Source organism: Plectropomus leopardus, chromosome 9 (assembly GCF_026936395.1).
Source record: "Plectropomus leopardus strain MGB_pleo_1.0 chromosome 9, ASM2693639v1, whole genome shotgun sequence".
In the NCBI taxonomy this organism is placed as follows: domain Eukaryota; kingdom Metazoa; phylum Chordata; class Actinopteri; order Perciformes; family Serranidae; genus Plectropomus; species Plectropomus leopardus.
Window position 1 is genome coordinate 34478977 of NC_142184.1, and position 72089 is coordinate 34551065.

The 72089-nt window shown below is 40.1% G+C and overlaps 1 long non-coding RNA gene across 1 annotated transcript; it reads right to left on the reverse strand.

Annotated features, from left to right (window-relative positions):
* Positions 1-13567: 13567 nt before the first annotated feature.
* On the reverse strand, positions 13568-48034 carry LOC121946459 (uncharacterized). Its single transcript, XR_006106022.2, has 3 exons — positions 47756-48034; positions 46856-46938; positions 13568-14253 (listed from the first exon to the last, which is right to left on the reverse strand). It is a non-coding gene; the product is annotated as an uncharacterized LOC121946459 (long non-coding RNA).
* Between the last annotated feature and the right edge of the window lie 24055 nt (positions 48035-72089).

Below are 72089 nucleotides of genomic sequence, written 5' to 3' on the forward strand. Positions count from 1 at the left end.
CCAAAATCTGCTGAACCCGTAATTGCTCTTGAGGGCTTTTTTGTCAGTGTGTGAGTGCTTCAAAATGGAATATTGGCACCTTCTACAGCAGTCTCAGCCACCAGTGTATGAATGTGTGTGAAAGCAACAAGACGAGTGCTGCACAAGTGTGGGTTCATTGTTGAAGAATGTGACCATATGCAGCATAGATCACCTATAAATGTGGTCTGAGCAATCAGATCTCAGGATGCTTAGCAGAAGCCTCAGATGCATCAAGGTTTCTATCTTGACAAAATTTGACAAAGCTCTTCCACAGAAACAACAGACACACACAGACATACTGTCAATAATTAGGAATTTGAGCTCCATGTGTACATGTTGTAGAGTGAGTAATTTGATGTCTATGAGCTAAAACTGAGATAACAAAATGATCATTGGGGGTTTTAATTTAATTAATTAATTTATTTTTTATATCTTTGGAATGATACCCTCAAGAGTCACAGAAGACAGACTTCATCTATTGTCACAGGCTCAGTCGCACTGTTGGTGCTCATCCCAACTGGTCACATGGTGCCTCTCTGTCAGTGACTTTCCAGGTCTGCTTATGATGTTTTAGGTATCCTTCTGCGTCAGTTGGTTACATTTGGGATGCCATTACTGTGTTGTCATCAAATGCACATGATGGGATGATGCTGCATAATGTTTACACAACATGGGCACATGGCAAAAAAGACTGTCACAGTGGTTAGAAATAGGTGACAAAGTCATGGATGGTGAGGTTTAGGCAAAAGAGGCACATGGTAAGGTGTGGAAAAAAACCCTCATATCTACATGGGAAGTGATCTCTGGACACTGTGGTTGCTCTTTATATTATGTTGTTACCGGCAGTGTAATTACTTGTCGCCATTCATCAGCATTGCATGATCAACATGTAACAACAATGCCAGCGGTTCTATCCTCATGCTTTTTGAGCTGACAGTGTTCAGCGGCATTCCAGGTGGACATGGACGGTGGCTTTTGGCATCACATTCGTGCAAAGTGAGCACTGAAAAAGTATCTGATGAATTTGGAATGAGAACAGGCTGGCTTGTGACAAGTAAATTGATGTCCATGTGGGGAAAACAGTGTAATGGCCCTTTAATGTGATGTTTTTGGTATTTTTACAACATTTTTGCATTTTGTTTCTGTAGAATTACACATAAAGTGCTTTTTTATGATATTTTAAGTTGTCATGCGAACAAAGAAAGATTGGTGAAATTATCATCCTTAACTCTGGAGCAAATGAACACACATGGACACACACACACACACACACACACACACACACACACACACACCAGTCTCTAATTATTAATTGCTCCAACTACATCCCCCTGCTGAATAAGACACTAACAGAGATTCTCCCTTGCCACATGTATCATATGTAAGTGTGTGCACATGCTCGCTGTATATGTGTGCTTGTGCACTCACAGTGTCACATCCATGTTAACAACACATTTATTCTGATTGTACACAGTAATGACTGATTAATTATTCCCAGCTCCAATTATCATTCCATTACTGCCACACACACACACACACACAGACACACACACACAAATGTCGAAAAGACTTCCATGTGGTGAGGAATAAGTGCCAGCAGTGGTTCTATGCCACTTTCTGAGGCTAATTGAGGTTAATGAATGTAACTGGTAAGTAAAAACACATTAGCTAGAATAATTAAGACCGGCATTGGTGTGAGCACGAGTTCGTCGGAAACATCACCGAAAATTACACAACCTATCAAACATGATTTCCTCCCGCTTTGTCAGAGATTGAAATGTGTGTCGATTGAGAATTTATGTGGCAGCCCGTAAAAATGAAGTACTTTTCTTGTTTGTTTTAGCACCTGATGCATAAAGAGACAGGACAGATAGAAAGAGAATGGCACAAAGGAGGAAAAGACAAGATGGAGAAACACTGAAAACTTAGATAAACAACAAAAAGACATGTGAGACATCAGGTGGCAATCCTGTATGAAGAATCTCAAACTTGGCACTCAGACACACACAAGCTCGCCCACACGCATCACACACGGTACTGCACGCTTGGCCTCGAGACAGACGGAGAAAGATAGATAGAGGAGGCTGACATCACATCCATTCAGATAAGAGAGCGCTGGGGGAGATAATAAGCTGGCTCGGTGAGATAGACTAGACTCCTCAGATCAACACGATCCACCCCTGAAGAGAGGGGAAGAGATGAGGGGGGAGAAGAGGAGAGAGGTGCGCTTTTTGCTTATGTTTGACTCACCAATTTTGTTATATTTGATTTAGTCTGAAAAAAACATCTGATTTACATGTGAAAAGGGAATTTGTGGCCAGGTTGAAAAGCAAGTTGGCTGAATTTGTTGCATATATCTTGTTGGACAGTGTAAAAAAGATACACTTTTTCTAGAGTTATTGCCCTCCGAGGTCCTCTAGTAATGCCGAGGTCACATGACAAGACTTTAGCCATGGTTTCCCAAACAATAGGCCCCGGTCAGAGGCTTGGTGCTTCCAAACTGATGCTCAAGTGCAATGTGTCAACTTGATCTTGAAACTTGAACTTGCTTTGTTTTGCAGACGCATCCCAGATATTGTCTGGAACCTTTTTGCAAGCTCCACCGAATTAGTTGGTCGGCTATAACAGCATTTTTTTTGGGGGGGGACCAAACAGTTCTGGGAACTCCCTGAATTGCCTACTGGGAAGTTTCCCCAGGAATAATGTACTCTTTTTGGGTGTATGTGTGTTTGCATTTGCATCACAAGAATGTTGAAGTGATGTACTGTTGCCAACTGGCCAGTGGCTATTATAGCAACATCACGTAACAGTGGATGGATAGCTGATCATACATACGTGGCACAGGCCCAGAGGCCCAACGTATCAGGGCTTCCCCTGGTCTTCACCTGCAAAATGTCAATCAAATAAACACAAACTGACCAAGAGACTCAAAATGACCACAAAGAGACGCAAATAAACTGCAAAGAGACATGCAATAAAATGGCATAAAAGAACTCCTGTTCTCATTAGGAGCAAATACGTCCGCTCTTTCAGCATTTTTGGCGTACAAGCCCAAAGCCACTTTCTTCAGCCACTCGGAATACAGCTGGATGGTGTCAGCTGAGAACACGGCCAGGCAGAATCGGTTGCATTGTTATTATACCCGGGCAGACGGCTTGATGGCATCAAGCACGTCCACATGAGTCGCGCAAGGGCAGCAACACTTGAGAACACAGCCAGTGGGATCCATAAGCATGTGCATGAAATGGGAGAGGATGCTGCCGGGTTTCCCATGTGGATGTAAGAGTTTTTTAATATGAGGGAAAGGCAGCTTTCAAACTATGTGCAGACTAACTTGGAATAATGTTTCAGGGCTGCTTAGGAGGAAATGGAGGGTAATTAGTGTTGACATGTCATTGCATGTGGCCATTAAAGGAGCTGAAATTAGCGCGTTCACCTAGGTGTTATGCTCTGATCAATGCAGATCGGAGCCGGAAGCAATAAAAACCCATGTCTGCTGCAGAGTCATTTGACCCGGGTGGGAATGCTGATTCCCATTGCATAAAAACACCACATGTCAGCGGGTTTTTTTGTGCAGTGTAAACGAGGCTTATGTGATACAAAAATGTAAAAGAACAGCCCTGTATGGGTCAGCATTTTGTATTGGAGCCATTACTTGATCTGATCAACATATTTGTCCCTGCTAGCGTGTTAGTTTACCCTTTTCTTAATGTGTGTTTGTGTGTGTGTGTGTGTGTGTGTGTGTGTGTAGCTGTCTGTGTGGGAGACCTCCCGGCTGCTCTCCCATTGACTTTCACTTTGGCTGATACAGGATGTCAGTTTATCAGTCGATTGAATATCTACCAGCCCTTTATTTATGACACACTGGATGAAGTGTTGCTGCTCGCTTTTTCTTCTTCTCTGAAGAGGTATGGAGAGAGACAAGTGTGCGTGTGTGTGTGTGGAGGGAAGAAGGGGAGGCAAGAGAGGACAGACGGGCAGAAATCAATACATTTTTACTGAAAGCCCCTGTGTAGCAAGAACAGAGACAGGAAGGAAGGAGGGAGGACGAAGAAAGGAGGGGAAGGGGTTCAGGGGCAAGGGAAGAAGTCTGAAAGGATTGAGGGAAGGAAGGAAGGAAGCAGAAAGCGCTGTTCGTTTTGTCTTGCCTGTCAGTCGTCTCTCAGCTGCCTTACTATTCAGGAGTTCACTGTACTGGTGTGTGCAGTGGTTCTACAGTGAGAGGCCCATACAGTGAGAGGCTCATACAGTGAGAGGCTCATACAGTGAGAGGCTCATACAGTGAGAGGTTCATGTGAGAGGCTCATACAGTGAGAGGCTCATACAGTGAGAGGCTCATACAGTGAGAGGCTCATACAGTGAGAGGCTCATACAGTGAGAGGCCCATACAGTGAGAGGTTCATGTGAGAGGCTCATACAGTGAGAGGCCCATACAGTGAGAGGCCCATACAGTGAGAGGCCCATACAGTGAGAGGCTCATACAGTGAGAGGCTCATACAGTGAGAGGCTCATACAGTGAGAGGTTCATGTGAGAGGCCCATACAGTGAGAGGCTCATACAGTGAGAGGCTCATACAGTGAGAGGCCCATACAGTGAGAGGCTCATACAGTGAGAGGCTCATACAGTGAGAGGCCCATACAGTGAGAGGCTCATACAGTGAGAGGCCCATACAGTGAGAGGCTCATACAGTGAGAGGCTCATACAGTGAGAGGCTCATACAGTGAGAGGCTCATACAGTGAGAGGCCCATACAGTGAGAGGCTCATACAGTGAGAGGCTCATACAGTGAGAGGCTCATACAGTGAGAGGCCCATACAGTGAGAGGCTCATACAGTGAGAGGCTCATACAGTGAGAGGCTCATACAGTGAGAGGCCCATACAGTGAGAGGCCCATACAGTGAGAGGCTCATACAGTGAGAGGCATAAGATTTGTACACATCTGTACCCTTCAACAAGTTACTTGGGGTTAACCTTGTGTTTTGGTAAAGGTATACCATGCAGGATTTCCCCCAAAAAATGTATAGACTCACAAAATTACTCTATAATTATCCTGTGTTTTTGGTCAATATTCTAGTGCCTTTTAGGCTTTGTTTTAGAGTTGTGTGTGTTTGGTATTTGTGTTTTCTGTTGTTTCGTGTATTTATCATAATCAGTCAGTTTCCTGATTTATTTTGTATGTTATTGTCTCATGTGTCATGTCTTGTGTTACATCCTGATTTTCTTCATTTCTCGCCTGTTGTCTGTAACACCTGTCCTGCATCAACCTTGTTAGTCCTTCCTGGGTCCACCTACTCTGCATTGCTTGATACAATCATGACTTACGATCCTGTTATCGTGTGGCAGTGTATTTATTCAGTCCTTTCTGAATCTGAACTCGTAAAGTAACGCCACTCTGAGGGTACTTTTGGTGTGAGTTTACGACGCCGTTACCATGATGTCAACAAATTCACATGGTGGGATGACGTAGCACAGTTCTTATGTTCACACAACGGCACATGGCAACCAGTGGACCATCACCATGGTCAGGAATAGGCAACAAAGTCACGGATGATTAAGTTTAGGCAAAAGAGGCACATGGTAAGAAAAACTCACATCCACATGGGAAATGAACTGCAGACTCCCCGAAAAAAACAGTCAGTTGTTTGGGGTTTGTAAAAATGAATGTTAACATTTTCCTGAGAAAAATAATAATTAAATCCATTTCAGAAACATATGTGTTCTTGCCTGAGTTTCATTTTGCATTTCATAAAAGTACATACAGCATTTTTGTTGTTGCAGAATGTTACCATATGACAACGAAGCCCCCGAAAAAAATAAAATTTATTGAAAAAATTGAAATATGTCAATTTAAGTTTATTTGAAGTGATAAAAAACACAAACATTTTATCCCATAAAAGGATAGTAACATGTGCAGTAGAGGGTTAACCATGATTTCAAGCTGAGGTAGCCCAGACAGAAGTAATGTGTCATTTCTGTAGTTGACATCTCAAAACATGTTCAAAATCATGAAAACTGGAAGCAGTCACGAAATTTCAAGCTTGTTTGTTTACAGAGCAGAGGGTAAAAACACAATGAAAAGGTTTATCTTTGTAACTGCATTACAAATGTTGTGTAGGCACAAGTGTGATCTCACAGCAGACTACACACTGATATGGACGCAGTCGGAGTGTGTTTGTGTGCTGCAGGATGCTGCTGCACCTTGAGATGTTGCTCAAGTGTAAAAACTATTAGATTCACTTCATTAAAATTCCGATGGAATTCAGATGTTGATCACACGTCTTGTCCTACAACATAATGCATGGCGTCTGTCGGCCGTGCAAGGATTTCTCTGCTGCTCCTGAGCACTCGGTGATTTGGCACGGCATGCGTTTTGCTCATACGAGTGTTATTTAGCTCCAGAGGTTCCGTTTGAAGACAATTTGCTCCCATAAACACACGCGCACACACAGAACACACATTTGGCCTGATGCTTCTTCCACTATATCACACCAAAGTACTTCACTGAATTCTCTTCTATTATTGAATGAAAGCATATTACTGTCATTTTTCATTTACAGGGGGAACGCAATCCACAGTAAAAAGTTCCTTTCTCATTAATTTCCCTTTGCAGAATCTGCTCTTCTTCCCCCCTGAGAAATGGGGAAATAAGGCCGATAAACAATTTAGACAGATGCTCCATCAGAGCATAGCCGAGGAAGTCTCGCTCCTTATTCAGATCAGCTTTTTACTTGCAACGCTAAGGTCGATGCGGAGGCATTTGATGATATGACAATGTGTACAGGCTGTAAATTTTCCTAAGCTCTGTCCACCAGGGGGCTTCCTGCCAGGGGGCACTGACATCAACCAACTGGTACTGAAGGTCAAGAGGTGACTATATATTAAGGTTAATTATTTATTCAAAGATATGACCATAAAAAGTTAAAAAAAACATTTAATAAATACTTATAATATTACGTTGTTGGTCATTTGCATTTAGCAAGTAATAAAGAGCTAAAATAAAAAAGTGCACTTTTTCTATAAATACTTAGTAATTGGTAATATATTGGTGTATATTTAGAAAAAATTGATACAAGGGGGGACTTCTGGGCCATTATTTATCAAGCCGCTCAGAGTATAAAATGAAATATGCTGGTTTAACCCTTTAACACCTGGATTGACGTCAGCTTTCTTGTGCTACATTTAGATGCCTAGCATTTAAACCTCTGGTGCACTGTCACAATATAAGTTGCTGCAAATCACTGACATATCCCAGGCTATGACAATTAAAAGTATTTTTCTTGTAGTATATTGAAAATAATTCATTCTTTTTTTTTGGTGTGTTTTGCACATCTAAAAACATAGTGGCATCATGGTAAAAACCTGGTGTTTCAAGGGTAAAATTCTGCAAATTGATGAATATTTTATATTTATGTTTAGGCCTGATGTTTGTAAAAAAAAAAACAAAAAAAAAAACAATTTAAGGAAAAAATTATATTAATGTAAAATAATTTTATAGCCGGATTTTGAAAAACACATTTTGTGTGCAGAGCGAAAATAATAATGTATAAAAATGAATGTTCACACATATCATTGACATATCCCAGGCTGTGATAATCAAAACATAATAATCTAATTAGCATAGTGGCATCATAACACAAACCTGGCTTTTAAAAGGTCAACATTCAGAAAAATGAATATTTGATATTTATAGTTGGGACTAACGTTAGTTAACAAATAACTTAATGGAAGTAGAAAGTAATATTAATGTGTAATATTTCATAAAGCTTGATTTAATTAATGACATATGTAAGTGGCACAGAAACACAGTTTTGATCTGGAACAAGAAGTGAACACCATTGGAGATTACATTTATATTGATCATATATTTTAGCTCAGTCACCATTAGTATCGCCTATACATATTAATCTTAAACATAAAAAAAAGTTTGTTTTTTTCCCCTGTGTTTTCAATGTTACAGATCCTTGTTGAAAGTCAGTGCAGAAATCTCAAACCCTGCTCTGTGGATGGAGTGTTTTTAGCTGTGGTTTAACTTTGAATCCACCATGTTTCTCGAGAGGCGGCCTTGATATGCTGCAATACTCCGCTAACTTTTAAACCTCAGCTGAGCGTCAGTGAACAAACTCCGTATAGTGTAAGTGATTTTGCCTCGGGATAGAGGTGAGGAGACGGGAAAGAAAAAGGATATGATGCGCATGAGGGAGGGATGAAAGATAAAAAAGCTCAGTCAGGAGACAGTGGCGGAGGATAGAGGGAGTCAGCGGGAGAGAAAGAGAGGAGTCAGAGGCTGAAAGTTGAGAAAAGGAGCCCTCCCCTTCTTTAAAGCGCCGTGTCAGCCGCTGCTGATGAATGTGGTCAAACATCAATACAGTGTGAATGATGAGTCCTGGCACCACAGCAACACACACACACACACACACACACACACACACACACACACACACACACACAGGGCTACAGTACATCCACAGTTGTATGCACTCACACAGCACTTTGCAGAAGTACCCCCTCCTTTTTTGATCCCTCTAACCTCCATTTCAATTTCTATATTAAAATGTCTCCCATTGTTTTATGTGACTTGGCACATTGCTCCTTGCTCTCCAATGTCAGCGGGCTGATAAATAAATCGATGTACAGTAAAGGGCAGCGTTATCATATGCCATGATGGGCCAGTGTACTCCGCAGCGGACTGGCTCCTCTCTCACTCCCAGCTTCAGTCTGTTTTCAATTAAAGAATTCGACGTAAAGCTCAGCTGCTCATGTTCTGCATATGAGTTATGTGACATGTAGTCTGAACTGCCCTTCATGTCTTTGGGAAGAATATTCAGAACATTTTAAAAAAAACTAACATTAAAGGCTCAAGTTGCAACTGTGCAGGTTATAGTTGTTGGCTTAAACTTTTTGCATTAAGTTTATCATAACCCCATTGATTTTTGGGGGGCGAGGCAATTTGGTAAAAAACAGTGCAACAACAGAAAATATATATATTGTTCTCCACAACAGAAAAAGTTGTTGAGGGAAATAGATATCCTTCTACCCTACCCCATACATCTGCCACTACTCTTCATCTGACATTACACAAAAAGTTGCATGATCCTTAATGCAAACATGTCATTCTGACATACGTTTTCATATTTGTCCATGAAATTACAAAGTGTGCTACACTTTCAGTTTGTCACCACAGTTGTTCCTTTATTGTAACCCTATATTTAAAATACACGCTAAGAAACGCACAATTTCCTCTCAAATCGTGTCAACTGTATTTATTTATTCATTTTTTGGTCATACAGGCAAATAGTTACAGGGGAATAAAACTTCATTTATATAACACCTTTCATACAACCACACAGCCAGAAGTGATCACATGACAAAACTGAAAGAGCACGGGCAAAAAAGTAAGAAAAATAAACACACAACTAGTAACTTAGGCAATACATAATAAAATATTTCAAATGAATGAAAGTAAATAAAAAATCAATAAAAACAAGGAATCAAAAATCAGAAAAAAATGAAGATAAGACTAAAAACTGAATTACCTTAAATTAAAGCCAAGTTAAAACAATTGCTGTTTTTGTTTGTGGTTGTTGTTTTTATCTTTATTCTAAGATTTTCAATATAAAACAACTGGAACAACTCGACCCGAATATCCTGATAAATAGAACGTAGAGGGTTTACTGTTACACTGTTAATTCATTAAAACCCACCACTCTATGGTGCGCAACAAATTCTGTCCAAATGCTGACATATATGTAATTTTATTTTTAATAGACAACCTGAATCTTTCTATGTACAAGACATTCATCATCTCTTTAATCGACATATCATTTGTGGGTGCGTCCCACTGACTTCCACATAAGTAGATTATGTTTACTCGCCATAATTGTACCAAATGAAATAGACTGAGTTTCAGACTTGTCTTGTAATACACTCAAGGCATCTAGGACGGTGACGAGAGGGCTCAAGACCTGGTTCCTCTCAAAGCCTTGAAAGAAATATTAACATACACTCTTTCAATGATATTTTATAAGGTAAAGAAGTGGATGTGGAGTACACCGAATGATCAGGCAGACTTTTTCAGAGCGTAACGCAACAATTAAATCTTAATTACTTGTTAATTTTTGTATGAGGAAGGGGAAGAGAGAAAGAGGGGGCGACATGCAGCTGTGGGCCTCGTGTTGGAATCAAACCAGTTACACTGCAGTAAGAATACAGCCCTAGTACATGGGGAGTATGACCAGACTTTTTTTATTTCTTTTTTTTTTTTTTTTAAATTTTAAACAACTTTTGGACACTTAAAGGTAGAAAGCTGTTTGACCTTACACATGATTTGTATACTTTTAAAAATTACCTAAGTCTCTGAAATTTGGAGCCTGTGATTTTGCAAAGTGTTGGCTCTTGAACATCTTGACATCCCTACACCAGGTAGCGACTTAAGCTAAAAGTGTTCAACCTTTGACCCCTCAGACTGCACTGCATTAAAAACCAACATGACTGTGTTGCTAAATACCGTTCATTACTGCATCTGCAAATGTAAGTTAATGCTCTGCCACGCAAAGTGAAAGTCATATATCAACAACATCCAGAAACACCATGAACATCTCTGGGCCTGAGCTCATCTGAGCTGGACTGATGCAAAGTTGAAAAGTGGGCTGTGGTCTCACTAGTCCATGTTTTATATTGTATTTGGAAATTATGGATGCTGTGTCCTCTGGGCTGAGGAGGAAAAGGACCCATCAAATGGATACCAGTGCAAAGGTCAGCCAGCATCTGAGATGACATAAACATTAAATGGAAAAAAGTGTGCTGACTAGTCCATGTTTTTAAATTGTTTTTGGAAATCATGGACATCTTGTCCTCTGGGCTGAAGAGAAAAAGGACACTTCAGATTGTTATCGGTGCAAAGTTCAAAAGCCAGCATCTGAGATGACTGACATAAAATGGAAAAGTGTGCTGTGGTCTGACTAGTCCACAATCTGGATTGTTTTTTGGGAATCAGGGAGATTGTGTCATCTGGGTTTAAGAAGGACCATCCAGATTATTATGCGTACAAGGCTCAAAAACCAGCATCTGTGATGGAATGGGGTGTGTTCATACCAACAGCATCATGGGTAACTCGAACACTGAAATGCCTCCTCTCCATAGCTTTTTTATTTGTAGCAAAAGATGTAGTATATGTGTAAGCCGTGGTCATAAAGCTTTTTTGAGAGAGAAAGAAGTACTTCCACTGTTCAAGTTGCATCTTAACAGTCAAAAAGTTCTACTAGTTCTTAAACCATATTCCTGTTCACACAGTATCTTATTATAAATTGTGCAGGGAGAAAATAGCTTTCAAACTTCTTAGATAGGTTGTGTTCTTTGTCTCAGAAGCATTTTAGAGAAATAAGATTGCGTAACACGCCCCCGGTCCACAGGTTGAGGTATGATGCCTTGATGGATCACTTCTGCCCTTTTCTTGTTTTTCTTTCTTGTTTCTTGCTTTGAAACATCGAGAAGATGTAATGCCACTGACTTTTAATAATCCCACAGATTTAACGGGTTGTAAACACTCGGAGGTTTAATCAAAACCGCTGTCGGTTTGTTTGTTTATTTGCGAGTTTATTTGTAACGTGTATGTTCTGCTTGATTTCTCCATTTCTGCGGCGGCGCTCCCCATCTTGACAAGCACTGTTTCATCCCAGTGTAATTGCATACACACCCCTCCCTTCCTATAATTACTCACTTGCTCATCACAACCGGGGACATGAAAAACAGAAAATGACCACATCTACCATTTCCAGCAGTGTGTGTCATCTTCATCGTGTCCCCCCCTCCTCCTTCCACCTCCTCAGCCTCTGAAATGCCTCCTCTCCCATTCGTTAGCATAGCGTCTCCTCTCCGCTCAGCCCTGGCCTCCCATCTATCACGGCGGACCAAGGCAAATGGAGCTTTCAGCTGAGTGGTGATAAGGAATCGCAGCCACATTAAAACATCTGTCACACCTCCAGAGCCACGCACAGCGGGCGATACAGCGGCTGGGGAGGAGGAGAAGGAGGAGGCGGCGGGGGATGAAGGGGTGAGGAAATAAAGGTAGCGGGATGTGAAGAGTGGAAAAAAGAAAGAAAACAACGATTGGGGAATGTTCAAACTTCTGATTCATCCTTTTATCCTTTGTAAATTCATTTGTAAATTTTATTTCTCCTTTTCTCCCACCCTCAACCATATTCCACCCTGCGCACTTCAAATCCTGTCACACTTTACACAACAATGTCTTCACTTAGTCCAGTACCCACTGCAGAGAAAACCACTGACGGGGGGGGGGGGTTGACCAAGTGGGTTGTTTATCTTCACCAAAATATGGTCCAGCAAGGGTCTATTGTTAAATTTTCCTGTAGCTCTTTCAAACATAAATGTCCCTATTTGTTGCTGATTGTTAAAACATCTATCTTCAACCCGGTGTATCTCCCAGCTTGTCAAATAGCAACACTTGGGCAATGGCTCTTGGTGTCAGATAACCTATGACGCATCCAGGTACCCTTTAACGTCATTATGAAACGTCGTTATTGGACGCTTCAAGCAACTGGAGTTATATGAAGATCATGAGATGCCACATATGGCGGGAGAGAGGACAGGTGTAGGGGTCAAACAAACTCTGGACTTCCACTCATTAGACCTCTGTTTGTTATTAAATAATGCAATTAACTTTTGCTTTCACACAAGACAAAAAGTTATCAGAGCTTACTGATGGAGATGCAACAACTTCCACAAAACTTGTTTTAACAAATAAGTGGTACAAATGTTTTTTTTAAAAAAAAAAAAACATTTGTGAATAAAAAAAAGTTATTAAAATGGCATTACATTTAGTGATCAGCGCATTACGACTTGTGAAGAACTCAAAGTTTAGGACTGTTGCGCTCGCATTAACTTGGATCTTGAATTAGGGGTTAATTACATAGACTTCAGACCAACTTGTGATTTGCAAAACATTGACCTGGTCCTGAATCTGGTGACAGATGTACTTATTTAAGCCAAACCATGATGTTTTTATCTTAACCTTACCATGTGCTTCTTTGCCTAAACCTAAGAAAGTAAATCTAAAAATGAAGTATGTATGCATTTAAAATGTACATTTTCTCTGAAATCAAAAGTTTATTTTAAAAAAAGGCACAATATATGTGCCAACTATAAATTAATACACTGTCCTTGAACGTCTTAAACTGATAAAAGAGTACCACGTGTGTCATATTTTGATGAATATGGCCACTGACCAAGCATCGGTTTTTGACGAATTGGGAGTAAGAACCTGTTGGTTTTCTTTGCAGTTTTTATGCATTTGCAGTTTTATAACTCTATGTCAAAATAATAAGGATACTTTGGATGACTAACCCAATAGGAATAAACACACTAGAGTTGCAAGCACCTGACAGCTCAGCACCAAAGCACGCCGCATTAACACTGTGACAAAAAAACCAAATGGTTCGGGGTAAAGCAACTGACCATATATTTTTAACCCTGTGATTTTCTCGCCCACTCGCCCAGTAAGACCACACCTCAAAGCAAAGACCACAGCAGCGTTTTGCATGAACTTCAGCATGATGCTTTATTGATCAGCCATGTGCATGAGGAGTCACATACATACAACACACACAAGAGCTTGTCTTACACAGCTTTGTCTTTTTACACTTGTTAACTCTTCAACTCACACACAAACACAAATGGCAATCCATGGCCCAAACACAAAATCTACAAAGAACAATAAAAAGTCTCCAAAGGACAATGCAATTATAGCAGAACACAACAAAAATAAAATCCACCAAGATACAGTATCTATAATTACTTACCTGGCATGTTTTATTCAGATTTAGCAAATGACTTCAGTGTCTTTTGGGTAATCTCTGCGATAGAGATAAATCCACACAGTAAGTGGTGCATGCTGTGTATTTATCCATGGGTGAGCGTAAGTGTCTCTGTCCAATTGTTTCTGCGAGGAAGCTAATGTAGCTTCAGTTTTTCACATTTTCGTGCTGTTTTCCAGTGAATTAGCTTGAGTCTTTTCCCCGCCGCTCTGGCCGTTTGTTTGTCTCTCCACACGCTTGGAGTGATCAATGCACAGCTACAGCTGGTTGAAGGGGACCAAATCCATTGAACAGTTGATTTGGTTCCATTTTACCAGCTTTAGCAAAGCATTTTAGGGAGGGCGAGCCCGGTTCGAGAGGTGACAGGAGTGGAAGAAGAGGAAGTGAATAAACAAATCTGTGACCTGGAAGAGAAAGAGCAAAATGGAAGAAAAGATAAGAAAAGAGGGTTGTCCATACACAAGCAGCATCAAATAAGACCTCATTGGGCATGCGTGCACAAAACACACAAACATGCAGACACATAGAAAGCAAACAGGCATTGATTATTGGAGGAGACATTGCCCTTGAAAGAAAAATATACAAAAAAGGAATTTAAGAAGGAAGAGAAGGGAAAGAAGAGTGTGTGAGGGAAAAGTAGAGATAACAGAGGAGAACAACCAATATGCATGATGAAAAAGAGATGAGAAAAACACGGAGCGGGGCCCTAAGAGATAAGAGAGGAGCGCATATAAACGATGGTTGCAGACAAACTTGAGAAAACAATGAATTCATCACCCAACTGCCAATACTGCTAATGAAGCCAGCGGATAGGACAGCAGCAAAATTAACTCTCATTGACCTCTAGCGCTATGTGCAACTTCTTTCTCTCTCTTTCTCACGCTCAGTCTGTCCTCTGTGTTGTCCCTCTTCTCGCTTGTATTTCAGATATTTTTTGGCCTGTGGTTGGGGCCGTTCAGCCCTGCTGCTCGCCTGAGCGCAGCGGCACAGAGATGATGTACTCAGCAGTCTTCCTGCTCACTGCTTGGCTCTGCTTGTCCTTGGTGGAACTCACTCATTTCCTGGTTCAATTAGCCTAGCTAATCATTTAATCATTAGGAAATAAACTGTTTAAGCAGAGTCCTGGCCCTGAAATCCAAGCTATTGATATTTTCTTTCTTTCTTTCTTTTTTTTCTCACAACTGCCTTCAACAAACAGCATTTTTTTGCATATCTAACACAGTATCTTTGTCTATAGTAGACTGCAGTTTGCTCTTTAAAGTTTTACCTATTGAAACCTGAAGTGACGTCACTTGTCTCTGCTGTTTTCAGACGCTTATCAAAAGTATCTAAACCTCTGAACCCACAGCAAATTGGATTTCTGGGAGAAGAGGCAATAAGCAAACTGCAAGAAATTAGTAGATTTATATATATATATATATATATATATATATATATATATATATATATATACAATTATTATTATTATTCTTATTTTAATGATAATAATAGGTTATTTTTATCTGTTTAATACAATGTTTACAAATTTTCAGAAAATTTATTTGAATTTTTTTTTTTTACTAATTTCCTGCTTTTTTTCTTGTCTTTTGTTACCCATTGCCTTTTTTTCATATTTTTGAAAGAAATCAAGCCAGTTTGATCAGGTCTCAAAGGGTAAAAGCTGCTTCCCACTGCAAACTGTTTAAACTGAGTCTTCACCCTGGAATCCAAGCAGTATTTTAATCTTGATTTTCTTCTTTCATAAGTGACTTCAACAAATTATCACTCAATTCTGGAGCTCTTCTCAGCTCTGCAGAGTTTTATAGCAACTGTCAGCTCATTGTTTTAGTTTTTACGGCCTGCAACTTTAGTCTTTTGATTTAGTCTCACCATTTTCATCATCAGTGTCACTTTTTGCAGCAGGCAGCTGTTTTTAGTGATAAAGTTGTGATGAAGCTGCTGTGCACTACCTGCAGCACCAAACAGCAGACAGACAGTTTGCAACTAGCTGGTGAACACAGTGCATGAAGTAAACAGCAGAAGAAGAGCTATTTATATATAGCTCTAGCTATATATATATATATATATATATATATATATATATATATATATATATATATATATATATATATATATATATATATATAGGAGTTGCTGAAGAACATTCGTCATGTTGCTGATGCTGATGATGATGATGAGTAAAGCTGCAGGCCTTTCTCATTTCCTAAGCATCAAATATTGCAGCTTGGTCAGTGGCCGACAGTGTCTGATTCTGAGCACAAAGTGCTCTTTAGTATCTGTATGAGATGCACCAGGCTTTCAACTAACTCCAATGTAAAGTGTCTCCAACAATGGCATTTTATAAAAAGTGAAAAATCTGAGGTTTAGGTGGATGGGTCAAACAAAAACAGGACTTTCACACAGTAGACTGCTGTATGTTTCCCATGAGAACTAAGTTTGTTTTAATAATGTGGCATGGTTGACATAAAGTCACATATTCATTAACAAATGCATAAGTGAAGTAATGTACCAAACATACTACTTTTAACCCAAACTATAATCCTTTTTCTAAACTCTTTCTATTTAAGTACTTCTGTTGCTTAAACTTAAAGAAGTTTGATGAGTTGGGAACACGATGAAATGAAAAACTGTTATGGTTAAGATTCATCAAATCCAGCGAACAAGCAGATAATGTTACATTACAATTTCGAATTGTGTGGACATAACAGTATGATGTTCCACATACATTAAATCTTGTTCTCCATACTTTAGAACTAAATGTGTCTATTCTACGTTGAGGGCATGAGACCGTTGGAAGATGTTTGGTTACTTAACCAAACAACTTAAAACCAACAAAATATCATAACTAAGTATCAATTATCTGTTGTCAGTATTCTACGTCAATGTCTGACTTCGAATTGGTCAGCTGACGAAACAACCTAAAATTAATCGAATATCAGTTGATATCCATCCCCTCTTCTCGAGAAGGGATGGATATCAACTTCAACAATGTTGGAGGTGAGCTGTTAAGTGTTTAAACGTTCAATGCAGCTTTAAAGGATTGGGCTGAGTTTATATTCAGATTTTCTGATTGAAAACAAATCTTATGAAAATAACAAAACGCCAGATATTCATCTTTGCTCCATTATTGTCCCAAAACTATTAAAAATACATCAATGAGTCTCACTAGTTGTACTGGGAAACATACTTCTTCAACCCATTCACACTGTAGTTTATTTTGTCTCAATTCCACACACAGTCCTGCTGCTGGAAATTCTCACTAGAACACCCAATATGGATTAATCCGCTGCAGAAAATAGTCCGCAACAAATTCCCTCCTGTTTGAAAAGTTATTGTTCAAAACTAAATATGATATCATCTCTAGAGCTATCATTTCTCTGTCATGACTGTGCGTACACGCTGCTTTCGCCAAAATGTAACGCTTTTGAAACTTCCTTCACGGATCTCACTTCCTAGTATTTAAAGCAGTATTAAACAGTCACAGCCGATAGCTCTGCTGGGTTTCAGCACTTAAAGAGAAGAGTGTGTGTGTGTATGAGAGAGAGATTACACTGTCAGTCCTGTATCAAAGCTGTCCACCCCTCTCTAGATAACAAATACATCAGCCTCACTGCACACAAATCACATTAAAAAAAGAAATGCTTAAATACTAGCAGTGCATGTAAGGAGCTAAGGAGCAAGACAGGGCCCATTCACTCTTTTTTCCCCTCTCTCTCTCCCTCTCTCCCTCCATCTCTCTCTCTCTCTTGTGTTTAATAAACTTGTCACCCAAGAGACCGGCAAATTGATGGAGGGGATGCTTCCTTGACTGAGAAAAAAAAAGGAGGCTGAAAAAGAGAGGGGAGAACGGAGGGGTGGAAGAAAGTGGGAAGTAGCACACGGAGACGGAGAGGACGAGCTCGCATGGCCTGAATTTTCTACCTGTCCCAGAGCTGCTGTTGTTCTACCTCTGCAACATGCAGCACCGCAGAGTGCGTGTGTATGTGTGTGTAGAGTTCATGTGTGTGTGTGCGTGTACGCTGCTGCACTTAAAAATATGACCAATTGATTTACTTTTATGTAATGTATGTAAATGTAAATGTAGTAAAGCGACTGCCTCGAAAATGTAAGTAAATATAACTATTAGATTGTAAATTTAGTTACATTTACTTAATTTTGTGAAGTTGTTACAACTTGAAAATGACAAGTTTAATTAAATCAATCTTTCTAAGTTTTAGCAACTTCAATGAACCAAGTATACTGTACTTAATACTTGCTGGTTGCAAACTAGACAGTCATATTTGTATTTTTTAACCATTTTAACAAAACAGAACTTGCAGATCTCCTATTTATGTTAACATTATATCATCAGTAAAATCCTCTTTGTCATGATCAACAAAGAGATGGTAACAAAAATTTGCTTTTTTAGTAAGAAAATGAAAACACTTTAAAAAAAAGTACTGTGACACACAAATGAATTAAATGTTCTCGACTCAACTTCAAGCAGCTGTCCTAAGTCAACTTGCACAAAAAGAATTCATTTATGTGTTACTGACCAATGTAATTGTTTTAAGTCAACAGTTAACAATTTTCTTTTTTCCAGTGAAATTAAGTTAGACTAACTTGTCTTACAAAAGTTACTAAAACCTAGAAATAACAAGCTAATTGTACTTGCCATTTTTAAGTTGCAACAACTTTGTTTAAATAAATTAAGTAAATATGACAAAATTTTGAGTAAATTTATCAGATATAAAGTTAACTTGTTAATTAGACAATTAAAACAATTAAGATTAATAGTTATAATTACTTGCCTTTTTAATGGTAATTGGTTTCCAAGATTATTTTATGTAAAATCAACTTGTCAGATTTTACAGTGCATATAAATTTCTATTTTTGATCTCCTAGGTGTGAATGTGACTGCCATTTCTGTGGACAGTGATCTATGAATGTCCGCGTAAAACGGACAAGCGTGCTAGTGAGTGTGTGTGCACTCTAGTGTGTGTTCAAGCACGGATATCAACTTCAGAAGGAGAAAGCGCTACACATGAAATCCTTTTCATAGCAGGATTTTCAGTAGATTAGGGAGAGAATCCCTTTGCCACGCTGTCTGCGCTTTATTCCAGCAATCTGTGGCCCACACACTCATCAAACAGGCAACCCTCCTTCACCTCGCGCACCTCCACTCAGATCCGACATCAAACAGAATCATTACACCCATAGCGTTTTATCATTAACCTCGCTTAGATGCCTGCTGAAAGCTTCACCGGTGAGTGCTCTTTCAACATTAAACTGTGAGGCAGCTCCGTCAAGATCAAAACTACAATAAGTAAAGGTGTTGTGCGTTCATATTTGAGCTCGGGGAAGTGGACTGTATGTGGGTCGGGGTGCTGCATGCGTGTGCACTCCTGCATGGCTGCTACTGTAGGTGCCCTCTATCAGGCTGACTGCATGGTTGGAGATAGGCTGGCTACTTGTCTATTCTGGGACTGTGCTGTCCGCTGCATTCCTGCCCTTATATTGGAGACAGAGGAGGAGGGGATGAGGGTTAGGGACAGCTGGACGCCAGCACAGAGGGAGAGACGTAGTGGTGAAGACAGTCAGGGAGTCATAGTGGGAAGGTCAGTGGGGGTGTGAGGCGTCCCCGGGGAGACTTCCACAAGCACAGGTGGTGTTACGGAGCAGCTGCAGGGCCCGACGCTATGTATGTACGACCCCGGCAGGAAGAGTGACACTTTGAAACCAGTCCCGCAGCGGACTCTGTCACTCTCGCTCACCGTGATATTTTCATTTCAGATGTATGGCCTGACAGCGGGGCTGCACTAACACAACCTGCTGTACGCTGCCACTCCCATCACTCACTCTCCACTCGCTGACCATGCTCTGTGTCTCCGCTCTCTCTCTCCTTATCAGGACAAGGGGCTCTCAGTGACTGACTGTCAGGCCACGGCTCTCCAGCACGGGTGCCGTGGGTGGGCGAGGCCAGGAAGTCTCTGATGCCCCTTTTCCACCTAGTTAGCTCTAGTTCTTGAACCGGTTGTGTTCTGGATTTTTGGAACCTTGGTATTAATCTGGGCATACACTGTATGATTTTAGAGATGTTGTTATTAATTGCAGCTCAGCCAAAGCTCACAATTAATGTGCTCACACTTTACAGTCTGATCGTCAAGCCACAACCTGAGAGCTTACACTGTAAAAATCTCATCAGCCTCGCAGATGGCCACAGCTATTGACAATTGTCAATAACGATTATTTTGAAAGCTCCGAGGCACATTTTAGCAACAGTGCTAGCAAGGCAGAAGCATGCTGCCTTGATAATCTGTGCAATCATGTGCCTGGTAAATATATTACCAGGCCGCTGAAGGACAGCGACTATTTCCTGCCAGTGTTCTCTCGTTCATATCGGTCGTGATAGGAGGAGGAGGAAACATCAAAGAGGCATGCATGTCATTACCACAGCTCAACCAACTTGACCTCGATATTTTCCGTCCAGCATCATGTTGCCATGACGTGTTCAGATGCCGTGTTTGCCACACAGTGAGAAAAGAAGGCACAGAAGTTGGGGAATCTACTTGTTGCTCTGCTTCAACTGTGCAAGAGCCTGCATCAGCCGTCCAAAGTTTCCGACATGTCAAAAATTCATGCGACCGCCTGAAGGCCATTCGGCAGCGGATGATCACTACTCGCTCCCCTGTATGGCAAATAATGCCCAACGAAGCCGAAATTCGGCCTGATTTTTAAAAATGAGCTGTGAGGCTCAAAAATTGGGTCAAAAATGGGCTAAAATCCTTCAGTGTACGCTCAGCTATCTAGCAAACTAGCCTGGTTTCCGCAGATTTAGAGTAAAACCACTGCAATCAAGGATGTGAAGACATTGCACAATGCACAAAAGAAGACAAAATTGTGGATTACAATGAGACACCTTGCAGCACAGTTGCAGCGGTGTTAACCAGCCAGTCTCTGCTCGTCTCACAGTTCATGCTATTACCTGCAAGTGGATGGGTCTAACAAACCCTGGACTGTCATGCGGGAGTCTTGTGTTCACTTCCTGTCTGAATGCAGTGTTTTTCTTCTACACCTTACCACGTGCTCTTTTTGCCTAAACTTAACCATCTGTGCCCTTGTTGTGTAATTCCACCATGTGCTTTCGTCGACATCCAGGTGTCCATAGCGGCATCCTGGAATGTCAACAGCAGATGCAAAAGGATACCTTGAGCACAATATGTAGATAAGGAAGTCCACTGACAAAGCCACAAATGTGACTTAGGATGAGAACATGTTGGGTTTGCACTTCAAGGCAAGGAAAACCTGCTATTTTTTTAAACTATCCAAGAACCAACTATTGAGGTTCTGAACCAATTTATTTCTGCTTGAAAAAATCCGAAAAGTTCAAAATTAGGTGCGGGAACCACGACAGAACCAGTTCCATGTTGGTGGAAATTGGGTATGAGAGCACAGGTATCACTTCCTGTCACGTCACGGCACTAAGACCAGTGACTGAAACCCGTTTGTGAGCCCACTCTTACAAAATAACCATTAAAATCCACTTAAAAGTGCAATAATCTCTCGTAATGCAGCTTTTAAATGAAGCGGACTTGGACAAACCGTCGTAATGAAGGCCTCTGTGCATGTCTGATGAAGATGTTTGCCGGTTGGTAATTAGCTTAATGCAAGGCACACTATAGTAATGAAACAAGTTGACCTGTGGTCAGGCTGTAAACTTTATCTTCTGTGGCTCGCCGTATTTATTCCTGCTAATTACCCACTGACTAGAGGCAGAGGGAAAAGTGGGATGTATACATCAAAGTGAGTGCAGACGTTGAGTGTGGATCTAATATCTATGGGATTGTGATGAGCATTGCAGAACTGGCGTAAAATAAAAGTCCATCAGGAGAAATCAGACTTGGCTCTTGGTTTGGCCCTCTTGTCATGAGGTTAGTGGTGCTAATGCTGCTGCAGTCCACTGCAGACACCGGCTGGCTGGATCCTCTTCCACCGTCAACCTCCCCCTCCCTCCTCCCCCTGCATTCGGACGTGAGCAGCACCCAGCGGCTGACTCAGCACTATTCCCGCGCCTGATTGGTTGATCAGAGAAGGAGACAGGAGCGTAACGGGACCCTTTATCCTCTGCTCAGCCACTTCCTCGCTCCCTTACTCTCCCCCCGAAGATAAAACACCCCTGTCGGATAAAACGCTTCCTGACCTTGTGCGGCTGCTCGGCTCAGGTGTCGCACTGTGGCTACCGTACCGTACGGCGCTCAACTTTTACTTTATCAGCCCTCTCAGGGTTGCCTGCGACGATACTATCTTCTACGTAAGCAGTTCATAGTATGTAGAAACTCTGACATTATCTCCACACACATAAACAGCCAGGGCACCTGCTCGACCTTGCGTTCATATTTCATCCAAACTCTCTTTGCGGCGGATTTGTTTAAATTGCCAGGACCAATTTTGGTTCTGGTCTTTAAATGTATCTTGACAGGATCTTTAATGTCTGTATAGGACATCATTAGGCACGTCTGCAGCGCTCATACTTTGTGATTATTGCAGTGTTTATCTTCCGCCGCTCTTGATTTTACCTCACAATGATTTAATCCTCAAAGCGGTTTTATTCCTTAACCTTTTAATCTAACAGCAACACCCTTAAGACGATCAATACCTATTTAGATGATATATTTAATTATATCCTCTCCTCCTCCCTCACACTCTCTCCCCTCCCTGCCTCTCTTTGTGGATGTCTACAACATTTAAACACTGTAAAAAGAAATTATTTGTTTTAATTTCTAAAGAAGTGTCCGAGCTGTCTTAAATTTTTAAGTTGACTGAATTTTAGATGATAAGTTGAGATAATTATGTGATCTCAACTTGTCTTTTTTTGACTCAGTCAATATTAACTATTAAGTTAGAACAAATAGTTGCAACTATTTGTTTTAGCTTAAAAAAGTTGTTGTCTGGGCTGCCTTAAGTTTTTACACTGACTGAATTTGAGAGGACAGGACGTGGTTACATTGTGTCAACTTCAAAAAATTACGACAACCCAGACACTTACTTTTTTTAAGTCAAAACAATAGTTTTAAAAGGAAACTATTAGTAAGTTTTAAGGTGACTGAATGTGAGAAGACAAGTTGAGGTAATTTTGTGTTAACTTTGCGTTTTCAAATTCAGTCAACTTAAAAATTTAAGGCAGCCCAGACACTTTTTTTAAAAAAAAAGTTAAAACAGTTTCTTTTTACAGTGAACATCATTTGACCATCTCTTTTTTCCTTTTTCGAAAAAGGACCAGGGTCTACATCCTCCATTTTAATAACCTTAATGGATTTTTAAGTTGACTGAATTTGAAAAGACAGGTTGAGGAAATTTTGTAATAACCTGAACTTGTCTTTTCAAAGTCAGTCAACTTAAAAATTTAAGGCAGCCAGGAAGCTATTTTTTTTTAAAGTTAAGACAGAGTTTCTTTTTGCAGTGAACAGGTTTTAACTGTTTCTTAATTTAAAATGGACCAGGGTCTGTATCCTCCATTAATATAAACTAACTGGGTTTTTAAGTTGGCTGAATTTGAAAAGACAAGTTGAGGCAATTTTGTAATTACCTCAACTTCTCTTTTCAGATTCAGTCAACTTAAAATAAGGCAGCCCAGACAGTAACTGTTTAAAGTTAAGTAGTAGTGACCAGGATTTGACTGTCTTTTATTTGCCTTTTTTTAATAAGGACCAGGGTCTGTATCCTCCCTTAATGCAGCCTCACTGGACTCTTGGGATCTTTTCTTAGACTTTGCAAGAGGTGAAATTCTTCACATTAATGTAAGAAGGATGACACCGTAAGTGTCCTTAATGAACCACTTTATTCAGTAATTTCACCAAATATATATCCAGAGAGTCTTCAAGCCAGAACTCAGCAAACAGACCTCCTCGAGGTTCATGCGTACGAGTCGACTAACCAGCTTTAACTGCCCTTTGGTCCCGTCTTCACCACAGCAACACACCATCAATAACTGTAATGAGATTAAAAAAAAAAAAGGCAACAAGCGCCGGAAAGATCTTGTCCGAGCCAACGATGCTCCGTGTGATTTTATGTGTCGGAAAATGCTGAGGTGTGGCTTCAAAGTTAAATGGAAGTGGTGTGTAAAGAAGACAGCCGATATTGGTAATTATCTGCTCATAAACTAACATAAGGATATAAAAGATGCCGGCCGCTAACTCCTGCACGCTGGCCTGTCACTGAACTTCTTGTCAAAGCAGAACAAAGGGAGATAAACGAGACAGCTCGGATAGAGAGAGATGATGGGAAAAGCTTCGGGTTTCTCAAGTGAAAGGAGATCGGATTAAGAGAATTGAAGGGCACAGAAGAAGTAAAATGAAAGAATTTAACATGTTTTTTTTTAAAGAACTCGTTTAAGACTTTCTTTCAGTCATATTAAAGAGGAAAGACGTCATCTCGTTTAGTCAGGGAATGATGTCATGATCCATGTGCAGCGGCTGCCAAACCGCAGCAGACCTGCCTTCTGTCTTCACCTTTCTTTCTCCCTCTCTCTCTAGCTACGCAGGCTGATTCTCACTCTGAGCACGCTCCCAACATCCCCCCCATCCTCCTCCACCTCTTACCCCGCTCCCTCCATCCTCCTCCTTTAACGAACCACCGCCACCACTTAGGTATTTTAGCCATGCATTCATTACAGGCCGCAGCAGGGCCACAAAGGCAACTTGATATACGCTCTGTCGTGAAACAAAAAATCCAATGCAGTTTAAGTCAGAAAGGAACTCGGGCGTAAAGATAGCCCCGGCTGACATCGCTTTCCATTGTAAGGGAGTGGGACGCCCGCTTTTTTTTCTGAGGGCCTGAAAAGCGCACAGAGAGTGAAAGGCTTCATTACGACTGCTGTGTTTTAACTCGGGACAATGGGGATCGAAAGAGGCTCGAGCTAGTTAGAGCCATAGAGATTAGGATCTGTGGCAGATCAGCGTCTTGGCCGCTTGTGTAAAGACGTGTGTGTCGGGACAGAGAAGTGTGATTAAAGTGAGTCAACAAAGCTTTAAGCTTAAAGGTAAAATACACTTTACTCTAGCTAGAGACAAAGGAGCTGGAGCCTAACGTATGGTTTGGATTTATTGATTTTCTCATCAAATATTCGTCAAAGATTAAGATTATGGCTATCACTTACACAAAGATAACTATGTGCAGCCACTTGCAGTGAATAATGGATTAAATGACTGTGTAATGGGGAAAGAGCTGATTGTAGTGATGGTCTCACAGAGACTAACATTCCAATTACTAGAAAAATGTTGGCATTGTACATTTCTGCAAACCACGGATCTGTACATTATTGTGTAGTGGATACATTTACATTGCCTAAAATATCAGGTTAGGTTGCCACAATTCCCACAGAAAAGCAGATGATGTCTTATAAAAAAACAATCACCTTCTCGGCAGGAAAGTCAGCAATGTCTCAGTCACGAAACAACTATTTTTCAAGGCTGTTTCTTGTAGAAAACCCAGCAAAGTCTCTGTTAAAAAATGAAAAAAAACAAACTTTTTGAGGCACTATCCCAGAGAATGCAGCAACATCTCAAAAAAGCAAACAACAGACACCTTTTGTGGACACTATTCTGGCAGGAAATGCAGCAATGCCTCCAGCAAACCACTTTTCATAGCACTATTTCTGCAGGAATCGTCCAGGAGACCCACCATCCACCATCCACCCCACCTCTCAATGATAAAGTTAGCTCATTTACTACGTCACCTTATAAATGTTAATATACATATGAAATGTGCAAATGTGCAAAACCTTTTTTCAGGAGACTGACCTTAGAATCATCAGTGCACTTTACTTCTCCTTAGCTCTGCAGTTACCATCAGCATAGGACTTACATCCATCAGGTGGACACAAACACTACTGCAAATGAATGTTAATGTTCCATATCAGCTAATAAGTTTGCCATGTCAACTTAAAACTGTGACGAGATTTCAATGTCATGTTGCCAATGAAATTATTGCAAGTTGAAGTGCCATTTTTTAAAAAACTTATGCATTTTCTTTTTTGGGATACTTTGTACTTCCATTACTTTTAAAACTACATTTATTTTACAGCAGTACTTTGCAGATTAAGACTTTATGCACAAAAGATATAATGAAGTGTTACAAGAAAATAACCAACATAAAGAACTGAAATTAGCCCTGCTTGCTGCAAACAGTAAAATGCCAACAAATACTTGAAATGGACTAAAAGATCTAAATGCTCAATCCCCTCTATTGTTTCCAAACTTTCCAAGCAATTATACTTTTTTTATTTCATCTCTCCCTCTCCTTCTTTTGTCTCGTCTCGTCTACTCTACTTTATTCTACTGTACTCCTTCAGGGCCCTCGTGGCCGGACCAGCATGCCCTGCAGCTTTATTGTTCCCATAACAAACCACAGTCCAGGAGTCTCTCTTCCTCTTTCTTCCTCCCTCTTTATTTTTCCATCTCTGTGCGTTCCACCACAGACTGACCACTGGAGACACATGAGAGGAACTCAGATCCAACAAACTTTCAACCATAATGCAACACGGTAATGTATTATAGTATATAACACACAACTCTCTGGTTAAGCAAGCAATTAGGGGCATTTTTACCACATATAACACAACATTAATCCATGCTATGCCTGTGTTGCATGCTGTCCCCTCCATCTGTTCTACTTCTCTCTTCAAGTGACTATGTGAAGGTAAGGATATGTTCATATAGGATCTTATTTTTGTCATTATGCACATTGTTAAAATTACATTATGAACTTACTGTTCCAGCGTTGCTTGCAGCATGCTTGTGTATGTATCATAAAGAGAGGTGCACCATTACATTAATCTCAGTCCAACAAAGGTATAAATGACTGCACTGCACACGCAGCACTGAAACTACTACTGCTAATGTGAGTTATATTGCAGTTCTTATCATTATATGTACACAGTGCACAGCAGTGTACTATATGTGCTGCTTTGATGGGAGTAGATAGTATAGAAGAGAACAAAATGCAGGCTCCAGCCGATCATTCTACAAATATCAACTAATACAAACCAAGCAAATACTTTCAAAATAAAATAAGAAAAAAAAAATATTTTGCCAAACAGTGATGTGGCTTTATCATTTCCAGGGTTGTTTTTTTGTTTTATAACATAATTACTCATGTCAGCGTACTGTAGAAAAAATAGTTTTGTACCCATAAATGATTCACTGTTTAAAGGACAAGACAAGACCAATGCCAACAATTAACTTACATATTTCATATGTATCCAAACTCTTATCCCCTTGTGCCATAGACCTCTGTAGTTTTCTAAAAACACATGAGTGAGCCACACTGATGCACTGTACCATTTTCATTGATTACCATGAACTCACACACTTCAGGTTATTTTGACCCAATCCCACATTAAAGAAGTATTTCATTTTGTGGAACGATGGACTTATAATGAGACAAGGATGTCTGCACTAGAAAGACAAGAATACTTTTGAAATTGGTGCTACATAATCTGAGAGAACAGAGAAAAACGACGGTTTTGCTCAAGAGGTAGAAAACCTACAACTACCAGAATGCACTGCACCACACCAGACTAATAAACACTCATTATCTACACTGTTTTGACACAAAGCTGGTTGAAAGACCATTATACATGTAGTTTTGCAGAAATGCCCCAAAGTTCTTCCTATGGAGAGAGATAATGCGTAGATAAGGTGTATTTAATTTAATAGGTAGGCTGAACAGCAGTGCTGTACATTGCTGTAAAACTCAGATTATTTACTTTTTAGCTACACAAAATCTAGTCATTACAGTTAGGATTTTACAACACTTTCAAAATAAAAGGAGAGTAAGCATGAGCTTGGCAAATCCGTGGCAGGCCAAAACTAATGGATCGTGGGCCAAACATGGCCTGTGGACGCCAAATTGAGCGTTTTTATGCTAGTTTATCAAATGTGTATTCACCTGTGGCTAAAAACAAATGCAGGATTTGCTCCTGTTTGAAAAGTTAGCTGAAAACTTAAGCAACCAGATGTTATGGGCTTGATTTCTTTCAAAAACATGGGTAGAAGGCAATGAGCAATGGAATTAGCCCAAAAATTAGCAAGAAATTATTTAAAAAGTAAAACGAAATTACCTGAATATTTTAAAACAGGGAAATTACCTAAAAAAGTGGCCAAGATATAAAAATGCAGTAACATATTTTTAATTTTATATTTAAATTTCATATATTGTATATTACATTTTTATATTTTAAATTTTGATTATTTGAAAGATAGTTTTTTGGACATTTTTTCCTAGATTTTTTATCTAATTTCTGCTAATTTCTAGCAATTTGTGCAACACTTTATGCAGCTTGTTAATAGCTTATTTTCTCATGTTTTCACAAGAAAACACCATTTTGCCGTAGTTTCAAAATTTTAAATACTTGTGAAGGGGTCTGAACACAGTACAAGAAAAGTGACCCAGGCTTCAAAGCATTAAAAGCAAGTTTAAAAAAAAAAAAGGGGGAAAAGTAAAAATGGACACAGAATAACTGGCCTGACTCTCTGTACTCCTCAGCTCGACAATGAGATTTGATCCCATCAAGGTGATGTGCTGATGATGCTGGATCCGACGGGGGAAAATGTTTTCCCTCTGCCGGGTGGAATCCTCCGAAAGGAGACCATAACTACTACAATAGCCCGAGGGCGATGCACAAGCCACTCGTGCTGTTGACTAAACCTATAGTTTGTGGAGTAGCCATGCTGCTGATGCAGCACTACTGCTGCTGTGTAAAGCCCACTGTTACAGATGGTAATCCACCTATCATATACTGTAATAGTCTCTGTGCAACAAAATGGAAGCAATTATCTCAAAGCACACAACGATCGGTGGAACAGATCACAACGCATAACTCTTTATGGGTTTGGGAGATTTACTTTGGCCGACTGTCTCTCTCTTTCTCTCTCTGTGCGTAATTCATGTTCTTTACGATCACACTCCCTTTTCTTTCTCTTTTCCTTTGTCTACTGATCATCCCTTTTGTGACCCCCCCAAAACACATTTTGGAGCTCTAATGTAATCGAACGCGCCTCCACAGCTTGCTTCCTTCTCTCACTTCTTCGTCCTTTACCTCCTCTAACGCCAACCTCTTTTTTCCTCTTTAATAACACAAGTTGGGAGCAGTACGGGTGATGACAGGGGAATGCTAACTAGCCTTGTCCTGACGCTGCACTCTCCTCCTCTTAGATATATATGTACACTTACAGGAGGGGTGGCAGGCGGGCGGTGAGCGGGGGGGAGGGGGTGATCACAGCCCGTCCCTGCCTGCGTCTCTGCTGCAGCTCCTGCGTTTGACTGACACTCTCTGACTGACTGACTCATTTTACCAGCCGACAGACCACAACTGACTGCTGCCTTGCTGGCTGCTGCACTCATCTTCCGCTCCTCTATCGTCCTGTATCAGTAGCTGGAGCACACTGGCTTGCTGACTCCCTGACACTCTGCAATCCTGCATGCTGCTCCCAATTACACTCCTCCTCTGGCAGAGCAAAGGGAGATGGATGCACGAGGCCCGGCGCACCGCGAAAGCGTGTTAGCATAAGGAGGTCGGGAGAGGCAAGCGCTTGCTTGTATGTACACAGAAATCCCACACGGCCACACGAAAGCTGGTGCTGCTGGAATCAAACACACCTGATGTACCATCATATACCAGGCTAACAGGCTGAGTCATGTGGTGTGAAATATTTCCGCTCAGAATTGGAACCTTATCCACACAACCAAACAGTCCTGGTGACGCAGATGAATTTAATTTTTGTCTTTTAGGCCAAATGTAAATCTCCGCATTCACAGATTCATGGGCTTTATTTTACTTTTTAAAAATATATATATTTTATTTGATTTTATTTAATTTTATTTTTACCAGGGTGTCCCATTGAGATAAAAATGTATTTATTTTTTTTTACAAACAAGACCTGGCCAACGTAACAGCCGTGCAAAATCACAGCATTAAAAAAATACAAAATGATATACAAAAATTCACAATAAAACAAAATAGCTATGTCACCCTTTCAAACATGGAGCAACATCGCTTTCCTTGTGCTGCCTTCAGTCACCTTACAAGTATTTCAACCTCTGAACTCTAAGCAAATTGATTTCTTTCTAAAACATGAAAAGAAAAACCACAGTGAGCAACTTGGTAAGAAATGTTCCACAAATTCCAAGAACTTAGTAGATTTAGAAAATCAAATGCAGAAAGAGAGAAAAGACAAAAAGCACTTTTTCCAGATCATTTCTTTCTTTCTTTCTTTTTACCAATTTCCAGGTTATTTTCTTGTATTTTTTACTTTTGTCTTACTAATTTTTCAAAGCCTGGTTTAGACCAAAGACTTGGGACGAGATTAGTTGAGGCATGCAACTTTACACAAGTCTGAAAAGTTCTAAAAACCTGCCAGTTAGCAGCAATGCAACAAGACAAGATGCAAAAAAACATTTTGATTTTCACCTTTTTAGGCTTATTTTGTAGATGGATATAATTTGTGTAAAATTGTAAAAACGAAAACAAAACAACCTGAGCAATGTATATGTGAAAAATGCGCACAAACAGCAGCCCCCCCATTCAACACCACACAACATGAGGACAGGGAGCGTTAACAGCGCTGGAATGTAAATGACACAGCACGCTAACATTTTGGCAAGATAGTGTATTTTGTGTTAAATCTTGGAATTTCCAGTTCAACTCCTACAATAACTCCAAAATACACTGTGTAAACAAAACTGTTACATTCATACTGTTAAGTGCAAAAATGTGCCATTGAGACCCATCCAAACTGCAATTTTTGAACCCACAGCCAGCAAAGCATAAAAAAACATGTTTTGTAAATTTTTCGGGGTGTCATTCTGGGCTTTTGCCTTGGAATTTGTAATTTTAACTATTTTCCATTTGATGATGCCTTCTAAAAAATACATACTATATCCAGATGGTGACAGTCAGTGTTGCTGCACATCATTAACATATCCCAGGCTGTGATAATCAAAAAAATAAAATTAAAATAAAAATAACAAAATTAACTATTTGTATGCAGTATATTAAAAACAATTCATTCTTTTTTTTTCATCTAAAAACATGTGGCACCATGATAATGGCATTTAAAGAGCCCTTCATGTCACGCCCTGTCCTGGTGGTTAACTTTTTGTCACTATTCCCTCCTGTTTCAAGTGTGTTTTTGGTACTCACATCTTGTCTCATTTCAGGTCTCTTGACTTCCTGTCCTCCTGTGTTTCCCGCCTGTGTGATTACCTGCCCCGCCCTAATGTGCTGCACCTGTGTCTAGAGTATTGAGTCTGCGTTCTCTTCCTTTCCTTCAGTTTGTCTTGACCTTTGTGTCAGCATTCCAGCAATTCCTCATGCTTTTCCAAGTGAACCTTCATAGTTTTGACCAGTTTTGAATTTTGACCTTGCCCTTTGTTTTGTGGCTTTTTGTACTTTGCCAGAGTTGACTGATTTATTGTGTACCAACCATTGCTTGATTAAAGTTTGTTTTGCTGATTTCATCTCTGAGTAACGCCAGAATTCTTGGGTCTCACCTGTGTTTGCTACACTTTCTGCATACTGTCTGTAAGTCTGCATTTCTTTACACTTTGTCTGAGGGAATTACCCACAGTCTATAGTGTTGTGATGCTGAATAATTACTAGGGGAAGAAAAAAAAGAAACGTGAAATAAAAAGGCCCAAACCCACAATCATACCACACATTGCCCCTACCCTATTTAAGCCATCTCCTACCCTTGCAGCCTCTCGCACTCGAACATTTAGCAGATGATGTGAAGTCCCTGAGTTTAGCAATTAAAGGCCAATGTGTAGAATTTAGGGGCGTCTATTGGCAGAAATAAAACATAATATTCATAATTATGTTTTCATTGATTATGAATAGTCTGGAAATTAGAATTGCTATGTTTTTGTTATCATAAGTAACCTAGCATGGAAAAACCAAACTCTGGCTCTAAAAAGTGACATCAGGGAATGTTCCCACAACATTAACGTTACCTGCAAGTTACCATAATGTTTAAAGAAAACATTTTAATGCTCAAAGAATGTTATAATGTTAATGTTTATAATTCCAAATAATGTCCCTTTAAGATTAAAATGCAGACTAAGATGGTATGTATGTAATGTACATATTTAACTTTTTTTATGTTTATAGAAAATGTTACTTTAACTTTAAAAAGAACATTCTGGGAACTAAAAAAAAAACATTACTAAAACATTGCATTGATTACATTGTACCATCCTGATAACGTTTTTAGAACCAAAAACTGCTGGCTGGGTTTACACTTTGGACACTGTGGTTCTCCTACATGTTTGTACTTGGTTGAAGCTTCATTTCTGCAACCTCACTACAAAATGCCACCAACTCTTCACACTGCTCCTTGAAGTCCTTGTGGGTGGTGACGTTTGGATCTAGGCTTTAAATCTAAGCATGTTTGTTTATGAAAGTGTATTTTTAATTGTTACTTGTTTAGTCATGAATATTTCACTTAAACTAGTTTTCGGGAGCTGTAACAGTTCCACCTGTTCTGCTTTACGAGATTACTTCCCAAAAAGGAGCCCATGAAATCATTCTCTCACACAGTCTTCATTCACTATTCTCATAACAAGTAATGGAAATAACAATGTGCCCAGGACTGCATTATAGTCCGAGTTATACCTTATGAGATATATGACTGAAACTCTGCTTTATATTTTCCCTGAGATGCCTCTCCAGGCAGTATGGATTTGAAATACTGCAGGAGACGGACGCATACGCTGTGAGAGCTGCATTATGAAAGAGAACCAAGACAGATCCTGTATATTCTACGGCACAAATGTATTTTGAACTAATTAAAAAAATGTGTATTTATTCTAAGGGCGAGTGGTGGCGCACAATATGTGTTGTCATCAGAAGAAAACAATTAGGGCGGGAAATGCCTTTTTCTCATTTTTTGGTCAACTGACAACTACTGTGTCGTAAAATTGTAACGTTATGACCTTATAAACACAGACAGACTGTAATTAGAATATTAGGATGACTGTAAACCCTGGCTGTAATTATGAGGGTGTCAATATAGGGGGAACCTGCGTGTGAAAATATGTGTGTGTGTGTGTGTGTGTGTGTGTGTGTGTGTGTGTAATCTCCAGCGAGCAGGGGGGAAACAGTAGCGGCGGGGACATAGAGGAGGGGGATGCGGCCCACCACCACCACCACAGTGCCCTTGTTCCTTTAATTACTTCCCTCTGCTTCACAGCTTCGCTGCATAACAATTATCCTGCGTGTTCATTTGAAGGGAGCAGACCCTCTCTGCTCATATCGTACAGTAATGGACAGGCTCTGGTGTCAGCAACATCACTTGATGTACACAGAACACTAGTGGGAGCCATTAAATTAGACTCTGGCTAATACAACTGTCTTTACCTTATTTTTTTTCCTCCTGCACCATAAACAATAAACAAGTTGCCTGTGGCGTTACTCCTTCCAGATGCCGACACTGTAAAAAATGTGTTGAAATAGCTATTGCATGAGCTGCCTTAATTTTTTTCTTTAATTCTGTCAATTTCAAATTTTAAGGGAGCCTGGACACTCACTTTCTTTAAGTTGAAACAAAAAGTTATTTTTTTCCAGGAAAGTTTTTCCACTCTGCATCGATTCTTAGGAGTGAAATATGTTTGTCAAAAAGAGGAAATGAGGACATAAACTGCAAAATGATGTCATACTTTACAAATTCCAGCTCCTGCAACTGTTCTAATCAATTATTCGCTTCTCGATTCTACACCTGTTAGCTATTTGTTCACGACTTTGGTGTGTTTTTGTTTTGTGTCCTCACGGTAAAAGTTACAATTTGTTTTAACTTAAAAAAAAGTTAGAGTCCAGACTGCTTTAAATTTTTAAGTTGACTGAATTTAAAACAAGTTGTTCCAGTGTCATTGGAAAATTACCTCAACTTGTCTTCTCAAATTCAGTAGACTTCAACATTTCAAGGTTTTAACGTCTTCAACCAAGTTTCTTTTCATTTAAGGAAATTAAAACCTTCAAATTCTAATTTGTTTAAACTTGAAAAAGTTAGTTTCCAGGCTGCCATTAATATTTTAGGTTGACTGAATTCGAGAACACAAGTTGATGTCATTCTAAAGTTACCTCAACTTGTCTTCTCAAATTCAGTCAAATTAAAATTTTAAGGTTTTCACTGTTTTAAACAAATTAAAAAAAGTTAAAACAAATCATTTATTTTTTACAGTGCATGTAAAGGATACAGACGTGCACACACAGATATTCACACGCGGATGGGAAAGGGGTTTGGCCTTTTGCAGTCTATTGGAGTCTAATTCAAGCAGATGTCTGTTTAATTGATCGAAACAAATTACCTCAGCATTGATCCTTGTCCCGGTGTAGGGACTGATCGGCTTTTTGGAGGCGCACTGCTTCTGTGTGAGTGTGTGTGTGCGTGTGTGTCTGTGTGTGTGTAGGGCAGGGCAACGCTCTTCGGCTCACTCGCAGAGAATGCACGACTCAATCGCTAAATGATAAATCGTAATTTGGTTTCTCATTATGAAGCGTGTTGTCTTAATCGATTCTCAGTTTCCCTTTGAACTGATGCACCATCATTCTCACATTAAAAACGCTGGGCCAATTAACTAATTGACTTTTAAGGCTCATAATTATGAGTAATTCATTAGGTTTCTGAAGTCATTCATTATCGGGGACATATCTTTCTTTTTTTTCCGCTTTCATCTGTTGTCATCTGTCCTTTTTCTTTTTCCAGAGTGTAATTCGTCCGCCATAATGTCAGCGACATGTCGATTGTGCAGCACATGTTCCATCTCTAATAAGCTCTATGCATTTGCTCTGTAATGCATGAGCAGTTTGCAAAGTGTGAAATCACACATTTACCTCGGCTTAAGCTCATCACTGATGCTACAAATAAAAGCTGCTTCCACAGTCTGAGAAACAGTCAGAGAGCCACAGATACATTATATCTGTGTAACGCTACATATGAGAAAAAAAAAACATAAATAACTGCATAAATCATTACTGTGAGTGGCATTGCTTGATAGTATATATACAAATATATATTGAGTGTGTGTCTGTTTAATTTACATTACATCCATACATGCAATGCTATACGTGCATGCATTTGATGATATTGTTTGAGGCATGACTTTGGGGAGTTCAGACGTACATTCCTCCTGAGATTCACTTTAGAGACATAAACACAGAAGAGGATATAATAGGCTGCGTCTGTGTCCTTGTATCAGGGCGAGACGACACATACATTACCACTCCGCCGCATCTGTTTCAACTTCCATTACTCTTTACCCCAGTTATATTCTGTGGATTGCTGCCGATGCACACTTACTATAAACATGATTAAAAGAGGAAAAAAAAATGCGGGCAATAAACTCTGACACTTAATATAAAACTGACTTTACTGTCTCGTCCCTCCTCCCTGCACATGCCTTCTCGCTTTTTTGCTATCATACAGTACAGGTGTACAGTGCATGGGATATACTAACAATACTTGGATTTATGTTTTGCGCATGCACACACAGACACACAGACACACAGACACACACACACACACACACACACACACACACACACACACACACACACAACCAAAGGCCATGAACAAGGCTGAAGGCCTCATTATCAGGCATTTCCAGCACTACACAACCAACAGCCTCAAAAACTTCTTATTAACATTCAGTTTACATACATATAACCATTTCCTCTGTTTGTACTACCATAAAAAATGACACCATAAATATTTCAAATAATCATTTAAAACTGTTTCTTTTCAGATTTTTAAATTGAACAAAACCTAAAACATAGCAAGACTGTTATTTTGTAATTTCATTTTGTCATCAATACCATCATGTTTCTACACTGAACCTCCCATTACATTTTTATTTTCTGCAAATTCAATGCAGATGCTCGTTTTATTTATTCATTTATTTTGTCTGTGCACTGTAGCCATATTAACTATTATTGTTCATAGCAAACTTCTCCCATTTTTTTCTTGTTTTGTTTTAAACTTCTGGAGGATTTTAAATAAATAGATCTCCTTATCTGTATAAGGGGTGTACACACACTAAAACTATGAATTCACTATATCCTAATCACAAACTGGTGTTTATAAACAACAACAACAAAAAAAGTTATTTCAGTCATTTTTAATTTCCCTGACTGAGTAATTCTTTCTGCAGCCTACGAGGCAATCTGCAAAATGCTCATCAAAGTACTATCTATCTATATTTATCCCCTGTGTTTATGATCTTTTCATTTTCCCTGTATTGCACTGTATGAGCACTGTTAACTAAATCATTAATCACCTTTCTAATGTTTTCATGGTGACTTAGATATCACTAGTAAAGTAACCTCTGATGACCTAATAATACAAGTGGTGTAAATTTGTACGGAAGGACAGCTGCTTTTGTGTGATAAGGAGCTGTAGAAATGATGACTTACAAAAAAAAAAGACCAAGTAATCGTTACGACTGGCGTGGCTTTCTCTCTTTTTCAGTTGTATCAAAAAAAGCAGTAAACACATAAGTCAGAGGAGCCTTGAAGGAATGACATAGAAACACCTCTGACCTCTGTGATAATGAATAATTCTTTCTCCTTTCATACTCCTTTCACTTATCTACTCACTGTTCAAGCAAACAGGTGGCTGCATGATGCCATTTTTACACACTCCCAAGACACAGTTAGTTGAAGTCTGTTGTCAATGCAACACAGCTGGTGTAAATGCACTTCTTTTTCGCTGTTCTTTTCATTGGCAGTGCTAATGAGTGGTGGGGCAGGCAAAGTGTTGATATGCAAACAGAGGATTAAGGGCACATCCACGGAAGGCTGACCTGGGATTCAGGCTTTTCTGAATGTACCAGTGAATGAAAATGATCCTGGAAGCCCAGACTGCTCAATGCATTTAAAGGCTTATCAGATGCAAAGCGTTGCACAATGATTTGTGAGACTCACAGACAAGATTTCTACGTCTGGATGATTGCAAGACTGTAGTAACTGACCAGGACTGTGCGCTCACATGTATGTGATAGGCCGACGCAGCACCTTTCAGGATGACGTTATGTTGCATTGCAGCAAAAGTCGAGGAAGGTTACATATTTGCTGATGACCCTGTGGTGTTTCTGTGCATTGTCACACAGCTTCCATTCAAATGAATTGACGCGCTAATATATCTTTCATTTGGGTTCAAGTCAGCCTGGATGCGATTTAACTGTGGGAGTGGACATGAGGCTTTTGCAGATGTTGCATTTCCTTAATGTTTTAAGGTTTTAATAAAAAAAGCATGTCTGTATGTGTCTTGAAAAGAATGCATGCCAGGGTGTCCAACACATTCATTTATTTGTGGCAGCCTGTCACAAGTTAAAACATCTGCTGCCACAAATACATTTTCTGTTTCTGTAGCTGGACCATTCATTAGGAGCACTATTGGAACATGCATACCATTTGAGTGTATGCATTGCAATACACTCTCAGTGAACTCTGGGCACAGATGGAACAGCAGAACGTCAGGCGCATTGAAAGTGAAACTTAATTGTTAACTCTGCTGGGTCTAGAAGTTTGCATTCACTCCCAGCGGATGCTTTATTCATTCATCAGTGTGATTTGATCAGCTTTGAATGGATCAACAGATCAATTATCTACCCCAGGGGTCACAAACTGCTGCTGAGGAAAAAAAGAACTCAAGTAGAGCTTCGCCTGTGCTGTGTTCATGGACTCGCAAAAAAACTCGGAATTTAGAGGGAAGGATACAGACTGATATAAAGGGGCACACACACACTTAAAAGGAAAAACAGATAAAACAAAAGTTTGCTCTCTTCCCCCTGTTTGCTAAGCTCATTCTGTGGGAAACACTGCTAGGGAAGGGTGGCATCACAGTATAACAGGTTATTTAAAAATCACGAAGATATGTTTTTCAGTGGCGTTGTAAATACAGGTGCTCCTCTTTCTATGAAACCCACTGTCTGTAGTGCACAGCATGCACCCTCAGAGCTCAGTCTCTACTGGTGGTGCAGGCAGCTGATCTGAAAGAGACAGCGACACCTATTGATGGAGGGAGAAGTTACAGGACTGTAACTCTATTACAGTGTGTCTCTATTAGTCTAAAAAGCTGTTGGGTTGTTAGCACTGCAGACTTACAGCATCATATATTATATACCCTGGTGGAATTTCAGGAAGGTATGAAAAAAGCCTGCTTAATTTAAGTTTTATGCATCTGGCCCCTGGTGTTGGGAACTGAGTATTCAAAAATGTTCAGATTGTAACGTTTAGTTGATTGACTATTTTGCTTTATCGGTAGTCAGCAGGGAGCGGCAAATCAATCATTTACACACACATTCAGTCAGGTTTACTGTAGATTTTGCATTAAATTCCACATTGACAAAGGCAGATTTTTTTGGGCATCAGTGTTCCACATGACTGATCTGTATGTAACTACTGCTAATCCCTCACTGGGCTCGTGGATTACTAGCTTTGCCTTTGCCCTTGTGTGGACTCCCAGATGGGGGAACCAGCCAGTCGGTGAGCCAGTAAGTCAGCCAGCTTTACCAGCCGGCTGCCCGGGTAGCTGAGGAGAGCACGGAGGGAGGGTCAGGGCAGCCCTGAGAAGAAGCCAGAGGTCTCGGAACATTGTGTGTGTGTGTGTGTGTGTGTGTGTGTGTGTGTTTGTGGATGGATGGCTGTCTAGCGCGGCGCGAGGCAAAGCGGTGCCGCTGGTTTACTTTTAGTGGGGCCCCCCAGTCGTCCGGCTTTGGCTGTCTCAGCACGGTGCCGCAGTCAGCATTGTTGCATATTTAATGTCCTGATGAGAGCTTCCACCTGCTGACACAGGCAAAGTGACAGAACAATACCCGCCCAGCCCCCCTCGCCGCCCCCCCTCAACACACACATACACACACACACCATCCCAGAACACCATCATCAATCCAGTCTCCCTCTCTCTCTTTCTGCCTCTTTCGCCTCGCCTCATCTCACACGCTCACTCGCCACAACTCCCTCTGCTCCGATCCCACTTCAGTCTGCTCTCTCGTTTCCCTTTTGTCACCCCCCCTCCTCTCACCCTCAGCACTGTGCCCTTCTATCTTTGAATTCTCCCACAGTACAACGACCTTTCCCTCTGGTTCTTACAAATCACTGCAATAAATCCCTCCAACATAAAAACACTCACATACACACACACACACACACACACACATTTGTACTTACTCACAAACATATTTTATGTTTTGGGAGGGGCTTTGTGAATATGTTCACGCTGAAGTCTGCATTTCTGGACCAGCTTTATCTCAATGGCCTCTTCATCTTTGGCTAATATTAGAACTGTCTCTTAAATTGACAGTTAATTAGCTCTGAAACACTGTCTGCCTGCATGTTTTGTAATGTTAAACAATTCTTTTTGGCACAGAACTCATTTATGATCCCTTGTTAACATTTTTTTTTCTTTCGTAAAAAGAGATTGGCAGGTAACCCAACTGCAGATCCTTGTCAGCCTCACCAGCTACCACACACGGCCCCGGGGTGTGCACCTGACCAGGGCCAAATTACCGCACTGAAACTGGCCCAAATAACACCTAAACAGGGACAGGTAAACCCTAACTAGGTCACATACAGTATTTATATACAAAGTAGGCCAAAATACATACGATATAAACAGTGACACGATTGTTGTACCTGCTCCCAAACCACACCCGGATTAGTCATTGTTCCTGCTCATATATAACGTACGCACCATACATACTTAATCAGAGCTAAAGAATTATCACTCAGGAGCGATAAAAAAATAGGCACCTATGTGTTCTGCTGGCTCAGCAGGCAGAGACAGATATCACACAGCTTGACATTGTGGGTTTGAACAAGAACCGTTGCAATGAGTCATTTTTTTCCGCCATGCACCCCATTTTTCTCGTTACTTTTGCCTCTTTGAGCGATCAAATAAATGCCATTAACTTCCATCCTAATTGACACTATGTTTAAAAGTATTAAGAGAGGAATACACAATGCAATGAACCATGAAAATTAAAATATTTTTGACTTTCTAGAAACTGAGGACAGTGGGGACTTAGCCTTGACCTCTGGAGGGGCCCAATCCCCCCTAAGGACATTTCTTTTAAAGAAACAAGTATATTTTTGTTATTTTGTTTTTATGCACTCTGGTACATTTTTTCTTCTTAAAAACTTTTTTCTTTCCACATTAATTATGAATTTTGATGTTAAAAATATTAATAGTAATTGTATACTGAGGCTATTTCCTTGCCACAATGGCCACGGGTTCGATTTGAACCTACAGCCCTTTTCTGCATGTCATCCCCTCTCTCTCCCCCTTTCACACTTAAGCTGTCCTAATAGAATATGTTTTAGTAATAAGTATTGTACAAAAACAGAATACACTGTAAAAATAAACTAATTATTTTAACTGGAAAAAAAGTGTCAAGGATGTTTTAAACTTTTTAGTTGACTGGATTTGAGAAGATAAGTTGTGGTTATTTGGAATTTATTCATCTTGTCTTTTTAAATTCAGTCAACTTAAAAATTTAAGGCAGCCTGCAAACTAAATTTTTAAAGTCACAATCAATAGTTTATTCTTACAGCGTACTTCACAACCGTTTTAAGTGGTGGAATATAACTAAGCACCTAAGTATGAATGGATGAGAGGTTATTAAATTTGGGCCTTTTTTTATTATTAGCCCTATTCTTGGGTTAAAAACACGTACATATCACCTACATATTTAGATTCAGGGCTATAAATTAAACAATCAAGGCCAAAGCCTCAGATGCTGAGGCCTAACACAACAGTGTCAGAAAAAAAAAGACCAAAATCACCACACTGGATGTGAGGTGTTCACAACCAGGCCAACAACTTGAGCCCAGACAGTGTGACTGCACAGAGAGGCGTCTGAGCCTAGTAATCCGTTAGTCCTGCAGTCAGTCTCCGCTCCTTCCTCCTTCTGACCATCCTCTCGGACGATACCATCCATTAGCAAGCATTTAATCACTGCACCATTTACTGGAAACTGCTGTCTGTCTGTGGTATGTGTGTGCGTGTGTGTGTGTGTGTTCTTCTAGTAACCTCACACTACAAAATCCTGATAAATGACCAAAAAAACCCAAAAACTATTCCAAAGTAAACAGAAGGTGTTGATGGAATCATCGCCATTAGGAAATACATCTAAACTCATAAGAACAGAGTGAAAAAAGATATGTGAAAAATCTATTGCGGGGCGAGTGGAAACTGCTGACTGGAGTTGCAGCTGCATTTGCTACTGTATGCATCCCTCTGCAGCACCGAGCTGAGTGGACTCAACTGGGCCACATCAGCACACACCGCGCATGCACATGAGCCGCGCATATAGAATCCCCGGGACCCTTATATGTGGAAATAAAGCCGAACATCTTCTCCAATGAGTTTCCATATTCAGTCTCAAGTTTCGCATTTTGTTCAGACGTAATTTTTCCCGACCTGGGATACATACTTCTTTACATTCCATAGTTGCTCTTGTTCATATGGGCATATAAAGAAGTATGTCCCCCAAGCAGGCCACTGTCCTTGGTGGCGCATCAGGCCCCCCCCCCTCCACACACTTCCACCCTCCATCCTCCTCCACACCCACTCAATGGGGAGGAAAAAATGTTGAATCAGGATCCACCAAGACCTCAGAGTGCACATAACCCCTTTGTAATACCTCAGGGTCGCCCCTGGACACCAGTGACTAAGATAGAAAAATGAGTGCACACATGCATACGATATAACACAAGCTCATACAAACAAAAATGGCAGTTACTGTGCTCAAACAACTTTTCTTATTGCTTTAAAAAATTCTTCTGAGCCATCACGCGGTCCAAAGCTATTTACACCACTAAGCAACAAACATTTAAAATGTTAAAAAGAATTTTTAAAAAATCACAAAAATATTGTCACATTATAATTTACACCTACAATTATCACCAAGATTAAAAGCCACTTGTAAAAAGTTGAATAAAATTATCTTTTTTTTCCCCACGCAAAAAAACCCGCATATTTTAAAATGCTGCAGCACAACTACAATGTCTGGCCACCATGTGTCCGCTCTGCTTTGACATACTGTACATTATGAAGCTCTGGCTCTCTCTCTCTCACACACACACACATACACACACACGGCACGCGATTCACCTTGAGTGTCACGCCTAGAGGTTCAGCTGCAGCAGTGGAGAGGAAGAGGTAAGGTGGGAGGGAGGAGGAGGGGAAGGGAAATGAGGGAGATGTTGCACTTACCTACAGGCAGATGTTGGATAGAACCGCCCCCCCTCTCCTCCTCTACCCCCACCTCCTTCCCCTCCTCCTCCTTCCCCTCCTCCTCCTTCTCCTCCTCCTCCTCCTGCTTCAGCTGGGCCGATGCACCAAAGAGAGCAGCAATAAAGCGAGAGCAGAGAAGAAAAGGAGACTGGGAAAGAAGAAGTGCTTCGCTCTCTCTTCTCTCAGTCAGTGTCCCAGGTGCTGCCTCTGCAGTCTCTCTCTCTCTCTCTCTCTCTCTGTTTAGCCACACTCTCTCTCTCTCTCTCTCTCTTTCTCTAACATCCTCACTCTGATCCTCTCGCTCTCCCTCTCTACCTCTCTCCTCTCCTTAATCTCCCCCTCTTCCTCACACTGAAAACTTTTAGTCCGGTGCACAGCCGCTCGTCCCACCGGTCCTCCGCCTCTGAGAGCAATTCCTCTTTTTTCCCCCCTCTCTCTCTCCCTCTCTCTCTCTCTCACTGTGCCATTCATCTCCCTCACACACACACACACACACACACACACACACACACACACACTGTCCCATGCAGTCTATAGGCTACCATGCTATGCAGTCTCCCCTTGACTGCCCACTCCCCTCTATATACCATGTGCTCTCATTGTCTCTTTCTCTCCTGCACACACACACACTCACAAACTACAGTACAGTCCCACGCTGAGCAAACGGCGGCGATGTTGAGGTTGAGCAGCATATATGGCGTGGCACGTGGACCGGTTCGAGGAGGCAGAGCAGACTAACGGAATGTCAATATGTGTGTGTGTGTGACCTACTGTGCATATCTGACAATCTGTAAATGTGTGTCAGCATCCATAGTGTTTGTTCGTGTGTGTTTGTGTGTGTGTGTGTGTGTGTGTCTTCAATTGCCCTTGTTGCTTGAGTGAACCCCATTCACCTGAGACCCCCTGCCCCCTCCCATTAGCCTCAGTCCCTGATCCACAAGAAACTAACACACACACACACACACTAACACACACCTCCCCACCTTCCTCTGCTGTCTCCCCTCCACCCTGTCCTCTTGGAGATCAATACCAATTTATAGGCAAATGCACAAAGGCTGAGTCGCGCTTTTAATGAATTGAACCATTGCTAACGTCAGGCATCTAATGAAGGCTCTGAGAGAGGCGTAAAGAAAACCTGTGGTGGGCGCAGCAGGAAGCACATAAAGGTTTATTTGGAGCGTGTGCTCGCCTTTTGTGCTGCTATGTGTGTGTTTGAATGAACAGCTGTTAGTGTGTCGCAATTTTTCCACATGGTCCTTTCTTTAAAATATTTCACACCATTGATGTGAGGTAGATTAACCCTTTGAAACTTGAGAAAACCGGCTTGATTTGTTTCAAAAACATGGAAACAGTGTAACGAGCAACTTAACAAGAACTGACCCCAAAATTAGCAAGAAATCAGACAAAAAAAATACAAAAAGCAATGGTCCTTCCTTTAAAATATTTGACACCACTAATATGGGGCCAGTTAACCCTTTCAAACCTGAGCAAATTGGCTTGATTTCTTTAAAAAAAAAAAAGTGAGAACATGGCAATGAGCAACTTTACAAAAAACGACTCCCTAATTAGCAAGAAATCATTAAAGAATTTACAAAAAAAGAGAACAGAAACGGGAAGTAACTTGAAAATGTGCTAAAATAAAATAAAAATAATGCATATCTCATTAATTATCCTATTTTTTCTGTAACCTAATTTTAGATATAAATTATGATAATTATAAATTATTTTTGTTATTTTGCCCCAATTTTTACTTCCTTTTTTTTGCTTGTTTGTTTGTTTGTGGTTTTTTTTTGTTTTAGCTAAACAGATCACCTTACACTATTTTTTTTTTTTTGCACATTTCTTGCCAAGTATCCTTTTATGCTTTTGAAAGGAATTAAACCATTTTGCTCATGTATCAAAGGTTTAAATGCTTGTGAAAGGTGTGTGAATGCAGCACAAGAAAACTGATATTGAACCGGATTTCAATGGGTTAAGATACAGAAAAAAAGACGGCAACAGACATCCCATCATGCACTGCTCCTGCCAAACTGCAATATCAGGAAGTCTTTCTCATGTCTTTGGCTGTCAACCTTTCACCTTGAATGACAATTTTGCAGCTAATCAAATCTATGAGAAGCCCACGTTGAGGCTGGACTGTTGACACAGCACAATATTCTATTTTCTTACATGCAAAGGACAAAAGATACATTTTTCTATATGCCTCCAGAGTGAAGTGGAAAATGGATATTTTCTAAAGTGATTTCCACTTGTGTTTGTGCACTTAACTGCACAGGTACTGTATATTGCTTTCCTGTGCTACATAATTTAACTCCTGCACTTTGAACGCACAAATTGCCCGTGTATCAACTGCATCCGCATATGAATATGTCATCCTCTGTAGCCCCCCAATAGCCCCATTGTGTGTTCCCACCACTGTGTAACCAGTGCCATGGGGGCTGTGCACATCAGCCCTGCCCGCCCAGTAATTAAACTAAAAGTCTCTTCCATAAATCACACTCCTCTCTCTTCCTCTCCTCTCATTCCTCCCCTCTTTTCTCTCCCAGCAATGGAAGGGAAAAGGTTTTGTAAATCACCGGCCGGGGCTGGTAAACGAGGGGGCTTTTCTGACGTGCACCCACGTGAACACACACTCCAGCCAGCTAGACACAGACACATTACAAAGAATTAAGCTGCCTATCCACTCCGGCCTGAACGCCACCACCGTGCCAATATTTCAGGCAGGAATTACAATTCTCCAGGGAGAAATAGCCAACTGCTGTAGATTGCAAGATATGGGGCGGTGTGTAATATGCACCTGCATTGCACTGTGATGCACAGCGCGGCAGGAAGTGGATGGAATTTGCCAACATCTGGTGTGGATAATCCGTACAATAGGGTGCAGTATCGAAAAGGCCTTTCTTATCCCAATAAACCAGTAGGAAACAGATAACAATATAAATCCACACACGTATCCTCTCAACATTCATAGTTGCAGTTAAGCTAGCGCCATATAAAGCTTCACACCCTGTGGGAGATCGCTTGCTAGACAGAAAGACAGATTCCCTTCAAACAGCTGCCTGTCTACTATAACCACTATCTCCTATAGGGCCAGGCCCGGCCACGCCGGGACACCCGACACCTCACCGCCGCCAGCAGCCCACAGTGAAGCCTGTCAAGGCTGTGGATGTTTGACAGACAGCTGATCACCGCTGATCTCCCTGGTATCTGCTAACTGGGTAAAACTAGCCAGAGAGAGAGAGGTGAAGAGGCAGAGGGATGGGAGCATATGCAGGACACTTTTAGAACCTTGCTCCTCCTTTAAACCTCGCTGTCGGCCTCTCAGGAGAGTGACACATGTGTGTGTGTCCCGTCTATAGATAGAGCTGAGGTCCCGGTGAGCTTAACACCGGTGCACATTAGAACATGCTCATGCGGCGTTGGTGCTGATAAATCTCACCTGTCCTGCAGCAAATATAGTACACTGAGCAGGTTCAGCACCAAGCATTTCTACACCATAGATTTCTGTGGCCTGTGTGCTGGCTCAAGTATTTACAAAAAGTATAGAGCTACCGTTCAAAAAATGATGTAGTGTAGAATGCGAATGAAAAAATATATTTCAACTTAAAATGATGAATAAATGTGGGCGTCGTGTACACGTTCATGCATTAATAAATTCAGATAAATTTAGCCCGCACACAAAAAATTGGCGCCAACTTAAGTTTCCTGTAATTATTTAACAACGTATCTACTTAGTTTTACTGTAAAATTCGTAAGTGCATGTGTAACCTTTAACAGTGAAATGCTGTGTGAATTTATACGTGGACTTCTACAGTAAAGTGCTGTAAATGCATATACCTTTAACCATAAAATGCATATACAACATTCTACAGTAAAGTGCTGTGTAAATGTATATATATAAATAACTGTTTACAGTATTGTGCTGAAAATGCATTTATAACCTTTTACAGCAGAATGTTGTGTAAATGCATGTAACGTTGTACAGCAAAGTGCTGTACATGCACATATGACATTTTGCAGTTCAGTGATGTAAATGCATTTATTAACTTTAACAGTAAAATGCTGTGTAAATGCATGTACAACATTTTGCAGTAAAATGCTGCGTAATTGCATGCTTAGCATTTTACATGAAAATGCTGTAAATACAAGTCTAACCTTTTACAGTAAAGTACTACAAACGCATATATAACCTTTTGCAGTAAAATGCTGTGTAAATGAATATTTAATGTTTTACATTAAATTGCTGTACAGGCATTTATAACCATTATTTAATCATATGGTCTCATTTTCAGTCAAAACGAGAGATATTGTGTAGTTCACCGTAAGCTGTTTAACATTATTATTCTATATGGTCTCCACTATATCTCAATAGAGACAAACCAGCCGATGAGAAAACACCTCAGAGATAACCCTTGACCTTTTAACCCCATGCCAACATGCCGAGACAGTTCTTGCCAACATGTGAATCACAAGCTCTGCTGCAACAATTCTAACAAGAAGCTAAGTGATAATAATGATTCTTTCCAGCTCTCTAACTCACAATCTGTTTCTCCAAAAAAGAGCAGCTGATGAGAAAAAAAAAAACAACTATGTACTGTGTGTAAAGGTGGCTGGGACAAAGCACACTGACACACAGAGACACACAAATACACACACAGATTCACAAATATATGCAATGAGTAAGCACACTCATTTTTTACAGCTATCTAAACACACACAGAGTAACTTCCACACCTACTGTAGTAAAGGTGATCCAGATAGAGATGGTGGCCCATGCGGAGTGAAGCAGTCGCTGCAGGCGGAGTCTCTCCTCCCTGGGAGCTGAATCAGCGATGGAGAGTTTAAGGTTGCGGAGAGGAGAAGAGGAGGAGGAGGAGGAGAGGAGGAGTGAAAAGAGAGGAGAGGAGAGAAAAGAAGAGGGTCACGGGACTTGCTTTGCCTCTCTCTCTCTCTCTATTACTGGATGGGGTGGGAAAAGGAGGAGGGGTAAAAAAGCAGGCAGGAAAAAAAAATCACAGGAGCCCCGTGCAGGTAGAAAAGAGAGCAAAAAATAGTGGCTAGTGTTAAAAAGCACAGAGCTTTGTGTAAGAGGATTCGATTTGAAGTGATGACTGGGCAGTGAAATGCGTCAGCCAGCAGCTGCCCGTCCCTCCGCACCACACCAGGCCATGTAAAGTTAGAAGGAAGACAGCTGATCAGACTGCCAGAGAAGGAGATGGAGCGAGATAGTGAGTGCTGACAGAGCTGAAGGACAAATCGGGAAGAGGGACGGAGAGAGTGAGGGAGGGGTGGAGAGAGTGAAAGAGTGAGTAAAGAGAGACAGTGGGTGAGGAAAACGGTGGAAAAATAATGTAGAATAAAGATTGAAATCAAAAAGAGGGAATAAAGTGGGAAGGAAGCAAGAGAATTTAAAATGGGACAAAGGAAGATATGAAAGAAGATGTGAGGAAGAATGTAAAGAAGGAAAGAAGAAAAATAAAGAAGGTAGGGTAAGCAAGGAAGGAAAGAGGGAAAGGTAAGAGTTTAAGAAACAAGGTGCAAAGTTTGGACTGATAAAGGCGGGGAAAGGCAAAAAAAAATGGAAGAAAAGAACAGCAAAATTGGGGAGCTTTTAAGAGTTAACTCAATTATCTCTTACTCTTTTTTGTCTTTCTTGTCCTTTTGCCCCCATATTCCACTCTCCTGATATGCCGTCCAGCTGTTGGTAAAAAGCAATTCCTCCACATTTAAAAGACAGACTACAAAAAACTCGAGAGTTGTAAGCAAAAAAAAAAAAAAAAAAGGTTCTGGGATAAAAGGTCAACTGATACTGCTCACTGGCAGTTTTTGTGCAAAGAAAAAAATAGACAAAAGCAAATCAGAATGAGAACAACGTAAAGGGGGAGCAAGCAAGAGATTGAGCGTGATCGGAGGAAACCTCCTCCGTCCCAGGGTTTTTATACCAAGGTAAGAACCAGAGACGTGCACCCCTCCACCAGCCCGCCCGTGCAGCCATGCTCCACGGCCTTATTTAGTGAAGCGTGGCAAAAAATAGCCTCCCAAGTGCTGCTGGGGGTAAAAGTGGGTGGGTGGGAGAGTGGGAGGGACAGGGCGGGGAGGAGAGGAGAGGTGAGGCAAGGGAGGGTGTCAAGAAAGGTTGGGGATGGTGGTGTTGGTGTGGATGCAGTCACTTCTAATCAGTCTCTCTGCCAGTTGACTGCTCTGGTCTGAGCTTGATTTACTTTCTCTTGTATCTATTTTTTTTCTGTTGCCACCCTTTGGTGTGTCACGTTACTGTCCTATATCCTGCTCTGCTCAGGATACAAAATCTACTGTACTTACAGTCTATCTGCACTACTCTCAACTACTTTGCTTTTACTGAGCTCAGCTGCTAAACAGTCCTAGATTAGTCTTTTTGATGCTTACTTCAGGTTTGTAAAGACCCTTTCCCACCAACACCAACTAACATCTTAATTTGACTATTGTAAGAGAGATGTACTTCACGATTTCTGAGTGACACACTATACTATGTGATTAAATAGACTTTAGAACGACATACTATATTATGACGTTTTTGATCATTTTTGGATGACATACTTTAAAATTTATTAATTTTAAGCGACAAACTATACTATGACGTTTTCAATGATTTTTTGAGGTGCATACAGTACTACATTGTCTTTGCTGAATTTGTAGCAACATGATGTTTTTGATGACTTTTGGACGGCATAAAATACTAGGATATCTGATGGACATACTATACTATGAAATTATTTGATTATTTGTAAGCATAATACTACACTATGAAGCTTTTTATGATTTTTGAGCGCATACTAGGCCATGATGTTTTGATGATTTTTGAATGCCAAACTATAGTGTGACATTTTTGATCATTTTTGGACAACATACTATACTATGACGTTTTCAATTATTTTTGAGCGACATACTATACTATGACTTTTTTGATCATTTTTGCAACAACATATTATACCAGATGTTTTTAATTATTTTTGAGCAAAATACCAGAATATGCCTTTTGATTATTTTTGAGTTTTTGATGATTTTAGCGACATACCATACCATGACTTTTTTGATTAATTTTAAGGGACAAACTATACAACGATGTTTTCAATGATTTTTTGAGGTGCATACTGTACTATGTTGTCTTTGCTGAATTTTTAGCAACATAATGTTTTTGATGATTTTTGGACGGCATACAATACTATGACATGTTTTATGATTTACATACTTTACTTTTGTTTTGATAATTTTTGAGCATAATACTATACTATTAATTTTTTTATTATTATTGAAAGCATACTAGACCATGATGTTTTTGTTTATTTTTGGACAACATACTAAACTATGACTTTTGATGGTTTTTGGCCGACATACTACACTATGACGTTTTTGATCATTTTTGAACGACATACTATACTATGACGTATCCGATGATTTTTGGACAACATACTATACTATGATATATTTGATGATTTTTGGACGATATGCTTTACTATACTACTATGACATTTCTAATGATTTTTTAGTGACATACTGTACTATGGTTTTTTTTATGGTTCTTGAGTGACATGCTATACTGCAATGTTTTTTATATGATTTTTTGGCAACAAACGATTTTATGATGTTTTTAATGATTTTTGAGCGACATACAATACTATGACATTTTTGATGAATTTTGGAAGTCAAACTATACTATGACTTTTTTGAACATTTTTCAGCGACATATTATAGTATGAAGTTTTTGATTATTTTAGAATTATATACTATACTATAACGTTTTTTTTGATAATTTTTGGATGACATACTTCACTAGGATATATTTGATGATTTTTGGGCGTCATACTTTACTGTGACGTTTTTGAAAATGGAGTGAATGTCACTGATGTTGTTTTGGACAACATATCATGACTATGATATGACTTTTTTATGCCATTTTGTACGATGGTTTCAGGCCCTTTTGGACAACAAGCTCTTCTATGATGCTTTTTCTGGATGACATACTACACTATGATCTTTTATTCTCTTTTGGAAGACATACTATAGCATGATGCATTTATGCCATTTTGGCGACATATATACTATGTTTTTTTATTGGTATTTTGGAGGAAATACTGTACTATGACCTTTTTACTGCATTCTGGAAGACATACTATACTATGACTTTCTTATGCCATTGTCAACAAAATTCTAAAGTATGATGTTTTCCTGCCATTTTGGACAGTATGCCATAGTACGATGTTTTTAATCTAACAAAATGCTATACTTTGATTTTCTTTTGGATGACATGATATAGTATCACATTTTTATGCCATTTTAGAGGTCATACTATTTTGTGACTTGATGTGCTGTTTTGGATTAAATACTATACATCTGTTTTATTTTTTGTTTGTTTTTTCATGCTTTCATGCTTTTTTGGATGAGATAATATAATATGACTTTTTTAATTAAATTTTGTGCGACATACTATGGTAGCAAGTTTTTATACTGTTTTGGATATACTATATCCTCAGGAGCGTAAACATATACTTTAGTATACTATACTATGATATTTTTATGCTCCTTTGATGACACACTTTTTTTTCCTTAATTTTGGAGAGATTTTTTTTAATTCTATTTTGTGCGAGGTACTATAGTATGAAGTTTTATGCTGTTTTGCATGACATACCATACTAGACTTTTTTAATGTTTTTTTGGACAAAATACTATAGTATACTATACTTTTTTTGATATTATAGACAACAAACTATAGTATAACTTTTTCATGCTACTTTGGACGACTTATCATACTATTTGTTTTTTCAGTGTTATTCATGGTGACTATTTTTATGCTATTTTGGAGGACATACTTTACCATGACTTTTAAATATTAATTCCCACAACATACTATACTATGATGACTGACATTCTATTTTATGACATTTTGGAAATAATCCTATGGTATGAATTTTTTCATGCATACTATACTATGATTATGATTAATTTATATGTTATTTTTGAAGACATACTATTGTATGACTTGCTCGTGCTGTTTTGGATGACACTCTATATTCTGACTTTTTTATGCTATTGTGGACAGTATTCAAAACATACATACATATATATATATATATATACACACACACACACACACACACACATATATATAGATATATAGATATATAGATATATATATATATAGATATATATATATACATCTCCGAGGACAGTTTTATTGACCTTGGCCTCACAGGCAATGGACAAAATCAGAACTGAGTGTGAGAAGTGCGCTTTGGTCAGACAATTCCCCCACCACATTAAACAGCTCAGGGAGGAGATGAATTAATGGCTCTCAGAACACACTTCTTGTCATTCAACACAATGTACCCGTCAGATAATGCTTTTGGTGCTCTGGCACAAAGGCATGCAACAAACTGAACAATGCCTTTCATTTGGCTGTCACAAAAATCCCACCTGTCTTCCCATCACTGGTCTAGTGTTTTCATCATTTTAGAGAATACACTACCCTGTGGAGAATTTGATAAAAATACTGATACCACCATGTCTGTCCTTTCAATATGAAGCTGAAACCAGTAGACAGTTAGCTTGGCATAAAGACTTGAAAACTACTCTGCTCTGTCCAAAAATATTAAAAAAATAAGCCTAAACACACCAACATGTTCTCATCCGAAGTCATCACATATTATTGCTTTGCAGTGGACTCCATGTTTACATACTGCACTTTAGGTAACGTTCTGTGTCTGCTGTTGACATTCTGGGATGCTGCTACGGTGATGTCAACACAAGCACATGGTGGCATTGCGTTGCAGGTAGTGTAGGAAACAACAACACCGATGGGTAGGTTTAGGCAAAAACAGTACATGGTAAGGTGTGAAAATAAAAACATCACATTCAGTCCACCTGCCGATAGAGACTGTCTTGCTCCTTATATCACATTGTGACTGGCAGTATTTCAACCTGATGCTGTCCAGCGGCGTATCATGCAGACGCGACACTTGGGTAAATCCACGTGTGGTTAATTTGCATTGGGCCATTATGGAACCCATGGACAATCCCATATGGGGCCCATTTTTCAGCTCATTTCTTACCCAAATGGGCCCCACATACAAAAGTTGACTGGGTTTTATGATATTTTGGCTTTGATTAAACATGCTTCTTTTTCATATGGAGTTCACATTTTTAATGCATTTAATTGAATGACTTGCGTATCTCCACCTTCTCCAAAGTCTTGTCCTTCAAAGCTGACACGTTTTAAAATCCCCACGGTTGTTAAAACCTCCTTAAGCCTGGGCAGCCCTGTGTTCCTCCCTTGTTGGAGCCCCCCTGCTGAATCTCCCTGCAGAATTTTTGGCCCTGCCAAATAAAGAGGTGCAAGCCCCTTTCACAGCCAAACAGCTGCCCAAACTTCCACACAGACCCTCCCCACACTGACTCTCCAGCATCACACTGATACTGTGTAAGTATGATAACATGATGAGAGAGAGAAAGGACCCTCATACAGACAGCAGGGCGAGAGGTGTTCACTTTGTGTCTCAGAGCTGATGAAGAGTCTCAGGTGAGGCGAATGTATCTGCGGAGGAAGCGACCGAGAGACACAGAGAGATGGAGAGAGAAAGGACCCAGGAATTGAGAGGACAGGAGGAAGGGAGGAGAGATGGGGAAAGAAAGGATATTGATTTCCACCTTAAAGAGGCAATCTCCGCTTCTCGGGAGCTCCGGGGACTATAGGCGTGTGTCTGCGCTTGTGTGTGTGTGTTGTGTGTGTGTGTATGATCTGTCCTGGGATCACAGCAGAGACTGGAGACACCCGTGCAGACATCAAACACACAGTTTTGGAATGTTAATGGTGTTCACGAAAGTAAAAAAGGGAGCAGAGCAAAAGACACAAAAACACCATTAAAGTCTTTACTTTTCTGCGTTGTCTCCTTTGTAGGCATCACACTGCTCCAATTAGTCCTATTAACCCTAATCTTTCTTTTTTTTTCACACTTTTTTTTACTTCCACTCTTTTTTGCTTACACCAAAGATTTACATTTCTCTGCCTGGTGAGTCACAAGCATTTCATTGACAGATGCTTAAGTTACAAAAACTCATTATAGTATGGATGAAAACATAAAGAATATGGAGTGGAATTGGTATCAATAGTAGTGACACATGTGCCTTTCATGATCTACAATTAAAAATCAATACAATTATCTCCCACCTTTTTAAAATGTAGACTATGTAAATACAATATTCCAATACAAATACAACATTTATAATAAACGCCAGGCTTATTAACTTCCTTTTCCTGTAATAATGCTAGTTTAAATCATAAACCATGGGTCTCTTCTTTTCACATTACATTACAGGTATGTAGTTTCCCAGAATTAATACAGTTTGTCATTTTGACAGAACTTCTTCAATGAGTAACCAATAAAAATATGAGCCAGCTAGCTACACTTGTTGGCCTTGTTTTGAGTGTCCTGTACCCAATCCAAAAAATGTGAACACAGATTTGACAACCTGCAAATAAATGCATGGACAAAAGTATAATCTTGTTTAAAAATTTGGTTGCAGATTTCTTAAAATGTGTGTGAGTACTTCTCATTTTCCAAGACAATCCATCCGCCTGACAGGTGTAGCTGATTAAATAGCAGCATTTCTACACAGGTGTGCCTTGGGATGGTCACAATAAAAGGTCACTCAAAAATGTTCAGTTTTATCATTCAACACAATGCCATAAGTGTTTCATGCAGTCAGCATGTCAGTAGGCAAGCCATATTTAGCAAAACTGCAATGGAATCACTTTTTTGGCTTTTTTAGGTCACATGATGTTGTGGCTATGTGCTAACCGGCAGGAACCGGCTTCGTCTGGCATGACGCAGCAGGCACTACAAGAGGTGTTATTGCATCAAATAACTCTTCAAAAGTTGAGCAGATCATCTGGTAGTTTTGAATCCACAATTCCTCTGTGAAATTGTTGACTATCACCCTCCAGAAATCCCTCATATGTGGCCGCTCCCACTTGTAAGGGGTTTGTCTTTCCGTTATCAATTGCATAACACGCCTTGGGTTGGAAATAATGGCCGCAATAGAAATAAACCTGCTGATGTTTTGAACCTCCATCGCCATGCTTCTTTAAATGTTGTCACAAGAGGAAAAGGAACATAACATCACTCAGTGGAATCGCAGCCATTTCAAAATTGTGTATTACCGACATTTCAAAAATATAACTTAAGTTTTGCACAAATTTCTAATGGAAAACTCCCTCAAAACTTGAATGTCCATCAGAGCTGTTGCTCATGAACTGGATGTTCATTTCACTTCCATAAGCCATTTTCAATGTTGTTTTTGAGAATTTAGCAGTACATCCAACTAGCCTCTCAACTGCAGACCATGTGTAACATGCCAACCAAGGACCAAGAGCAAGATCATCTAATACCTGCCAACTGGACAGCTGATGCAACAGTTGGTTTGCACAACTGAAGATTTTCTGCACAAACTGTTAGAAACCTTCTCAAGGAAGCTCATCTGCTAGGTCGTCAACCTTAGCAACGTCTTGACCTGAAAGTAGGTAGCAGCTTGAGGGGCATCTCTGATGTTGTCCGGCACTTTGAAGAAGTGTTCTTTTCACAGATGAATCCTGGTTTACACTGTACCCAGCATAGCTATGGCAGTGCTGTTGTGAGAGTGAGTGCTTTGCTAATGCCAACACTAATACCCATGGCAGTGGGGTTATGGTATGAGCTGGCATGAGCTACGGACATTGAACACAGGTGCACTTGCAGTTTGAATGCATAAAAATACCGAGACGAAATCCTGAAACCCATTGTCATGCCATTCATGCACCATCATGACCTCATGTTGCACAGCCCCAGGTTACAAAGATCTATACACAATTCCTGAAAGCTGAAAACATCCCAACTCTTGCACGGCCTGCACCACACATATCAGCCAATGAGCATGTTTAGGATGATCTAGATCACTTTGTACAACAGTGTGTTAAAATTCCTGCCAATGTCCAGCAACTTCATGTAGTCACTGAGGATGAGTGGGCCAACACTGCACAGACCACAATCAACAACCTCAACTCTAGTTACCCCTTTTCCACCCAATGAATGTGTATACGCAGGTTTTCATGATAGACTCATTTCCCATTGCCAGTAGGGCAGACCTGTGTACACACCTCTGCAGCAGACGATATGCCCTTTCCCATGTGTGTGGGTTTTTGTTACGTGCCACGTTCGATCTCATGGTTAGGCCAGAGCACAGGTTTGTAAATAGTAGACAGCAGCATGGATGGAGGCCTGTGAAAACGTAATGGTAGTTATTTCTTTTTATTCAGTCTCTCTCTCAAACTTGGTGCAGACTAAGTTAGAACAATGTCTGAGCACTGCTTGGGTGAAGACAGATGGTATATTGTGGAGGCAACTCATTGCACATCACGGGCTAACGGCTAAAATTAGCGCATTCACCCAAATGTTGAGTTTCCATCAATGCCAATTGGAGCCAGAGTCACGGTGGAAAAGTGACTTACTGGGTGAAGGAGATGTGCTGCATTGCATGAGGCAAATGATGGTCACATCAGATACCGACTGAGTCTTTGGGTTGTATGTGACAAAAACAAAATGTATTTTGTTGCATTGGTCATTTGAAATCCTAAAATGTCTTTATTTTTCAAGATAAAACTAAACTTTTTACTGTGCCCTTCAGAGTGCAGCACAACTGTGTAGCTGTGACGCTGTTTAGTAAGCATCTTGATTTGCCATACCGTCAGAGCAAAATTAGAAAAATACTTTTTTTTTGACATTTTGTTTATTTGGTTTCACTTATTAGCAACTGTCATACAGTCACCTTTTATAAAATGCTTTGATGGAGTAAACCTTTTTTTCCTTTTTTTTACACTGTAGAATGAAACAAAACAAATGTAGTACATAATGAATTTAAATGAATATAAATAAAAATACAGAGTTGAATAAACAGAAATAGACGTTTTCAGTGGGTTTTGATTCTTTGATTTTAATCCATTAAAAAATTAGGAAAGCACATAGCATTTATATGTTTGTTCGTTGTGTTTATGTGTTGTGTGTGTAACCATGAAACCATGTCATTGGTTGACACTAATTTCTCTCCATAGATACACAGTTCAATACAGACGTGAAAAAAAAAGAACAAAACATGGACGAACATCTCTTATTTTGTAGGGGCATTTCCTGTAATCTGAGGTGAAGTGCTTTGCCATAGTGGAGTATTTGTCTTTGTGATTGGGTCAGTGTTGAGTCAGATTACATCTTTAATTTCTGAATACACACGCTCAGTGAGTGAAGTGTTTGCCTACAGTGTGTGTTTTTAATTTATGCTTGAGTGCGCGTGTGTGTATGTAAGCATTCCTTCTCCGAGCCTGCTTCTTCCCAGTCCTACCTGCAGTGCTGCATATGTGTGTGTGTGTGTGTGTGTGTGTGTGTGTGTGTGTGTGTGTATGTGTGCCGATCTGTGCATCTCTGAGTCCCACAGTGTTGTCATTGGGCACTTTAGAGTCTGTACACTCATCTGATTCAGCTTGGCGAACAGACAGAATAATAAGGTTGTGTTGTAGGACAAAAAAACAATAAGCTCCTTCAAACTCCCTCTTTCTATGACGGGGCAGTCCCATTGGAGATAAACTGCAACCACCAAGAGCAAATACCAAAATATTTCCTTGTTTTTTTTCTTCTCCCTACTGCCCCCCCTCACCCCCCTCCCCCGCTCCCTATGATGCAGTTAAAGTTCCCGGGGGACCATTACTTTAGCTGGCGTGTGAAATGGCCTCGGAGATGAATGCTTTTTCTGCATTACCTGGTGGCAGGGGAGAAGCAATGGATACAGTGTACAGATCCTGCAGACACTTTTTAATCTGGGAGAGAGAGCTCTCTGATCCAAGCCAGCGGCGGGATTGAAAAAAGGAAATGTGAAAAGAGAGGAGAGGGGCCAGAAGGCAGACGAGAAGGCAACAAAATGACAGAAAAGAGGGGGAGTGACAGCAAGAGGGAAAATGTGTGATTATGTTTTTAATTAATACCGCTGGAGAGGAAAGTGAAATATATGACTTTGGATAATACTTAACAACAATGGAGGATTTCAATCTAATGAAAAGATTTTTGATTTGGCTCCATCACTTATTGTGCTGGACCGCCTGGACCAGCCACCTGTCCCTGAGCACATCATGAACAAGGGGACTAAACTTTGGATAAAGGGCCACTACACATAATCAACAATAAGCTCTCAGTCCGTGTCCTCTCTGAGGAGCGGGAGCCAGAGGAAGCAGATGCTCTCGGAGGTCAATTACCAACTCAATTGGTTAAGTAGCAAAATGCTGATAAAATACCAACCAGCACCATGGATCCAGCTTATATTGTCCATCGTGGCTATTGTTGAGCAGCTAGTGACCTTGTGCATTTAAAGTTTGGGCTAAATTAAAATCTTTTGTTTGTTGAAGAAAAAATCTCCCAGAGGGGAGTTCAGACCCGACGTTCGCATCCCAAGTCGTCACATGTTGACGCTTTGCAGTTGACTGATCTATATATTACGCTCTGGGATGCCGCTACCGCAAGGTCAACAAATGCACATTACGGGATTATGCTGCATATGGTTGTGTTTAGGCAACACAAGCACATGGCGACCAACGCTGGGATGTAAACAAATGCACTTGCTGGCACAGATGTTAGGATTAGGCAAAAGATATGATGATATATATTATATATATATATATTACGTTGTTACTGACAGCAATTCAGCCTGATGCCATCCAGTGGCATGCAACAAGTTCTTTCCAGCCGTGTTCTCAACTGACGCCAACAGTCTGCATATCATGCTGCCGTGGCAGGTACAGTCCAGCCTTCAGCTGTCATATCATCATACTATAAATGGTTCTGTCCGACCACATTCTCAGCGACCCCTGTCCTTGGGTCACTTCTGAAACACGCTGCGCCAGGTCTGCTTGAATCATAAGAAATGTTTACAATGGCCACGATCAGCTTTGACGGCCGCTTGGCCACCTAGTGGAGATCTGCACCCTACTGAGTGCTTTTTTTAGTTATAATTTGTACTATATAGAAATATTTGTAGTTGCAGTCTATTAAAGATTGGATATTGGGTTGAATATCCAAAGCTGAAAGTGCACGTTGATTTATTGTCTCTTCTCTGTAATCAAAAGAAAAAAGAATCCAATCTGAAGAACTCCCTGTAGTCTATTCCATATGCTTCTGTAGGTTTGGACTGTGTAGTACCACCACTTTTGTGATCCAGAGGTTTATGTCTGATTGTATGGAATGCCATCCATCTGTTCCCATATCAGTTTTATGTTTATGGGTCTCTTTGATGAACCTGCTATAAAAGTTCAGTGAATCTACCATTAGGTTGAGGGCTCGGTGTGAATGGACAGTACAGACTGTTACTGCTGTCCAGTTAAATGCTAATAACTAATAAGTCTTATGTGCTATTTAGAGGGGACTGGAACTGCAACTGGACCTTATTTTGGCCTTGTGTCTGTCATTTAGGGGTATAAAATGCACCTGAATCAGATGTGCATAAATTATTTTTTGTAAAAAAGGAATATGGAAAGGCAGGTCCAGTGCAAAATACAACAAAGATAATTAGACCAGATCGTAAATGTAATTTATATATCACCAAAATACTCTCTTTACTATTTTACAACATTTACATTTATTTATATATTAGAAAAGACAGAAACATACAGATTTCATTCTGTTGTGGTACTGGTTAATAGTGATTTATGCAGTGCAGTGTCAGGAACTGTTTTAAAGATTTAGTTCACTTGTTTTGACAGACTTGTTTTACAAGTTAATACTAACTTTAAAAAGCATCCACAGTTTTTGTAGATATTGAATATGCAGACACTTTCCAACTCATTTTGGCCCATGCCGATACCGATACTGATATCGATGCCAACACCGATTTATGCACCATATGTTTTTCCCCCAAATTGCAGAGAGTACAAGTATCTCCTGTAGTGGAGCTAACATATTATCCCTACTCTTATTGTGATGGCCCACTAGCAGAAGCAGATATAAAATACAGTGCTTTCCAAAATGTACACCTTCACTGAGCAAAACAAGAAAGCTACTTTAACCAATGTTACATTTAACATTAACATATTTATTTGTGTTTAACGCATTTAAAAAAATAAAATAAATTCATCCCACTTTAACCTGCATTGATGATGCCATGACATAATTCTAACAAGAGCCCAAAACAGGGCGAGTTTAACCTATTTTAACTCATTAAAGAAGCACAATTAAGGCATCATCTTGTTGGCCTGTCATATCAGCAGAAGTGTTCATTGAAGAACAATGCTGATATTTAATTTTAAAGCCTTCATCTGCCGATAATGATGATGTTCCAATATTATTCTGCAACCCTACTTGATACTCAAAGTTTAAGGCTTGGGACTTGACTTGGTACTTTGGTACTTGAGTGCAAAGAGTTGAGACTGACTTGTGACTTGCATTACAATTACTTGGTCCCACCTCTGCTTTATACCGTCATGTCACCCACTGTAGGTTCTGTCTTGTCTAGTCTCAGCTGTCATGTCTTTCTTCACTAAAAGGGAAAATATCTGAGAATGTACAACAAGCAGCAGAATTAAACCATTCAGAGTCATTCATAAGTCTGTTTCTGTCCTCTTGCACTGCCCCCGCAGTTGTATGATTTAGTGGCTGCAGAATTTGGCCAATCTCTGTGGCACAGGCTGAGTTATGGGCCGCAGACAGCCCCAGTGTAGTGTGTCAGCTGCAAATCGATGAACACATCTAAATATAAACTTGTCTCATGTAACGCTGACAAAATCATCCCCATTTTATTTTTCAATAAAAATCCAGCCATCGGATGGTAGCATCTGCGTGTGAGAGCAACTGTGTGTGTGGGAGAGAGAGAGACTGTTGAGGAGACAATGAGTGTTCATGATGTTACTGCACTGCTGGGTTTTGACTGAGCCATCACTCAGAGGTGGCGATAAAGGGAATCTCCCTCGTTCCACACACACACACACACACACACACACACACACACACACAATCGACCAGTGATACTCAACTTACAGCCTGCAGGCCAGCTCTGGCTCCTAATAGGGTGCCGAGTAGCCCCTTCACCATTTTCTAATCCAAAATAAAAACATAGTGATTCACACTGGGAATATTTTTTTTGTACTTTTAGTATACATAAGGTGCCAGAGTGCATAAAACAGCATCAAAATAGGACTTGTTTACTAAGAAAAGTGCCAGTGGAGGACCCCTGCATCCTACAGAAGTCCTAGCTAAGCCCCCAATGTAAAATCCTAGAAAAATCTTAAAATCCTAGAAATGTTCTAAAATCCTGTAAATGTACCAAAGTCCTAGAAATGCTCAAAAAAATCACAGAAAGGTCCTAAAATCTGAGAAATATCCTAAAATCCTGCAAAAGTCATAAAATCCCTGAAATGTCCCCAAATCCTAGAAATTCTTAAAACCAGTACAAAATGGTTCCAAAAATCCTAAAATTTCCTTAAAGCCTCGTCACATCCTAAAATCCTAGAAATGTCCTGAAATTTGAGAAACATCAAGTTCTGGAATTGTTCCAAAATCCTAGAAATGTCCCTAGAAACATCCTGAAAATGGGAACATTATTCTAAAATCCCAGAAACATCCTTAAATCCTAGAAACATCTTAAAATCCTAGAAACGTCCTACAATCCTAGAAATGTTCTAAAATCTCATAAACATCCTAAAATCATAGGAATGTGTATTGGGTACCCGGGCCTTAGTCCCCTGTCAAGCAAAAGTGACCCACGATCAAAGCAAGGTGTGTATCCCTGCATTAGTCACATGGTTTTTCCAGCTGAGGGTGTCATCAGGTGAGAGTAAATTCTCGCAGAAGACAGAGGACTAAAGGCAGGAGGTCCATGGCTTTGGGCCAGACTGATTTTTTTGTGTCTACATGGACTTCTTCCTCAGGCTGAGAATAGCATTGACTTGCCCTTTGTTTCACCCAGATATATAACTGTCTCAATGGCAAGGTCATGTGACAGATTTACACTCTTCGTGTTTCGGTGTGACCCATCCTCACATGATCTCAGATATGGCGCCGCACAACAACGAGACAACAACCAATAAGAACAATGTTAAATCACGGCAAGTTTCAATTATCCTTATTGTCAGCCAACACGTGCCTTGTCTCGCCAGCGTTCTCCGCCATGCTAATGCACCAGCGGTCAGTGGGCCGGAGGAGGGTGACAAAGGGGGGGGGGCCCTCAGAGGGGACTTGGGGAACAAGCTGGTGACACATTGATGGATCTCAGTCCTGCTTCGCATAATCATTCTCCTGGCCACTCGAGGACGGAGAGGGAGGGAGGAAGAGAGACGGAGGAGACGAGGTAGAGACAAAGAGACAGACGGAGAATATAGAAAGACAGAGTGGGAAAATAGAGAAGGAGGAAAGGGAGGGATTAGAGAAGGAAAACTGGAAGAAGGGAGAAGCAGAATGCCAAGCGGTGCATTATTGGGAGGAAGGGGGAAAAGAGCAGAGAGCTGAGCAATGCAAAGCAAATGAAGGAATAGGGAGAGGGTTGAGGGGGAGGCAGTGAAGGAGGATGGAGTCAGAGGGTGAGAGAGGGGGAAAAGAGGCGTTGTAAAGGAGGGCCGAGGGAGCTGAGCATGTCGAGGGCTGGGAGAGATCAGAGCTGCAGCTGTGGCTCGCGATAGCAGTGTGTGTGTTAACACGCTACCTCGCTCCCCTCGTACATCTGTTCATTCATTCCCCTTCGCTTGGAGCCGGGCGCCGCCAGGTGATCATTTTCTCTGTGAATTAGGACTCCCGGCAGAGTACAGTCCATTAGGGCGGATCGCTGTGTATCAGTGTCTCTCACAACCAATTGAGCATGAGAGAGCAAGCACACACAAGCAGCGGCTGTCGCCAAGAGCCGGCGCAGCATTGTACAAATGTGACACTTGTTTTATCATGTCTTGTTGCTTCAGGACTATTGCAACAGCTGCATTTTTACACTGATTTAAAACGGCATGAACTACAGTGTTTGTACATTTTGTTTATTGTGTACTTTTTGCTTTACTTTGTGTTTTTGCTCTAATCTCCCTATACTGTGAATTGCACTGTGAAATAAATGGACACAAAGAGATAAACTAAGAACACTAAACCTTGATTTTTCTCATATCCACCAGTGTCAGCTCTAACTGTCCAGCATTTTTGCACCATCAAGACATTTTTATCTCGTCTTCAATTGGTAATGGACATTGCATGGGCTTTTAATAAGGAAGAAAAACCTCAGGATTTTTCCTCAGAGATGAATTTACAGGTCCAATGTGTAGGATTCAGCAGGATCTATTGGCAGAAATGGTATATAATATTCATATCTATGTTATCATTAGTTTATAATCACCTTGAAATAATAATCATTGTGTTTTTATGCCTTCACCAACTGCCGAGGCCAGAGGCGTTATGTTTGTGGTTTGTCTGTCCGTCAGCCCATTCTTATAAGCGTGATATCTCATGAAAGCCGTAAGGGAATTTCTTCAAATTAAGCACAAACATTCACTTGGACTAAAAGATAAGAAGAGATTTTGGTGGTCATAGGTCAAAGGTGATGGAAGGTGAGGTAACATGATATCTCAAGAACACCTCAAGGGATTTTTTTTTTTAATTTGGCACAAACATTCCCTTGAACTTAAGATGAACTGATTAGATTTTGGTAGTCATAGGTCAAAGGTCAAGGTTACTGTGACCTTGCATCCATCTCATTCTTGTAAATGCATTATCTCACGAACACTTTCAAGGAATTTCTTTAAATTTGGCACAAGCATTTGAGTGGACTCAAGGATGATCTGATTAGATTTTGGTGGTCAAAGGTCGAGGTCATGGTGACCGTGCATTAATTACATTTTTGTGATCACAAAATCTAAAGAGCACCTTGAGGGAATTGTGGCAAATTTGACACAAACATTCACTTGGACTCAACAATGAGCTGTTTAGATTTTGGTGTTCAAAGGTTAAGATCACTGTGACCTTGCACCCGTCTAATTGTTGTGAATGTGATATCTGAAGATGACCTTGAGGGATTTTCTGCAAATTTGGCACAAATGTCCTCTTGGACTAAAGAATGAAGTGATTAGTGGTCAAATGTCAAAGGTCAAGTCATGGTGACCTCTTATAACATGTTTTTGGCTATAACTCAAGAATTCATGTGCTCAAATTTTATAGCATTGCCTAATAGGTTATAATGATGTAGTTTTGACATTTTATATCAAAGAGGTCAAAGGTCAACTGTGACATCATAATTTTCTGCAATAACACTTTTCTGACCATTACTCACTAAAATAAGTGAATTTTGGATTTCTGAACAATTATGTTAAACTAATGACCTCTGAGGCAGAGTTTCTGTCTGTCCTGTGACGGGCTGCACAAATTGAATATATTACTATAGTCCAATAATTTTAAGATTTTTGATATTTTAGCTCTGTGTGTATCTTGTTGGTGTGTACTTTTTTTCATATTTATCAAAATTTAGCATAACACAATAGTTCAAAGTTGTTTTAAGTTGTAAGTGCTGTGTTAATACTGAGTTGATTTGACCAAATTAATTGAGGAAACTTTTGAAAGGACAAAAACCGAACCTTTAAAGGATCATTTAATTATTTTTAACCTGGGCTCTAATTTCCTCGTTTTTGCCGTCATGATGATTGATTGTGTTCACTTGCTTCTCAGTAAAGCTTGACATACCTCCAGTTTGTCTGCAGTGCTGCTCTCCTCACAGCCAGAGGGCAAACACATTCTCCAAACGCTGAACCCAAAATGCAATTAAAGCACTTTCAACAAAATGACAGCCACACGGCAACAGGTCCTGTTTTCACATCCAGTCTCTGGTGATTATCCCACATCTTATTATGGGAAGGATTAGCTAAGATTGTTTTGTTATCTCAAGTGGCATCATGATCTGTCCACTGTCAAAGGCAGTCCTGGGAAATACAAATCACCAATTATATTGCATTCACACTAATACAGACTACAAACTGAAGATATCTGCTGTCATATTAAAGTTTGGTACACTTATGTCAAACATACTATTAATAATTTCAGACTAAAGAAAAGAAAGACCATTTCTCCAGTACCTTTTATATAAATGTTAAATGGACAAAAAATTGGAATGTTGTAAATATTGCTCAACTGAATTTACTGAACACATGGACTGCATGTACGTATGCACGCACAACCAACATGTTATCTCGTCACTTATTACTGCTTTGCAGTGGACTTCTGCATCTACATATTATGCTCTAGGTATCCTTCTGTGTCTACTGCTGATGTTCCGGGATGCCAAAACCGTCATGTCAACACAAGCACATGGTGGAATGACACTGCACGTGATTATATTTAGGCAACAAAAGTCACATGGCAACCAATGCCAGGACATCAACAAATGCACATTCTAGCATGGATGGTTGGGATTATGCAAAGGCATGGTAACGTGTAGAAAAAAAATTGAACTCAGTATGAAAGTCCGGACTTCGTTTGATCCATCCACCTGCCCTCCTGCCCGTCCTGTGGGGACCTTTTGCTCCTTATATTACATTACCACTGGCAGTGATTTCGACCTGACTTTGTCCAGTGGCGTGTCATGTGGACATTTAATTTCTTTATTTAGACAGGGGGGCCCTTGTGAGCAAGCTGTTCTTTGCAAGGACGCTCTGTTAACAAGATAAACTCATTGCAAAATTATTCCAAACTTAAATAAACATGCTTACATGTGTACATACATACAAACTTACTAACATATTTACACACGCACATGCAGCTTATAATTAGGCCTGGGGCGACGCGTTGACGTAATCGATTATGTGAATATGTCACACCATTTCACACAGCGCGTGTAACAGGAGCGTGAGCAGCGCCGGGCGTGTTGTTTTTCGTTTCATGTATCAAGTTAGAGCGCGCACACTGCTCCTTTTTATGAGGGCTTGTCAGGCGCGTCTGAGCTGTGTGTCAGCTGCAGCACATCTAGAGAAACGGTGGCTCGCTGTTTTTTTTACACGTGACACTCACATTTGTTGACTCTATACGACTTTATACTGCAGTTTAATGTCTCTCTCTGTCACAGAGATGAGGAAATGCAAAGATGGTTGTTTTACCTCAACTTCCTTGCTTCCCTTTCAAAACAAAAGCTATCTGACTGTGTCAGAATACCATCAGTTGCTGATACAATGCATTTTATTTTGAAACATTTACAGGATGGGGTTGTCCGCTGTGCAGGAGCTTGTATAACTTCATAAATGAGTGGAATATGTGCTTATAAATATGAAAATACAGCACTCATATCAGCAGGCAGGGATATGCCTTAAGGCTCAGTTAAGGCTGGTCTATTTTGATGCAGAAAGAATGGACTAGTCATAATTATTTCTGTTAGAGAAAAGTTATAGTGTTTTGTTGGATTGCAAGATTTGAGGATTGTTACTCTAACAAAGAGTAACTGTTTTGTTAAGTGACTTGAATTTTAGATTGTTTTAGTTATTTTGCTGTTTTGCTAAAGCTGGATTGCTAAAGCTTGCCTTGTTCCACTCAAGTAAAAGTAATGTAGATTGCACTACATTACTTTTACTTGAGTGGAATAAGCTCTTGCATTAATTTTATTTTGGAGAGACTTTATATCAGACTGTAAAACACAGATTACCAGTTAAGACTCGGCTATTTTTTGTTGGGCAATAATACCCTGCAGTGTATGACAAGTTTTAAAATGTTATTTTCAGTAAATTTGTTGTTACATTTAATAAACAATAAAAAAATAAAAGTTAGATCAATTAAACAATCGATAGATTAACCGATTAATCAAAAAAGTAATTGATAGATTAATTGATAAAAATATAATCGTAAGGTGCAGCTCTACTTATGATAACACTGCAAACTGTCCAACTGTGTTCTCAGCTGACACCATCCAGCAGTGTATCATGTGGACACAAAAGGTAGCTTTTGGCATCAGGATCTTACACCAAAATCACAGCAAAAGCTGCCATATTCAACGACTTTGGGATGAGAACAGCCAAAAGCGCCAGACCAGTGAAGCTATTTTAGCGCTGCATGTCGTGAATGTTTTGCATCATCTGATTGGCCCTTCTGATTGACCTTCAAACTATTTAGATTAAACATCTGTCAATAACAGTTGCTGGCTGATCGATCGTAGCACCTTTACTTGCAGGTTTTATATATAATCCTTGCTTGTCCCAAATGGCTGGTAAGATAAGATAAGATAAGATAAGATAAGATAAGATAAGATAAGATAAGATAAGATAAGATACGATAAGATACGATAAGATAAGATAATCCTTTATTAGTCCCAGAATGGAAAAAAAGCATTGTTAAGCAGAAAAAGCAGCAGGTATGTACAAGATAAATTAAGCAAAAGAACAATATAAATAGTGTAAAAAGACCCAGAACTCAACAGTTAAAAACCTCTTTATAGGCATATGGCCTGGCACATAGCCTCTGTGTAGGCAGCCCATGCTTGCTGATCCAGTGGTGGGTCAGGGCATTCCGGGATCACAGCCCCCGCCTGTCCCTCAGGGTATGCACTCGCTAAATTTAAGTTGCTACATCCGTAGTCCATGAGCTGCCACTTGCTTTCCTCCTGGCGCATGCCAAAACAGCCACCCCTACTATTATACTGAAGGGGGACCTTACATCCTTAAAACCAGCCTCAGATCAGCACCATGGACAGCAGCTGAAGTTCTGAGTTTATCAACGCTCATCCAAGATATCATTAAATCCCATTGTTCAGATATAAACATAGACTAGTGTTGACAAATTCTTCATTTCACACTGCTCTGCTTTCCTTTAATGCACTCCTCCATGTGTCCCCACATGCACTTAAATCAATGTAATACTGTACTTTAAGTAGTCTACGGGGTCTATAATTACAGTTACTACATGCATTCTTGATATGATTTGTAGGTATTGAGCAGTGCAGACTAGTTCACATTCTGGCCTGAATTTCAGCTCCTTCAGTGGTAACACAATGAAAGGCAAACCTCAGTTCGGCAAAAGCGTGTCCTTTAATTCAGTTGTGGTTAGTAAAACAGACAGTGGGAGAGGCAGTATGAGAATAATGACATACATGTGCCTGTGTGTGTTTGTGCCAGAAAGAGAGCGAAAGACAGCGAGAGACAAAGACGGAGAAAGAGAGATGAATAAAAGTAGAGCGCTAATCCGGTGATGAATCTGTGTGTATTTTGGTGCTGGCAGCTCTGATTTATCACCAACACTTTATTCAAGGTCCTGAAATTAGGAAGTCGCTCCACAAGATGGAAACCCCAGACTTCAGAGATGGTGACAAACTGGGTGTCTGCAGCTATGTTAAGGTAAACGTGCCTCGCTTTACGTGCATGCATTTAATGTGTTCATCTGCCCGGGTTGCTCAAGACTGCATGCTAATTTGTGGGTTTGCGTCTGTGTTTTTATGTGTGTGTGTGCGTGTGTGTGCGCGTGTGTGATACACTGCCGTTAGACATATGAGCTGCCAGATTAAGAGTGCAGTCAAACTACCGGTGCCAGTCATGAACAGACCTAATAGAATCACTTTTATCTCCAGAACAAAAGTTTCTTTAAGGTGCACATCCACTTCCCGAAAAATGAACAAAATATTAGCAGAATGATAGAGCGGAGCAGACTGAGGCTATTATAAAGGAGAAAGGTGGGAAAGCCGGGGTTGGGGGTGCTCCTGAGGACATTATGAGAAGCCATACGCTGGCTGATGATGAAAAGGCTGCAGGGCCTGGCTGGGAGAGTTTGTTGAGATATAGGTGCGATACAGCAGGCCTTGGGCACAGCCAGGGCTGAGCCTCTGAGATAATACAAAGTGCCTTTCTCTAACCTTAACTCACTCTTGCTCTCTCTGCTTCCTCACTCTCTCTGTATGTCTCTCTATCTCACCTGTTGGACAATTCAGCTTATATTACAGTGCTCCTCCCTCATCTCATTCCCTTTACATTTCTTTAGTAGTCTTTTGTCCAGTTCTAATGAGATCTTCTTTTCACAAAAACTGCAAATCAGTTATTGAACAAACAAGACTTGTACATGTCTTGTACATGTCATACAAGCATGTACATCACATCTAAGTGCCAACCTCCAGGGCTAAACAATGAAACCAGCGCAAAAGTGCCAAAAACTGCAGCTCCCCTACTGGCCACTACAGGCTGGCTCCAAGAGCGAGTCAATCACCATAGACTCCCATGTTAAAATATCTTTACAACAGAACTGAATATGTTTACAGCATGGTACCAAAAAAAGGAGAAAAAATGGTTTTGGTCTCCAATGTTAATTTAAACATCCGTGACCATTGTACAGGGGGTGAATTTAAACATAACTCTGTTTTATTAAGGCCCAGATTTATGCATATTTAATGCTGTCCTAGGATTCACAAATTTGCCTCATCTGGCGCCACCATGTGTTTTTTCACCACACATTTGTTAGTGCACTGACATCATTAGGAGTGTACAACAGGATGAAACAGAAGCCTTAGATTTCTGCAGGAAAACAAAATGAATGTTTTTGCTGTTATGGTATTACTTTTAGATTGGTATGTACAGTTTTATGTAAATAATGATCCCCCGTGACCATTATGGGGAAAATTCCCAGGGATATTTCAGCACAGTCACTGCAAAACACTGTGTTTGCACCTCACATGATGTAAAGTAATGTCATACACTGGCCCAGTGAATGTGACAAGGAGGGAGTCTACACAATTATAATCGATTAAATTAAGACATACGGAAATGAATAAACCAAACTAACCACACCAAAACCAACAATGCAGGGTGGATGTCTGCTGAAAGAAGGGACACCTTGCCCGCTTACATAGCTGGGAAGGCCCAGGTGAGCGTAATCAAGCTAACGACCCTCCCATGTCAGCCAGCTGTCTGATGAAACTGCCCAATCCACCTCCAAGACACAGGGACCCTTACTTTATCATATGAATGGGGATGTTTTTAAAAATGCAAAGGAGAGACTTTTGGCTAAATGTGGCCTTACTCAAGTCAAGTCATCTGACTTGAGTCCCCCTCCTCTGTTAGTTTAGGTGATTTCACTCTTTTTGGAGCACCTATTAATTTGAATGTGATCTTTGGTGTTTTCTGTTTCTGAGCAGATTGGTGCTCTGGCTGAAGATGGATGTGTGCCGGACAGACAAGGAATGTCTACTATCTCTGCTTGACTGTAAAGGGATGGCAAGAACAGAGGGTGCAGGGGAGGAGATTAATGGATAATGGAAGAGGGAAGTGGAGAGCAGCAGTAGAAGGATGGGGGCAGAGCTGAGGTATGGTGATGGAGGGCGGGGAGGACGACTGGTGCAGGTAAGCGAAGGAGCGGACGGGGGAGGCGAGGGGTAAATCCGGATATCAGAGATTGCAGGTCTGTGTTGAGATGGATTGGTGCTTGGCTGGGCTGGTTTGTACCTGCTATCAGTTGTGCGAGGGAGGGAGAGGAGAAAAAACGGCAAAAGGAAGTGGACGGCTTGAGAGACAATGAGAGTGGAGAGAGGAAGAGTAGAGGAGGGTTAGAGGACAAGGAGTGGAATGGGAGGGAATAATCCAGGATGATGAAAGGTAGGGTGAAAATGGATAGGAAAAGACGTGGAAAAAGGCAGACAGGGGAGGGTGAAAGGGAAAAAGGATTGTAGGAAGAGAAAAGTGGAATATGGGGGAGGTTTGAAATACTAAAAACCAGCTAGCCAAGTGAGTTTCGCATATCCTCCACTGGTCTCTCTCTTGCTCTCCCTTTCTTGTTCAGTATGATTTATGAGCACAAAGCTCCAAAACACTCTCAGACACTGTCTTCCACAGCTCTGTTGATGATGTGGGTATTTATACACACACCCAGGCATTTCCTGCTTCCCTATGAGTGTGTGTGCGTGTGTGTGTGTGTGTGTGTGTGTGTTGTTTGTGTACTTGTGCATCAGATTTCTCCTGACTTAACCCAGTTTATTTGTCCTCAAAATGCTGCCCAGTGACTTTGACAACACCGGCCCCTTGTGCGAGGTTCTGCAGGAGCAGTAAAAGCACGCATGCACACACACACACACACACACACACACACACACACACACACACACACGTAGGATTACTGTGAATGTTCAGTATTTATCCCAAGGCCGTAATGGTTTTGGCTTGCCACTTGACAGCTTTAAACACAAGGGCTCAGCAATAGGACAGTATCAGCGGAGGAGGAAAACAACATTCATTAACAACCTTTGACCCATTCATAGACTCTCAGTATCTACCGAGGGGCACACAAAGTCCTCTTCTCCACACACTCTGTCTTGTGAGCAGCGCGCCCTGGAGACACACAGAATGGAAGAATGAATGGATGGAGAGAAGAAAAGGGAGAAAACATTCTCCTGTTTGCTGCTACTTTGAGCCAGGATTTCCCATCATCTTCTTTCACAGCACTATCCCAGCTAGCAGGGAATATTGTATATGTATTATTGTGTGTTCCCACAATATTGGCTAATGTTCCCTACTAGTTGCACTAATGTTTGAAAGAAAACATTTTAATCTAATGTTTAAAGAACATTTTAAGGATGTTCATCATTTCAAATAATGTCCCTGTAAGGTTAAATGTTGACTAAGATGTTTTAAATGCAACATTCTGAGGATGTTTTGGTGATGTTGAGAGGTGACAAATCACAGAATGTTCTTTCTATAAAACATTCTCACAACATTAAATGAGAACAAAGGAAGAACGTTTTCAAAGCAACATACAGAACATGATATTGAGGACTGACATTACAAATGTTTTTTTAGATGACAATGTAATGTGATGTGATATGTTTACAATAAAGAAATTAATAAAATAAAATAATATATATTTATTTATATATATATATATATATATATATATATATATATATATATATATATATATATATATATATATATATATATATATATATATATTTATGTTTACAGAGATTCTTGTCCAAAGTTTTAGAAAAACATTATTGAAACATTCAGTGGTTGCAGCAAATGTAGCAGGATTTAGGGACACATTTTTATTTCATTTTTTTAAACTACATTTCAAAAATGACAAATAAATCTACCTTATAGCTTGTCCCTTATATCTTGGTTGCATTTTATTGTTCACAGAACATTTCTAGAACCAAATATTACTAGATGGGATTTCATGCAATGTCTACATAACAGTTGAGCGCCTTCATGAATAAAGAAACAGGTAAACAGTATTTACAGACGATGCTGCTGTTTACATCTAATATTTAATTAGTTTTAATTTAGCTTTTATTTATTCACGATGCCAAATTTCAGGTCATTTTAAGATTTCTTCAGTGGCCGTAGTTTTCTTGGCTGCACAGTCTCTTTTCTTTACCCTCCACATATGGAAGGTAAAGCTTTATTAATATGTGCAGTGTCTCTCTCACACATCTCATTCATTATAGATAACCTTACACAGGACTGGTTGAATGGGAGAGGATACAGTACTCGTGGAAGGGAAGAGACGATGACTTGGGTGTTAACTGAGCAGGTCTGAGTGCAGCTCTTTGAAAGGGAGAGATCAATCTCTGGTGGTACTGTAGGTGAAGCTCTTTTTAAATTTCATCATATGCACTCTGAGCTCCATGGACAGTGTTTGGTCAGATTTTCCCCCTCATGTTTTTCTCACCAATGCTTCTTGCATCTACAAGACAGTCCTGAAAAGACATAAATTTCTATTTTCACTGCTCTTACTGTAATCTCCATTGAAGATTTAACTGTTAGGTTTTTGGTAATTTAATAGTTGCACATGTAAAATTAAAAGTAAATTTTTATTTTAGCTTTACATAAAGGAGCCCTACAAGATATTTGAAGTGCATATGTGATTCAGAGGTTATCTGCAAAGGGCTCTAAACATAAAGGTGGTTAAGCCGATACCCAGCAAGCAATTTTTGGTTCTAAAAACATTTTGAGGATGGTACAG